Source organism: Jaculus jaculus, chromosome Y, assembly GCF_020740685.1.
Source record: "Jaculus jaculus isolate mJacJac1 chromosome Y, mJacJac1.mat.Y.cur, whole genome shotgun sequence".
Classification (NCBI taxonomy): Eukaryota; Metazoa; Chordata; class Mammalia; order Rodentia; family Dipodidae; genus Jaculus; species Jaculus jaculus.
The window spans coordinates 5,664,934-5,737,022 of record NC_059126.1 but is presented as its reverse complement, the minus strand read 5'-3'; the positions used below and the strand labels follow the sequence as shown (position 1 = coordinate 5,737,022).

General features: G+C 38.5%; 1 protein-coding gene across 1 annotated transcript; it reads left to right on the top strand.

Moving 5' to 3' along the window:
* The first annotated feature begins 30,546 nt into the window (after positions 1-30,546).
* LOC123457080 (gametocyte-specific factor 1-like) lies at positions 30,547-52,691 on the top strand. The gene is made up of 9 exons (XM_045141165.1): positions 30,547-30,629; positions 33,207-33,250; positions 38,112-38,212; positions 41,971-42,097; positions 42,708-42,791; positions 43,239-43,305; positions 47,351-47,433; positions 49,086-49,119; positions 52,372-52,691. Coding segments are annotated over exons 2-8 (480 nt in total). The 5' UTR covers positions 30,547-30,629; positions 33,207-33,249; the 3' UTR covers positions 49,103-49,119; positions 52,372-52,691.
* Positions 52,692-72,089: the final 19,398 nt, after the last annotated feature.

Genomic DNA, 72,089 nt, shown 5'->3' with positions numbered 1-72,089 from the left:
GATTGTTCCAGTTACTGGATTAAAGGAAACACTTACTTGAAAGGAAACTTACAAGCAAAGCCCTTTAAGAACAGTTTCATTTTTCTAGCACATTAATTTCAGTATATATTTATATTTGCAGCCAAGTTTTAAGTTGGAAAATCTCAGATAAAAATTTTGCAACTTGAGTCCTCTCTGTGCAAAAATCCATGGAAAAACAAAGGTGTTTTTGCTTTAAAAAATCCTGTTTGAGGGCTGGAGAGATGGCTTAGCGGTTAAGCGCTTGCCTGTGAAGCCTAAGGATCCCAGTTCGAGGCTCGGTTCCCCAGGTCCCATGTTAGCCAGATGCACAAGGGGGCGCACGCGTCTGGAGTTCGTTTGCAGAGGCTGGAAGCCCTGGCGCGCCCATTCTCTCTGTCTTTCTCTCTGTGTCTGTTGCTCTCAAAAAAAAAAAAAAAAAAAAAATCCTGTTTGAATTGACAGAGAAGGAGTATATAAAGTGAGAATATATTTTATATTTCACAACAAAGCAGTTTAAAAAAAACACATTGGATATGACTCACCATTGCATTGCATTTCAAAATTACTAGATGAACTATTTATAACTATTATATTTTTCTTAACTTTGAAAAATAAGAAATGAATGCATTTTTCTCCATGCTCCATGAATTCAATATGTCATACTTAATTCAAATACCAATTCCTTACTTGGTAAGAATTTTTAAAAGCATTTGTTTTTCATGTGCATATGCATGTGGTGTGCATATCTGTATTAATATGTAGGTGGACATGACTGTGTGCAGAAGTGGACTCAACTGAGGAGAAGAGGTCATCATCAGCTATCTCTCTCAATCACTCTCTACCTTCTTTATCGAGAAAGTCACTGAAGCTGGATCAATTAGGCTAGACTACCCCAGTAATGAGTCCCAGCCATGCTCCTGTCTCCACTTCTGGGAATACAGGAGCAAATTAACTCTCCCAGCTCTGAGGGTAGGTTGGGAATCTGAAATCCAAGCCATTGTACTTATGTACCAAGTATTTTACCCATTTACATGTCCCCTCAGCCCTTTAAAAATAAATTTCAAATTTTTTTTCAGTGTTTGCATGTCAGAACCACTGGAGAGGCTACATCCCTCAAAGTATCTCTAAGTTAACTACGCTTATCCCCTTTAAGCTATGATGATCACACTCTAAGCAGGAGAATGGTTTTCTTTTAAAGAAGGCCATGAGATTGAAGGATAAGCAAAATCTGTCTGTAAGACAAGACAATTGATTCATATAAGGATATGAGCAACCCCCACAGAGGAACTGGTGAGATGAGCAAGAGTGTTACCCCACACAAAATGCATAATTTCTGCTCTCGTAACCCACAACCTCAAGGAGAAATACTAGCAGCCCCAATGAGTACAGCCCATGGTAGAATGAGGGAAGGAAGAATAAAATGATGGTAGGAACATGTGATGTGTCCATGCAAAGTCACAACTTAAAAAAATTTTGAGCTGGAGATGTGGCTTAGGTGTTAGGCTAAGCTGCTTAACGGTGAAGGCTAATGACCAAGATATGATTTACTCAGGACACATGTAAAGGAACTGTACCAGGGAGTACATGCATTTGGTGTTTGCTTGCAGTACCTGAAGGTGCTAATGTTAGTATTCTCTACATTTATTTTCCTCTCTAACCATATAAATAAAGGTTTTGTTTGAACAAAGAATTGTTCTATATGAACAATGCATAAATGTTTCATTGTATTTCAAAAATATAAACTATTGCAAATGTGTTAATAATGAACAGCAAGGCAGAAGGCATGAGACCATTTCTCAGTAGAATCATTCAGTATTCATGTTTGGAGGTTTCCTGGTTGGAGATCTCACTCCTTTGTTCAAGTGTGATCATCATCTACAGTGTGAGTCATCTGAGACCATCTGCTATTTTATGGTTATCACTTTACAAGCTTTATTGAGAGACTGGAGAGATGGTTTAGCAGTTAAGGCACTTACCTGTGAAACCTAAGGACCCAAGTTCTCTTCCTCAATGCCCATGTAAAGCTAGATGCACAAGGTGGCACATGATTCTGGAGTTCAAATGCACTATGTAGAGGGCCTGGCAAGTCCATTCTGTCTATCTGCACTCCCACCTCTATCTCTATGAAATAAATAAAAATTATGAAAATTTATTGAAATGTTTATAGGCGTACATAATGCATGTTGATCATATTCACCTCCCATTAGCTTCTCTGATTGCACTCCCATTCCCACCCCACCTCTTCTTGCCAACAAGTCCCCCTTCCACTCCTATGACTTTTGTTGTGACTCACTGATTTTATCAGAGGTTGTTGCAAGACCATGTTTTGATGTTAAGTTACTGCAGTATGGACAACTTACCAAATGGCTACATTACTGAAGAAGTGACTGGTCCCTGACCAGAATCCACTCACTGAACAAATCCTCAGGGTGTGGCATGGCCTCATAACCTTCTCCCCACTCCTTGATAGAAAGTTCATGGTCCCAGTCTTGTACTGGTAACTACAGTGCTGTAATTTTATGAGGGTCATGACCCTGTCATGACCAAAGGGCTGTGTATCCCAGCACTCACCTTCATCCTGAAGATCACTACATTCTTTCTAATTCTTCTCCCAAGGTTCTCTGAGCCTTGGAGGGGGAGATAGAGATGTCCTACTCAGGGGTGATCACTACACTGTCATGTATTCCAGCACTTTTCTCTTAGCTCTGGAATGGATCTCTTAATTTGAATATCATTTGCATATCAGTCTGCATTTGAATGCTATCTTTTCCACTCTGTTGCTGAGTCAAGGACTGTGTTCTCACTGACTTGAATTCTTGTTCTGCCTACATTCAGTTGGAAAATTTTATTTATGTTTCTTTTAATTTTTATTTATTTATTTATTTGAGAGTGACAGAGAGAGAGAGAGAGAGAGAGAGAGAGAGAGAGAGAGAGAATGGGCACGCCAGGGCCTCCAGGCACTGCAAACGAACTCCAGACATGTGCACCCCCTTGTGCATCTGGCTAACATGGGTCCTGGGGAATCGAGCCTCAAACCACGGTCCTTAGGCTTCACAGTCAAGTGCTTAACTGCTGAGGCATCTCTCCAGCCTGAAAATTTTATTCAGACAGCACCAAGAACACACTGGTCCTCCTTTCTCTGAGAGATATCAAAACCTGTCCAAGTGACATGGGGAAGAAGGTTGTGTTGAACACTAAGGGAGTAGAGAATTGAGTTTTCATTTCTGCTACACACTGAACATAATATAAAGAGAATTCAGTGCAGAAAAAATACTGGAAGAATCTGTCAGAAATAGGAGACCCTCTTAATAACGCTCTGTGCATACGATTACAGAAATTTAGTGTGCTTTCATTTTCATGTTTTCCTTACATTGTTCAGGATAAACTGTTGAGTGTAACAGCAGTGGATAGAAGGATAACTTACATAGAATATGGTTACATTTACAACATTCCCTGTTGTTGTAATTGTAAAATGTGTTCCTCTGCATCTGCCCCAAGTTCCTTTGGAAAAGGTTGTGAATACTAAGTGCACAGCTTTAAAGTCGTTTTTAAAATTAGACTTTCATTTTGCACTGTTACGAATTTAAAAATGCTGATATTAAAGATGTTTTATAAGCTGTAAAGGGCTACTTATGGAATGGTGTGATTTGAACAAAATCCAAAAATGTAGACACTCAATTATTCTTCTTTTAGAATTTAATGATGCTATCTCTTTTATATTTTCAATATTTCTGTAGAGAATAGAAGTACAGATTCATTATCCTCATTGGCAAACTACACTAATTGTCCCACTTTTACAATTTAATTTGCAGAATTATAAAACATCATGTGTTTTTTGAGATGTGAAAGTAATGGTAGCTTGAAATTTTAATTCTTTAGCTATATTTTCACAGATTTCAAAGCAGCATTAAATATGATGCTATTGTGTTTGCCAAGAAATAGGATCTACAAATTGCTACATACTAACTTTTCTGATTTTATTAATATTTTCACTTTGAACAGATACTTCTTTTTCTCGTGATCTTGATCATACACAGGATGCTAGAGGCAGCATTGTGGACCAGGACTTTGGGTCAGTTTACTACCACTACTTGATATTTGTCAAAGACCATAACAACATAGACTGGAAAAAAAGACAACATCTTCAATAATTGGTGCTGGACAAATTACATATCTGTATGGTGAAAACTCAGACTTGAACCACACTTGTCACCATGCACAACAGTCAAGTCAAAATGGTTCAAATATTCAGTCAATATCAGACTGAAAAAACTTGGTAATTACTGAAAAATAAAAATAGGACAAACTTTCCATGATATAGGAATGGGAAAAACTTCCTAAACTAAACATCACCAGCACAGGATCTAAAACATTTACTCAACTATTAGGATCTCAGGAAGTGGAAAAGTTTCTTCACAGACATACAATAAGCACACCCAATAGATTATGCACATATTGGAAGAAAATGCTTGCAAGTTGTCCAGCTGACTGATGCCTAATTTCTAGAATCTGCAAAGAATTCAAAAACCTAAATGACGAAAAGTCAAACAACCTACTCACAAGATGGGTCAAAACTTGAAAGGCAGTTTTCAGAGGAACAAACACAAATGGCAAATACACACATAAGAAAATGTTCATTATCCCTCATCATCAGGGAAATGAAATTAAATCAACCATGAAATTTCACCTTACCCCAAATGGAAATAAATGCTGGTGACAATGCAGAGCAATAGGAACCCTCATGCACTGTTGGTGGGAATGTAAGATGGTGCCACCATTTGGGAAAGCAACATGAAGACTACTAAAATTTTTGGCAATAGAAAAACTAACAGACCCACTTATTCCCTTACTGGGCATTTATCCTAAAAACTCCACACCTCAGTTCAGAGAGATTTGCTCATCAGGCCCTTAGAGGGAAAAGCTGAATCACACGTCCCTGGAGAGTGTATGATGAAGACTGACCTTAATCTTCTCCTGCTTCTCTATCTCTCTCTTGCTCCTTCCCTCTTCTATCTCTTTTACACTGTGTATCTTTTTCTTCCTTCTCTTTTTGGGTGCTGACTGTAACTCCCATATCAGCATTTGGTTATGGTGTCCCAAAAGAGGATACACTGCTGTGAGAGTACATGCTAACCAAACAAGTGTTAGCAGTAAGATGCTACTGCTTGAAGACAACATATGCTGTTGACACTTAACATGGAGTGACACGGATGGAATCTGGAAGAGAGTCAGGATCCGGACAGCTCATCTAGTGTCAGAAGGTGCTACATGAGTGACTGTGGGAAAATTACCAACATCTGTCCCAGCAATTCATGATCTAAGCTACTCAGAAAACAGAAAAAAAAAAAAAAAAACCTTGACATGATGGTCATACAAGTGAAACACTGGTACACAGCCATGGTGGGAACAATTTCTCTTTATTTGACATAGTGCCTTGTTCAGTAGAACAAACTCCATAGCTGGAGGTGGAAATCAAGTCAGATCCCTATCCAAAAATGAGCCTGCTCTCCATTATCAAGCCTTCACAAATCATGGGCTATAAGAGGCCTACACATATTAACTTCTCTCTAAAAGAAACAAAGGTTATTCCATATTTCTGGCACTAATTTGACACTCTGTTTGAGAATTTGCTTCTCTTTATCAAATGGATGTAAATTATAACGAGAGAACCAGCCCATCAGTCCTCAAGAGAGCCCCAGCTGAAAGTAGAGTATTTGGGGAAATGAGCAAGAATTGCTGCTTCCTTGGTGAACCTGGTACCAGCACTAGGGTGAAGGAGATGAACACAGAGAATATTCAACTCCCACCATATTGGATATTCAGAGACAGAGAGGATTCCAAGACCTGATCACTTAAGCATACTTAAAATGAACCACACATGGATCAGGGAAATTTGTGGAAGAGGGGCTGGAAACAATGTTAGAGCCACATGTTGGGTCATTATGCATTATAACTTACCTATAACTGATGGTAAACCACACAATGAATGACCAACATTCCCCAACAAAGAGGGTTTCTGCACAAGGGGGATAATGGGGGGAAGCTAGCAATGGTACCATCATGACTGTATGCATGTGTACATAATAAAAAAATCCCAAAACCTAATGTCAAGTGATGGTCAACTTTGCTTAAAACATGTGGCAGGAGACTATCCCAAGGAAAAATTAATAACTGGAAGATGTGTATAAAATTAATGATTTTAGAGATAAAGTGTTGGCTTAGCAGTTAACGCATTTGCCTGTGAAACTGAACACCTTGGTTGGATTCCACCATCCCGACGGTAAACAGGTACAAAAAGTGGTCCATGCATCAAGAGTATCTTTGCAGTGGCTGGAGGCCCTGTCATGCCCATATCATCCTCTCTCTTTGGGTACTGTGATGAAATCAAATGACCATAATTTCTGATTACAATGCAGAAAAACAGGAACCCTTCTACACTGTTGGTGAGAAGGAAATCTGGTCAAGCAATTGGGGAGATCAGTTTGGAGGTTCCTGTGACAGCTAAAAACAGATCTACTATATGACCTAGCTAGACCACTCCTAGGCATATATCCTAAGGACTCATGTTAGTACCTTAGAGAAACTTGCTCAACCATGTTTGTTACCACTCTAGTAACTTTAGCTAGTAGTCCTGCAACTGATGAGTGCATAATGACGATGTGGCACATTTACTCAAGGAAGTTCTATTCCATAGTAAACAAAAATGAAGTTATCAGAGTTGCTGTATGTAGACTGCTTTTTAAGATGTTTATATGCCATCTGTATTTCTTCCACTGAGAAATCTCTTTTCAGTTCCATAGCCTATTTTTTTCATTGGGTTGTACAACTACTCATTTTGTGATGATTGAGCTTTTTATATTCTGGAAAATAATCCTCTGTCAGATATGTAGCTAGCAAAGGATTTCTCCTATTAAGTACATTATCTCTTTGCTCTATTTAGTGTCCTTTCCTGTGAAATAGCTTGGTAGTTCCACATCCCAGTTGTGGATTAGTAGTTTTAATTCCCCATGTATTGGGTTATATTCACAAAGTCATTGCTTATGCAATATGTTGAAGGGTTCCCACCCAGTTTCCCTCTAGCAATTTCAGAGCTTCTGGTCTTTTATAAGGTCTCTGACACTCTTGAATTTGATTGTTTTGCATGGAATAACATAAGGGTTATTTTAATCCATATGTATATATATACATACATATACATATACATAGATATAGATGATATAGATATAGCTATAGATATAGATATAGATATAGATACCCACATTTTCCACTTTTCCCAGCAAAATTTGTTGAAGAGGTCATCTTTTCCCCGGTGAATATCTTTGCATTTTTGTCAAAACTCAGGTGGCTGTAGATGCCTGGATTAACACCTGGGTCCTCCATTCAGTTTCACTGGTCTACATGTCTGTCCTTGTAACATAGCCCTGTTGTTTTTGTATCTAGGGATTTTTAAAATGGCTTAAAATTTTGGTTTTGTAACACCACAGCCTTATTTTGTTGTGCAAAATTGTTTTAGCCATTATTTTTTTTTCCTTTGGGGGGGGCCTTCAAAATGAATTTTGTGATTTTTTTATTATTTCTGTGAATAATTCCATGGGGATTTTAATGGGGATTGCATTAAAGGAATAGATTGTTTTTGGTAAGATTGATATTTCCACAAAATTGATTCTCCCCATCAAAGATGAAATATATTTCCACTTTCTTTTTTTCTTCTGAGATTTATTTCTTTTTGTCATTTTTTTTTTTTAATTTTTGTTTTTCATGGTGAGTTCTCATCTATCTGAAGCTGACCTGAAATTCACTACGGAGTCTCAGATTGCCTACGAAATCTCAGTGATCATCCAACCTCTGTGTCCCAAGTGCTTGGGTTAAAGTGTGCACGCCCACACTCCGCTTTCTGCAATTTCTTTCTTGACTGTTTCAAATGTTTCATTGTAGATATACTTCACTTCCTTGGTCACATTAAATCCAAAGCACATTTTTGAGGTAATTGTGAATCTGAGAGATTCTCTGATTTCATCAACTTCATGTTGTTTTTTAGTATATAGGAAAATTACTGTTTTGTGCATGTTGTTTTGTATCCTGCTACATTGCTAAAAGTGTTTAGTAGTGCTTACAGATTGCTGGTAGATTTTTTTTTAATCAATTTATTTCTTATTAACAACTCCCATGATTTTAAACAATATCCCCTGTGAATGTCCTTGCTCTCCCCACCATCCCCTTTGAAACTCCATTCTCCCTCATATCCCCTCCTCCTCTCAGTTAGTCTCTTTTTTGTCTTGATGTCATGATCTTTTACCTCCTATTATGATGCTCTTGTGTAGGTAGCGACAGGCCCTGTGAGGTCAGGGATATTCAGGCAATTTGTATCTGGAGGAGCGCTTTATATGGAGTCCTACCCTTCTTTTGTCTCCTATATTCATTTTGCCAGCACTTTGGCAACGGACCCTGAATCTTGGAAGGTTGGATAGAGGTATTGTAGTGCTGATCACTCCTCTGTCACTTCTTCCCTGCACCCGATGCCTTCTGAATCATCCCATCATCACTGCCATCTGAAAAGAGAAGGTTCTCTTGCTGGTAGATTCTATAGGGTCCCTTATGTATAGAAGCATAACATCTGCAAATAATGAAAATTTGATTTATTTCCTTACAATTTACATCACAGTTATGAGTGTATTTCACTCTACTCCTATAGGTAAGACATCCAGTGCTATATTATATAGAAGGGGAAACAGGGTAAAGCCTTGTCTTATTCTCTTTTTTTAAAATTTTTATTAGCATATTCTGTGATTATGAAAAATATCCCATGGTAATACCCTCCCTCCTCCTACTTTCCCCTTTGAAATTCCATTCTCCATCATATCTCCTCCCATCTCAATCAGTCTCTCTTTTATTTTGATGTCATGAACTTTTCCTCTTCTTATGATGGTCTTGTGTAGGTAGTGCCAAGCACTGTAAGGTCATGGATGTCCGGGCCATTTTATGTCTGAAGGGAGCACATTGTAACGAGTTCTAACCTTCCTTGGGCTCTTACATTATTTCTGACAACTCTTCCACATTAGACCCCAAGCCATAGAAGGTGTGATTAAGATATTACTCAGTATTCCAGTCACTTCTTTCCATCACCATAATACCTTCTGAGTTGCCCTAAAGTCACTGCCACCTGAAAAGAAAAGATCCTCTACCCAAAATGAGAGTAACATTAATATAAGGGTATAGATACTAAGAGAAGTATTACTAAGCAGTCTGATAGGCATAGTATATACATTTATACAGATTTCAGCAGACGTTATATCCTTAGGGCTCATGACTACCCATGTTCTGATGTTAAGGTCTTTAATCCATTTGGACTTAATTCTTGTGCATGGAGATATTATTTTTGGCCTTTTTTTTGAATACCAGGTGGCTATACCTACCTGGACTTACATCTGGGTCCTCTATGCTATTCCATTGATCTACATGTCTGCTTTTGTGCCAGTACCATGATGCTTTTGTTACTATGGCTCTGTAGTATAGGTTAAAATCAGGGATGGTGATACCTGATTTTATATATAGAATCATGTCATCTGTAAATAATGACAACTTGATCTCTTCCTTTCTAATTTGTAACCCTTTTTTAATGTGCATATTCTGCCTAATTGTTATGGCTAAGAATACCAGTACTATATTAAATAAAAATTGGGACAGTGGACACACTTGTCTTGTTGCTGATTTTAGTGGAAAAGTGACCACTTTTTCCCCAGTTACTAATATGTTGGATGTGGGCTTGTCACAAATAGGCTTTATTTGTAGAATTGTTTGCTTCTTGGAGGCAGCTAATGGAAGGATCCTGCTTTGTCACCCAGTGTGAAAATCCACATATTTTGCTTGGGGCATTGAGGCCATTGATGTTAAGACATATTATTGAAATGTGTGTATTTATTTTTGCCAGTTTTTTGTAGTTCTTCTGGTTTTACCTTTGCTCTCTTGTGTTAACTAGTGTTTGAGTATTGTTTGCTTTTTCCTGGTTCCTGATATGTGTGTTTTTCTTTTTCTTCAGCATGGAGGATTCTTTCAACTATTTTCTGTAGAGCTGGTTTTGCCTTCAAATATTCCTTTAACCTGCTTTTGTTATGGAATGTCCTTATTTCTCCATCTATTGGAATGGATAGCTTTATTGGATAAAGTAACCTTGGTTGACAGTTGTTATCTTTCAGTACTTGAAACACATCACTCCATGCCTCTCTGGCTTTTAAAATTTGTGTTGAGTAATCTCTTGTAATCCTGATAGGCTTGCCTTTGTAGGTAACTTGATTTTTCTCTCTGACTGCTTTCAATATTTTTTCTTTGGTTTGTGTGTTTGGATGTTTGATTATAATATAGTGAGGAGAGGTTCTTTCCAGATTTTGTCCGATTTGTTTTGTAAAGGATCCCTGTATCCGCTTTGCACTTTGAAGATACCTACTATGACTTTGGAGTGAAATTCTTCTCCTACTATGCTGTGAATTCTAATCTTTGCTCTTCTCATAGTGTCCTGAGTATCTTGAAATTCTACCCATACTTTTCTCTCAGTTTGTCTTTCTTTTTGTTGGACTGTATTAGATCTGCCACCTGGTCTTCTACCTTAGATATTCTGTCCTCTCCTTCATCCATTCTACCAGTGAGATTTTCTACAGAGTTCTTTTTTTTTTTTTTTAATTTTGATAACTGTGTTTTTTATTGCTGGTAATTCTAACTGGTTTTTCTTTATTATTTCTATTTCCTTATTTATGTCTAGTATTGACCTCTTTATTTCATTAAATTGGCTTCCTGTATTCTTTGATTCCTTCTTTGAACATATTTATAATCATTCGTTTGAAATCTTTCTCAGGCATTTCCTCTAACTCGTTCTCACTGGAGGTCATTTCTGATGCATTAATACTTTTTGGTGGATTTATATTGTCTTGATTTTTGGTGTTTCTTGTGTTATAATGTATATACTTTTGCATCCTGGACTCTTTAGTGATTGGATTTTCTAGTTAGCTGGGTATTGTTAGATGTATCAATCAACCTGATGTTATATATCATTAGGGTAGGGGCTTGTGGCATTAGGTGTGGATCACAAGACTTTTAAAGTAATACAAAAATGACCCTAGGTGTTGAGATTCCTGCTATGACAGTATTTAAGGAGGCTGAGTGGAAACAAATGCAGTTAGTTTCTAAGATTTAAGGAAACAATGTACACTTTCAATGAATAAAGGCACAGAGTATTTATCCAATAGTAGGTATCCTCAGTCTGCCCCTTATGCTATGTGGTGCCCACCCACTTCCTCAATCCTGACAACAAGGAGGTTGAAATTTGTGGTCTGGTGAGAGTTCCAAGCCAGCTTGTGACCAGGTAAGACCCTTCCCTAATGTATAACACAAGAGGAAACAAAGCTACTATAAATCAAGAAGCAACAAATAACAAGCCCAAAGTATAGCTTATTTAAAAATGGCAGTATTAGATTTTCTGGTCTGATGTCAAGGAATTTTACCTATTTGGACTTAATTCTTGTGCATGAAAAGAGAGAAGAATCTATTTTCAACATTCTACAGATATATGTCCAGTTTTCCCAACACCATTTGCTGAAGAGGCTGTCTTTTCCCCAATGAGTATTTTTGGCATATTTATTGAATATCAGGTGGCTACAGCCACCTGATCTTACATCTGGGCCCTCTATTCTGTTCCGTTGATCTACATGTCTGCTTTTGTGCCAGTACCATGCTGTTTTTGTTACTATGGCTCAGTAGTATGGGTTAAAATCAAGTATGGTGATACCACCAGCCTTATTATTGTTGCTCAGTATTATTTTAGATATTTGAGGGTGTTTTTGTGATTCCAAATGAATTTTTGGAATATTTTATACTATTTCCATAAGAATCTCTTTGGAATTTTGATGAGGATTGTATTAAATGTGTAGATTGCTTTTGGTAAGATTGCCATTTTCACAATATTGATTCTTCCAATCCAGGAACAAGGGATGTTTCTCCACTTCCTGGTGTCTTCTGCAATTTCTCGCTGAGTGTTTTAAAGTTTTCATTGTAGAGATCCTTTACATCCTTGGTTAGGTTTATTCCAAGGTACTTTATTTTCTTTGATGCAATTGTGAATGGGAGTGAACCTCTGATTTCATCCTCTGTGTGTTTGTTGTTAGTATATAGGAATGCTACTGATTTCTCTCCATTTATTTTGTATCTGGCTATGTGGCTGCAGGTGTTTATGAGCTCTAACAGTTTGCTGGTAGCATCTTTAGTGTCCTTTATATATAGAATCATGTCATCTGCATACAATGATAACTTGATCTCTTCCTTTCCAATTTGTCTCCCTTTTATGTGTGTCTCTTGCCTTAATTCTATGGCTAAGAATTCCAGTACTACATTATATAAAAGTGGGGACAGTGGAAACCCTTGTATTGTGCCTGGTTGTAGTGGAAAAGCTTCCAGTTTTCTCCCATTTAGTAATGTGTTACCTGTAGGTTTGTCATAAATAGCCTTTACTATACTGACATATGTTCCTTCTGTAGAACTGTTATCATGAAGGGATGCTCGATGTTTTCAAATGCTTCCCCTGCATCTAATGAGATGATCGTGTGATTTTTGTCCTTCAATCCATTTATATAATGTATTACATTTATTGATTTGCATATATAGAACCATCTCTGGTAAAAAGGCTACATGGTCAGGGTAAATGATCTTTTTGATATATAATTGTATTCTGTTTGCCAAAATTTTGTTGAGAATTTTTCCATTTATGTTCATGAGGGAGATTGGTCTGTAATTTTCTTTTTTTGTTCTATCTTTGCCTGGTTTTGGTGTCAGAATGCTGCTGGCTTCATCAAAGGAGTTTGATAGAATTCCTTATTTTTCTATTTTATGGAAAAGCTTAAGAAGCAATGATGTTAACTCTTCCCCGAAGGTCTGGTAAAATTCAGTAGTGAATCCATCTGGGCCTGGGTTTTTTTAATTGGGATATTTTTTAATAACTGTTTGGATCTCCATGCTTGTTAGAGACCTATTTAACTGATTAATCTCATCTAGATTTAATTTACATAGGCTGTATAAATCAATGAAAATATCCATTTCTTTCAGATTTTCATACTTTGTGGAGAATATGCTTTTATACACCATAACATCAGACCAGAAACTCTAAACCTGCTCGAGGAAAAAGTAGGGGAACCCTTCAACATATTGGTCTTGGCAAAGACTTTCTGCATACAACCCCAGTTGCTCAGGCAATAAAACCACTGATTAACCACTGGGACCTCATGACATTAAAAGATTCTGTAATTCAAAGGACACTCTGAATAAAGCAGAGAAGCAACCTTCAGAATAGGAAAAATCTTTGTCAGCCATATATCTGATAGAGGCTTAATATCTAGCATATAAAAAGAACTCAAAAAGTTAAATAATAAGAAATCAAACAATCAAAGCGGACAGTGTCGGGGGAGGGGGGAGGGAATTACCATGGGATTTTTTTTTTTTATAATCATGGAAAATGTTAATAAAAATTTAAAATAAATAAATAAAAAAATAAAAGAAATCAAACAAGCCAATTAAAAATGAGCTATGGAGCTAAATAGAGAGTTCTCAAAAGAAGAAATACAGATGGCATATAAACATCTAAAAAAATGTTCTCCATCCCTAGTGATCAGGAAAATGCAGATTAAAACTACATTGAGATTCCATCTTACTCCTGTCAGATTGGCTACCATCATGAAAACAAATATCTTAAATGCTGGCAGGAATGTGGGAAGAGAAGAACCCGTCTACACTGTTGTTGGGAATGCAATCTGGTCAGCCATTGTAGATATCAGTGTGGAGGTTCCTAAAACAGCTTAAGATTGATCTACCATATGACCCATATAGCACTCCTAGGCATATATCCTAAGGAATCATCTCATTTTGTTAGAGGTACGTGCTCAACCATGTATGTTGCTGCTCAATTCATAATACCTGGGAAATGGGACCAGTCTAGATGTCCCTCTACTTATGTATAGATAATGAAGATATGGCAAATTTATACAATTGAGCTCTACTCAGTGGCAAAGAAAAATGAAGTTATGAAATTTGCAGAAAAATAGATGTATCTGGAAAGGATTATATTAAGTGAGGTAACCCATGTCCAGAAAGCCAAGCAGCACATGTTCTCTCTCATATGATGTTCCTAGCTACAGATGGTTGGGCTTCTGTGTGAGAAGGAAAAAAAAATCAGTAGCAGAGCCCAGTAAGCTAAAAAAGAGATACAAAGGGAAGAGAAAGGAAGGGAGGAGGGAACCTAATAGGTTGGTTGTGTATATATGTAAGTACAAGAATAGATTAACGGGGGTGAAAAGGCCCAAAGTGAGGTCAGGGGAGGAGATTGAGTAAAAGAAATGTGGAGGGAGGGCTAATCAAAATCTAAGAAGATATAAATAAATCATATGGAATCCTCCAGTTTTGGACAATGGAACATTCAGGAGCCATAGATCATTGGTAGAAAATTTTCAGTGACAGGGATGGGATACCTTCCAGGGAGTTGTTGGCCAGGGAGCGCCCTTTTGCCCCCAAAACATTATAGGCCATTGCTGAGGCCCTTGGTTTCCGACCAGGAATAGATGGTAAGACCATATTGCTGAAGACTCCATATACTTGGGCTGCTGAGAAGGCCTCTGAGAAATGCTGCTGTAACTGAGCTGATAACCTCCTCCATATAGACCAGCTGACAGAAAGCTGGAAGAAGCCATTCTACATGCAGTTCAATGGGAGAAAGAGTTATCACCAGTTGAAGATACTCAAGAGTGGACACTGTAAGCCTTATAATTGACCATCCAGGCCAAATGAGCCATTGGGTTCAATAGTGGCACATCTATCATGGTGGAAACCAATTGCCCTCCAATTGGACTGGAGGCCTGCTCCAAGGGAGGGAACACATCTCTGATACTGACAACTTAAAACAGGGTAGTCATGTGCCCTAGGGGTGTAACATCTGTTGATGTCTGGATAAGTATATATACTATGCTTATAAAACTGCCTAGTAAGCACTTCTCTTAAACCTTTATATTAGTGCAAGTGTTACTTTGGGTAGAGAATCTTCTCTTTTCAGATGGCAGTGACCTTGGGATGACTCGTAAGGTATCATGGTGCTGGAAAGAAGTGACTAGAGTACTGAGTAACATCTTGATCACACCTTCCAAGGCTCAGGGTCTAAAGCAGAAGAGGTGGCAGAAAGAGTGTAAGATTCAAAGGAAGGGTAGGACTCCTTACAACGTGCTCCCTCCAGACACAAAATGGCCTGGATATCCATGACCTCACAGTGCCTGACACTACCTACACAAGACCATCATAAGAGGAGGAAAAGATCATGACATCAAAATAAAAGAGAGACTGAGATGGGGAGGGGATATGATGGAGAATGGAATTTCAAAATAGTAATGGGGAAGGGAGGGTAATTACCATGGGCAAATTTTTATAATCATGGAAAATATTTTTAAAAATTGAGAAAAAGAAAAGAATGGCAAATCTGACCATCCATCAGATTTAACATATAATTTTTCCTGACATGGAAGGTGCAATTGGAACTTCTGGTTCAGGCCTATATAGCAGGTTTATTAGGCGGGTACTGACTTGGTGTAATCCCAGGTACCTTTTGTGATAATTTTTGTCTCAGCTGTGCAGCACTCTGGCTTGGGTCCATCTTTGGGGTGCTGTGGTTTCAAGTCGGCATGGCCGGGTCACTGGATCTCTGCTCTATTCGCCTGAGTTGGGCACTGATGGTGGCGAATGGAGGCTGCTCATACTGCTCTAGTCTCTTGCTGGTTCTCGTGTTCTTCTACCTTGTGATTTGCTCCTCCATTGTTCACTGCCATTCTCCCTTCTTGTTTCTTGAGCTTGTGGAGAGCTCAGGTGAGAGTGGAAAACCCCTCACCTATGTGGCTCAAGCCAAGCCTGGTGGCTGCGGCCCCAGCCACTGCTGAGGAGCAACTGCTCCTGTTTTTTTTTTTTTTTTTTTTTTTTTTTGGTCGTTTTCCTGCCTAGGCTGCTTTGGCATGGTATCTACGCTGCCCTGTTAACTGGAAGTCGCTTGTCTTATTCCTGAATTTAGTGGAAAAGCTTCACGTTTTCTTTTTCTCATTTAGTATTATGTTGTCTGTAGGTTTGTTAGAAATAGTTTGTTTTTTAATTGTGTATAGAGATATGTCCCTTCTATTTCCAGTTTCTGTAATAATTTTACCCCGAAAGGATGTCGGGTTTTGTTGAATGCCTTTCTGTAACTATTGAAATGATAACATGATTTTTTTTTTTCCTTCAGACAATATATATGATGTATTATATTTGCCAAAATGCATATGTTCAACCATGCCTGCATGGCTGGCTAAAAGCAAACTTGATCACAGTGAATTATAATTATTGTGTACCCTTGTGATTTGACTAGAATTTTTGCATGTACGTTCATGAGGGAGACTGGTCTGTAATTTATTTTTTTGGTTTTGTGTTTCTCTGGTTTGGGTATCAGGGTGACGCTGGCTTCTTGGGAGGAGTTCAGTAGAAATCCTTTCTTTTCTATTTTATGGAAAACCTTGAGAAGCAATGCTGTTAGTCCTTCCATGAAGGACTGGTAAAATTCACCAGTGGATCCATCTGAGCTGGACATCTTTTAATTGGGAGACGTTTTATAACTGCTTGGATCTCTGTACTTGTAATAAGTCTATTTCAATGATTTATCACATCTTGATTAAAATTTGGTAGGGCATATGAATCAAGGAAATTATTCACTTATTTCAGATACTTAAACTTAGAAACTTATATATTCTTAAACTATATCTTTATGATTTTCTGAATTTTATTGATACCTGTGGTAATGGGTGTGTTTTTCATCTCTACTTTTCATAACTTTTGTCTCTGTTTCTTCTAGTCAGATTTGATAAGGGTTAATCAATCTTGGTTATCCAGTCAAAGAACTATACAGAGAGGGTTTTATGTTATTATTATTTTTTTTATGGTTTTTTCATTCCAGGGTCTCCCTAAATCTCATGCTGACCTGGAATTCACTATGTAGCCTCAGGGTGGCCTTGAGCATATGATGATCCTCCTACCTCTGGCTCCCAACTGTTGGGATTAAAATCATGTGACTGCGTTCTTCAGGATGAGGATTACAGCCTGGTTTTTCTTCACTATTTCCATATCTTTACTCATGTTTGTAATGACCTCATCTTTTTAAGCTGCTTTCCTCTGTTCACTTTAAGGAGTTTGTTTTCTTCTTTAATGTTTTTTGTTTGTTTGTTTGTTTCCTTATTTGTTTTCTTCTTTGATTCCTTTGAATATAGATACAATCATTCTTTTGAAATATGTCTCATTGAAAACAGTCTCATTGGTGATCAATTTTGATGGATTTATATTTTTGGTGGGACTGTACTATATTGATTCTTTGTGTTTCTTGTATTATAATATAGCAACTTTTTCATCTTGAAATCATGCTTGGGTTTTCTAATTATTTGCAATGTACTTATATGTGGCAATCCATCTTAACATACTTTTAGAATATGAGCTTGGCATGTCAGGTGTAGCTCTTGTTCAGCAATCTTATAAATCAAAATCATTAAAGTTGTGTGTTGTTCTACACCTATAATGCTGTCAGCTGGGAGGTAGATATTTCTGTTCTGAATTGTGTTCCAGGTCATCCTAGATTTGAATCAGACTGTGAACTCAAAAATTACAGTAGCCAAAGAAAAAGGCTCTATGAATAAGAAAGCATCAAAGACAACAATATCCAATCCCCAAATATAGCTTATTAAAACGTGGTAAAGCCAACCAAGTATATACCACCCATGACCAGCCCTGACATGAAAAGGGAGACTAGCTCTTGAATGCAGCCCTATGTTCCTGTTTTATTTCTTGTCAGTTAGCCTCATTACCTTTTGAGGTGGCTTCTGATCAGACTAAATGAGTGCCCACCACAATCCCTCCATGTCATGCTGTAGAGCTGGTGCTGCGATATGCTGTGCTGGCTGAGATGCCACTGGGGGCTGAATATGGAGTTTGCAGTTCTTATGGCTGGTGGATGGGAGAGTGCAGACTCCTGTAACTGCTCTAGTGGTTCTGCCTGTGTCACTTTCAGTGGTACCTTACATGATCTCAACTGTCTTTCTTTCTGATTTCCTAACTTTACAAGAAGGGTTATGACGTTGAATCAGAAGGGATATTAGTATCTTCCATTTCACGGTGAATTATATGCTAAATCTGATGGATGGTCAGAATTGCCATTCAAAATAAGCTACATTTTGGGCTTGCCATTTGTTGCTTTCTGATTTACGATGTCTTTGTCTCCTCGTTTGTCATTCACTGGGTAGGATCTCACTTAGTCACAAGGTGACTTGGAACCCTCTATCGACCAATAATGTTACCCTCCACATGAAAGGAATAAGGGTGTGGGGAAACAAACATCCTTGGGGAGTTTGACTTTACTAGAGGATCTGGTTTTCACAATACCTACTCTTGCATGAATACCCTGTGCTGGTTTTCAATGAATGTGCATATTGTTTAGTTAAATTTTGGAATATGCCTCTATTTTCTTGCGCTTCTTCTAGTCAAGTGCTCTCATCACAGGCTAGCCCAACTCCAAGGGTTATTTTTGTGGTTACTCTGCGATTCACAGGAGCCACTTCTAGTACCTTAATCTCTTACCCTGAAGATATATACCATCAGATTGATTGATACATCTAATAATACTACTGAGAATCAGAGAGTCAAAGCATTAAATTAAACCAAGATGCAAAAATTGCTACTTCATAACTCAAGAAACAGAAAAAGTCACAACAGGATAAATCCCCCCAAAAGTATCAATGCTTCCAAAATGTGACTAATTTAGAGGAAATGCCTGAGAAAGGCTTCAAAAGAATTATTATAAATATATACAAAGATATCAAAGCTAGGAAGGGTCCGACATTAGGGTCCAACTTCAGTCCAACATTACTTAGGAGAGTTGGTGAAGGTGGTCATTTTATATTGTTTAAAGCAGCACTCCTACAGAAGGACATTGCAATCTAAAATATGTATGTATGCATCTAACATGCTGTCTGCCACCGTCACAAACAAACTCTATTAGAACTAAATTCATAGACAGCCCAAAACACGGTTGTAGTGCATGTCTTCAACAACCCACTGTCATCAACTGACAGGTCATCCCAGAACAACAAAAACGGAGATATATCTGTACTAATTGATATCTATAGGACATTTCATCCGAATGTTGAGGAATACACATTCTTTTCAGCAGCACATGGAACATTCTCTAAAATAGACCAATATTATGACACAAAGAAAACCTTAATGAATACAGGAAAATTGAAAAATTCCTTGCACTCTGTCTGATCACAATGGGATCCAAGTACAAATCAATAGCAAGAAGAGAGCTATACAGCATACATAAAATCATAGAAGCTAAACAAGGCATGACTAAATGATGAATGGATTAATGACAAAATCAAGAAGGAAATTTTAAAAATTCATAGAGTCAAATGATAATGAGAACACAACATACCAAAACCTTTGGGACACAATGAAAGCAGTCGTAAGGAGAAATTTATAGCTTTAAGTGCCTAAATTAAATAATTAGAAAAGTCACAAGTAAACAACTTAATGCTTCACCTTAAAGCATTTGAAAAGAAGCACAAGGGAATCGGCAAATTAGTACATAGGAAGAAATAATAAAGATTAGGACAGAAATTTATGAATATGAATTTATGAAATAGAAACCAAAAACTGAATCCAAAGAATGAAAGCAACAGTTAATTCTTTGATAAATCTTTAGCAAAGCTGACCAAAAGAAAGAGAGAAGAGTCACAAATTAATAAAAATAGAGAGGAAAAGTCACCATCACAACAGATACCAGAGAATTTAAAAAATCATAGGGACATACTATAGAGCATAGTTTCCTCTAAGCTGGAAAACTGGAAAGAAATCATTTCCTTGATTTATACTACCTTACTAAATTAAATCAAGATGAAATTAACCATTGAAAGAAACCAACAGCCAGTACGGACATCCAAACAGTTATCAAAAACCTCCCAACTGAAAAAAAGTCCAGGCCCATATGGATTCACTGAATTTGACCAGACCATTATAGAAGAACTAACACCAAGGTTTCTTAATGTTTTCCATGAAATAGAAAAAGATACAATCCTACCAATCTCCTTCAATGAAGCCAGCATCACCCTGATACCAAAACTGGCAAAGATATAACAAAAATTAAATTACAGGCCAATCTCCCTCATGAACATTGATGCAAAAAATATAAACAAAATATTGGGAAACACAATACATTAATATGTAAGAAATACCATTCACCCTGAACAAGTAGGCTTTATCCTAGAGATGGAGAGATTATTCAACATATGCAAATCAATAAAGTAACATATTATATAAATGGACTGGAGAACAGAAATCACCAGATCATCTCATTTGATGCACAAAAAGCATTTGAAAAAGTCCAATATTCCTCAATGATAAAAGTTCTAAAGAAACTGGGAATATGAGGAACATATCTCAACAAAATAAATGCTATTTATGACAAACCTACAGCCAATGTATTACAACATGGAGAAACCTTGAGGCTTTTCCACTAAAGCAGGGACAAAGAAAAGGGTGTCACTGTTCCCACCTCTATTTAATATGGTACTAGAAGTCTTCACCATAGCATTAAGGCAAGAGATACACATGAAAGGGATGCAAATTGGGAAGAAAGAGATCAACTTATCTTTACTTGCCATTTACATGATTCAATACATCAAGGGCACGAAAGACTCTACCAGTAAAACCTTAAAGGTGATAAACACCTACAGCCATGTAGCAGAATAGAAAACAAATACATACACAAATTAGTAGCCTTCCTATATGCTAACAACAAACACACACAGGATGAAATCAGAGAATCACTCCCATTCACAACTGCGCCATTGTGTCCAAAAGGTTACCCGTGTGTTGTATTATCATCATCACTTGATTCTATGAATTTATTGATTTCCTTCTTGATGTCATCATTGACCCATTCATCATTGAGTAGTGAATTGTTACATTTTCATGATTTTGTGCATACTCTGTAGCTTTCCTTTCCACTGATTTTTAGTTTGATCCTATTGTGATCATAAAATTGTTTCAATTTTTCTGTGCTTTTTAATATTTGCATTGTGTCCCAACATGTGGTCTATTTTATACAATGTTCCATGTGCTGCTGAAAAGAATGTGTATTCTGCAGCATTTGAATGAAATGTCCTGTATATATCTGTTTGGTCCATTTGTTCTATGACCTCATTTAATCCAGATGCAACTCTAATTATTTTTTCATGAGATGGCCTGTCAATTGATGAGAGTAGAGTGCTGCAGTCACCCACTACAATTGGGTTTGGTGTTGACTGTGACCTTAGTTCTAGTAGAATTTGTTTGATGAAATTGGGAGCCCTCAAGTATATATGTCTACTCTGTCCTCCTGTTGGAGTCAATTAATCATTATAAAGTCATAATCAATATAAAGTGACTTTCCTTACTGTTCTTGGTCTGCAGTCTACCCATATAAACTAGATACACATGGTGATGCATGCATCTCATTTTCAGTGGCTGGAGGCTCCACTGCACACTTTCTGACCCCTCTCCCTCCTTTCTCTCACTCACTGCCTCTACCTCATAAATGTAGAAATAATAAATAAAAAGGAAATAAAATGTTTTAAAATTGTGTCTTGATTGTGAAACATACTAAAGAACTCCAGATTTATTTACATCCTTGTTAGAAAAATTAGTGTGGTCACAAGAAGACACCCCTGCATTCAGGGACCAGGCTCAGGCAAGAAAGCACTAACCAGCTCCCTGTCTCTCCCCTCTGATGCCTCTCTGGCTTCTCTCATGCAAGCATTACCAGGTTACAACACTTTTCCCAAAGAAAATTATTAAAGGGACCGTGGTCCTTTGTTTTGTTGGATTCCCAAAACCCATCTCTCCATCTACATTTGTAAACACATGGTGACACTTTGGCTTTGTGCTTCCGCCTCTCCATGCAAAAAACTAACTCAGCATATTATGGTGGTGCACAGCTTTATTCCCAGTTCTCAGGAGGCTGAAGAAGGAGGATGGTCATTGATGGTCATACTGATTGATGCCACTATGAAACTGTATGGGGAATTCTATGTCAGTGTGTGATAGAGTAAGTTCTTCAATTGGGGGTGGGAACAATGTTCACTGGAACAGGCTGTTGTCTCAGTTGCTTCTCATTGAAGCTCCTTACAATTCCTGCTTTTGACCAAATCAATTATACATCACTGGGACAGTGACTGACTTTTATGACCAATACACGAGTGCATTAGTTGTTCGGTTAGCTCCCTGCTCCCCCACCCCATCCCAACATTCATTCTTTACATTTTTGCTTTCCTGCACACAATGATTTCTGAGTTACTAACCCTGGTAATCTCCAATCCTCAAATTCACTTGATACTTCTAACTCAGTTATTTTCAGCAATATTTCTAGTTGCATACACGTTTAAAACTTTTTTTCCTTTCAGTTTGCTTTGGTGTTTTTTTAAATACAAAAAATATATCACGATAACTATCCCTTTCACAATTTCCTTTAAGGTTAAAACAATTTAATATTTTTGCATTAAATAAAAATCATATATTTGGGCTGGGGAGATGACTCATTAGTTAAAGGAACTTGCCTGCAAAGCCTGCTGTCATCAGTTGACTTGGGTTCAATTCCCCAGTACCCATATCAAGCTAGAAACAATGCATTGCATGAACTTTGGGTTCCTTTGCAGTGACAAGTGACTTTGATTTCCCAGTCATTCCCTTTCTCTCTTCCTACTTCTTTCCTTGTAAGGTAATAGAAAAGTACATATATTTCATTTAAAAAATATTGTTTTAAAAACACACAAAAATACTATTTTAATTTAACTTTTGAAAGCAGAAGAGTGATAGAGTAAACAGAGATAAACGAGGGAATAGGAACACTGGGGCCTCCAGTCACTGCAAAGGAATGCCAGATGTATGTGTACTTTGTGCATCTGGCCCATGTAGGTAGTTGGGAATCAAATCAGAGTCCTTTTCACTCTCTGGAAAAATGCCTTAATCACTGAGATATCTCCTTAGTCCCAAATCATATTATTATTAAAAATTGATGTCCTGGTTAATAGGGGCTTTTTTGTACCCAATTATATGAAATGTACCTTTATGTACCTTTTCTCTACCAATGTACATCTCCAGCAATTTTCCTTCTTTTAACAGTCATGGAACTCAGAAGGGGCCAGTCTTAGAATGGTTCCATAATTGATTTTTGGCCTTTAAAGGGGTGGAAAAATCAATCCACATGCAGCCTAAATGGCACTTTGATTTTGTCTTTGTCTCTTTTCCTGGGCTATCAGTGCCAACCAGTACCATCCTTTCTGTTTATGTTGGGTAGTGGCTGCAGGACAGAACTCCGTGTATTCTCTACTTGACTATGTAGTTAAACTATACTCAGTAAAACACAGGAATCCACTTAATCTTGAAATAGCTTCATGGTGTATTTCAGGCTAGCCTTGATCCTGCTGTGTACCTGTAGGTGACCCCGTGTTTCTGGTCATCCCGACTCCTCTTCCTAAGGGCTGGGATTACAGTAATGCATCACCATGGCCACTTTATGTGTAGCTACAGAAGGAACCCAGGACTATGTGCATGTGGCTCAGGCACTCTAACAAGCTATTTTCAAATTCTGATATTTTCAGTTGCTGATGAATTTATCACACCATATTTCTATCATCAGTTGAGGACATCTGTGTTTCTTTTCTAGACATTTTAATTCTTATTTCAAAAGGACTTTTAGGACTAGAGTGATGGCTTAGCAGTTAAGACACTTGCCTGTGAAAGCTACAGACCCTCCAGATCCCATGTAAGCCAAGACCCACAAAGGTGAGGCAAAGTCAAGGTGACACGTGTGCATTATGTGGCCCAAGCATTTGGGTTTGATAGCAGTGGCTGAGGTCCTGTTGTGCCAATTCATTCTCTCTGTCTCTCTCAAAAAATACTTTTACTTATTTATGAGGAGAGACAGAGGAAGCATATGGGCACACATAACCTTTGCCATTACAAATGTACTCTTGGATGCATGCACTACTTTTGCATCTGGCTTTACATGGGTACATGAGGACTGAACTCACATGGCACGCTTTTGAAAGCAAGTGCTTGTAATAAGGGAGTCATCTCCCCTGGCAGCAGTCATTTTTATTCTAGCAAGAGACATTTTGGATACCTTAGAATGCATAATGCAATTAACAAACAACATCACTAGGCCCGTGTCAAATAAGCATGTGTTTCAGTGTCTGAAACATAATGCACTATGTTCTTGCCAATGTTGGCTGATTTGCAATCAGAAGGTGACAATGACTTATACTGGACTAAATAACTGGTAGACTTTCTAGACTGTGGCTGGCTATTTGGATGCCTTTCACTCCAGCATGACCTAACTCATGACTCTGCATGACCTAACCAGGAGTGGTTCAAACTGTATGTGTATTTCCTTTCTATGCTTTATATCTTTAAATTCCCCTGTCAAAAATTATGTCTCGAAGTCAGGCATGGTGGAACATGCCTTTAATCCTAGTACCCAGGAGGTAGCAGAAAGAGGATATCTATGATTCCAAAGACAAACTGAGACTACATAGTAAATTCCAGGTCATCCTGGGCTGGAGTGAGACCCTACCTTGAAAAACAAGTAAAATTGTATGCCTCAAGGCAAACCTATAACATAAAATGTTTTGTATACTTACATTGTGATAAATTATAATTTACAAAAACTTAAGAATTATTGTAGTCAGTTTCACATATCTGACAGAAATCACCCAGCCAAGAGCAGCTTGTGGGGAAAATATGTTTATTTTGGTTAACAGAATTGAGGGTAGGCTCCATTATGGCAGGAGATAACAATGGCATGAGCAGAGGCTGGACATCACCTCCTGGCCAACATGAGGTGAACAACAGCAGCAGCGAAGAATCAAAGGCATAGCTAACTTGAAAACAAAACAGCTATGTGAACAGCATACAGAAGTCAATACTAGCACACAAGTGGAAAACATTCAATGTTAGAGAAAACTGTATAATGACACATCTATATCAACAATCATACAAAGCACTGTGCAAAAGGTATAGTGCAAATCACTCCAAATACGATGAAATAGACCAAAAGTAGATTTAAGAAATGAAACTCATGCTTAAATAGAATGACTTCAGCAAGGGAAGATGGCGTTTCCAGGAAAGTAAATGGATACAATTAACATAAGTACAATCGTAATAAGTCATACACCTTTAGAGTTGAAATTGCTTCACATTAAATAGCCTGGAAAACCTGGGTAACATGAAAATCAATCAATGGTGAACATATTATAAAGGATGAATAGTATTCACATTGTCAAAGTGAAGTAAAAAGAAAACAAGGAAAGGAAAACCCAGAAAAAGAGGTATGAAAAACTTTATTACTGTTTTGAAAATTGACAAGTTTTTAAAGGGCTGCCTTTGAGGCAATTTTTATTCCTTTGTGGCTGGAAGTTGTGGTGTAGTGGGCAAGCCCTGGTGTTACATACAGATCATCAGTAGGCAACTGTATGCAGCTTCTTGAGCTCTTAACAGTGGTGGGTGTTAGAGCTACTGAGCTTGGTGGGTCTGCGAACATGGCTGTAAATTTTCACAGCTCTCAGGGCTTTTTTTTTCCAGTGAGAAAAGCCGGAATGGCCGCTTCTCTGGCTTTGCATAGTCTTCTTTCTTTCTTCAGCCTCAACTCTCGCTTCCGCCATACTCTCCTCAGTTCCTCTACTCAGTGCTCCCTTGAAGTGTTCATATGACACTCCCTCAGTTGTCGTCCTGCTGTCGTTACTGCCGCTCCATTTATGAGGTCAGAACACACATTACTATCACTTGACAGGGTGCGAGTGGTTTGGAGGGAGGGAGAAACTGGGGGGATGTATAGCTCAGCTCAGTGGTAGAGGACTGATGCAGCATGCGTGGACGCAAAGGTTCAAATTCCAGATACACTACACACAAAAAGAAGCATAAAATAAAAGCAAAAGAAGGTAAGAACAGATCAAGGAAGAGAGAGAGCAAGGTGGAAGAGCATCTTCCAGCTCACCCAGCAGTATAGCAGGGACAGAGGCTTTGGACCAAATCACCGCACTTGGTTCCTTAGCACCAGTTCCTCGTTAACGCCACCAGGGGCGCAAGCGCTCTCCCAGGCCCAGGCGATGAGGGCTCACAGGGTCATCTGTACTCCATCAAGATTCTTCAAAGCAGAAGTCACGTGCAGACTGCTTAAAACAGTCGTGGCCAGAGTTCCATGCCTCAGGACCTGCACTTACCAGCTGCAGTGACCATGCCTCTCTCCCAAGGCAACCGTGGAAACTTTTAGTACTCTTGTCATCATAAGGGTGGACCACATGGCTGCTTGACTGACTGACCTGCCACTCTAGGGGTCGGACCAGCAAGTGTGATTTCACTAGCTGTCACCTTAGGAAAGTCATTGCCCCGTCCTATGAAGTTTTTGCTTACTTATAGAAAAATGAACGCCAGGGCTTGAGGAAATGGCTAAGCAGTAAAGGTGCTTGCCTGCAGGGCCAAAGGACCCAAGTTAGATTTCGCAGGAACACATATGACAGATGCACAAGGTAGCCGATACATCTGGAGTTTGTTTGCAGTAAATGGAGACCCTTAATGCCCATTCTTCCTATTTCTTTTTGTCACTTTCTCTTTCTCTCTCTCCCTATCCCCCTCTCTCTTTCCCTGCCTCTCTCCCTTCCTCCTCCTTTTCTTCTTCTCCCTCTTTCTGTCAAAATAGATGAAAATACATTATAACAAATAACACCAAGAGGGTACTTATAAGTAGAAATTGAAGAACACATCATTGACATTGTGTTTTGAATACTTCATTTATTTATTTGAGAGAATGAGACAGATTGATAGGCAAGTCCTTGATTATACCTCATTCTGCTTCCTTCAGGTGGAATTTTTCAAATGTAAACATTAAACCCATTTGTCTCATACTCATAATGATAATGTAAGTGGTGAGTGTAAAATCTTTTGTTTTATGAAGATGAGCAAAACTAACAGGATCATATTTTTAAGAGCCCAGTCATTAGGCTGGATAGATGGCTCAGCAGGTATGGGGTTTGCCTGGAGAACCTCTGACCAGGGTTTGATTCTCCAGTACCTGCGGGAAACCAGATGCATAAAGTAGTACATGTATTTAGAGTTCTTGTGCATTGGCTATACTCCCCAGCATGCCCATTCTCTGTTTCTTGCTCTCTCTCACTCTTTCTATCCCTCCCTTCCTCTCACACACACCCGCTCTCTTTACCCACTGAGTTCAACTATTACCTCAATGGCATAGTTACATAATGTGTTAAATTTACTTAATATACATATATGTGGGCTGGAGAAATGGCTTAGTGGTTAAGCGTTTGGCTGTGAAGCCTAAGGACCCCGGTTCGAGGCTCGGTTCCCCAGGTCCCACGTTAGCCAAATGCACAAGGGGGTGCACGTGTCTGGAGTTCGTTTGCAGAGGCTGGAAGCCCTGGCAAGCTCATTATCTCTCTCTCCCTCTCTCTGTCTTTCTCTCTGTGTCTGTTGCTGTCAAATAAATAAATAAATAACAATTAAATATATATATATATATATATATATATATATATATATATATATATATATATATATGTGCCAGCCTGCAGCACAAGAGTCGAAACAGACCCCGAAGGAGGGAGTGGGAATGAATCTGAGACAAGAACACAAGGAATGGAGCCAAGACAAGTTCTCATCAAGGCTCAGGTTTATTCAAGCAGATACAGGCTTATATACAGAATAAAAAACTTTCATAACAATGCCTAAAGTCAGCTTCACCAGGGCCATACAATATTTAATGTCTCTGTGTCTGGCGCCTGCTTCTTCTAGGCTGTATGATAAGGCCCTGTGCCTGGTGTCTACCTCACGTTAATTGCCTCTGTGTCAAGAGGTCAAAGAGCAGCTGCAGTTCCTGAGGCCGAAGAGAGGCTGCAGCTCCCGACACACACACACACACACACACACACACACACACACATGCACGCATAGTTTCTTATGAATGGTTAATAAGGGATTGGAAGTTGCCTCTGGATAAAAGGACAAGCATGAGTGTGTGACTTCTGTCTCTCAGAATGCATGATAAAGCTGGACACTGTAGAGGACACCTAGAATCCCAGCACATCTAAGCTGAAAAGGAAAGCAGAGACAGGAGGAATCTTCCAGAAGCTTTGTCAAGTAGTTTGACAAACAGAGTGGTGGTGAATAAAGGCCTTGCCTCAAGCAAGTTGGATGGCCAGAACCAAGACATGAAAATTGTTCTCTGACCTCCACATGGGAGCCATGACCAGAGTGCACCAGCTCACGCATGAATAGACACATCACGGTGCTCAAACACTAACACACACAGACACAGACACAAACCAAAATTATTTTAAATTTATTACTATGATGTTCTAATTTCCCATCAGAGACTTCATGACAAGTTTTAATTTGTAGTAAATTCTAGAACAAATGCAGACATGTAAGTACAGGTAGATATCAATATGCCACTATTTTCACATATATCGGTGGCTATTATTAAAGCTTTAAAAGTATTTAATCATTTCCCTACATTCATTATTGTCTTTTATTTGAAGCCATGTGATCTAAATATTTGTGATTTATATAATTAAGTACTCAAATCCAGAACATTATCTATCTCTATAAGTTCAGGGATTGTTTTGCAATAAATATTTTCTTTGTTTTCTGAGCACAAATTCTCAACTTTTTTATTGGGCTTGTCTTTATGGGATAATCAGCTTCATCAATTTTATGTATGTCTACATGGTTTATATGTTTGATGGGTGTACTATAACTGCAGATAAAATAGTATTAACCTGTATATTAAATATATAGGTGTGTTTAATTCACTGACAAGATTCTCATAAATTCTAGCTGATTTTCACTACTCTACAAGTATTCTGTAAACGGCAATAATTCTATGTTTATATTAACATAATTACATCTTCTTTTTAGGCTCCAACAATTTTAAAAAATCTTAATAATAGTTATGAAAATCAGCATCATATTTTATAATTAGTTACATAAAAATTCAGATTCTTAATACTAAGTTCATGATATTTGTGAGTAATGCATATTTGTCATGGTTAAGTACTGTCTATTGCTCCCTTCTTCTTGCTCATCCTGCTCTACTTCTTCTCTAAACTGGGGTTGGAACCTAGGTCTGGTATATGTTAGGCCCACACTGTCACACTGAGTTATAGCCGTACAACTTTCTATTGAGTCACTTTATCTCCATTTCACTTTTAATTATAAAACCTGTTTTATTCACCAAAAATTATATTGAATCCATTGACATAGGTAGTTTAATAATTTGGTAATTAAATATAGTGATATAATTCTTAATGATTAGAGTTTTCATTTATCTTCTGTGTATATTTCAATTCCAGTCATGCTGCATGTGGCTTAAAGTGGGTGCTAGTGAATTATACCTAGGCCAGCAGGTTTTGCATCATCCAGTTCCCAACTGTGTAAGTGTAGAGATGTGAGCCGCCCACCCAGTTTTGCCATTACTCCAAGGTTATACCTGTTTCCGGAAGTAGTTTCAGAAACAAACGTATACTTTTGTCAGGCTTAGGGTTTTCAGAAGGCTCAGAGTCTTTGATTCCCTCTTTGGAGCAGTCACTGTGAACCATTTGTTTGCCCTAAAGTTATAGTCCCTTTCATCGCATAAGCAGGAATACATATCATCCTTGCAGCCACCATGAAAGAAAGAATCGTCTGCAGCCTGAATTTTTAAAATTTATTTTATTTTTACTTAATTATACAAGATCGAGAGACAGAAAGAGACTGAAAGAGAGAAAGGGAGGGAGAGAGGGAAGGAGAGAAGGAGTGAGGGAGGAAGAGAGAGAGAGAGAGAGGACAGAGAAAAAGAAATGGGCGCGCGAGGTCCTGCAGCCAGTGCAAAGGAACTGCCTGAGCGTGTCCACACACACACACACACACACACACACACCCACCCACACACCCAGAGAGAGAGAGAGAGAGAGAGAGAGAGAGAGAGAGAGACAGACAGACAGGCCCCTGCTCGGTAGCTGTTCAGCTGTGGTGTCAGTGAGCTCCAACTCCGCGGTCCTTTCAAAACGCAGAAGCCGTTCTCAGTAGACCATTTGCACCAATAACTTGGAGCGAGCACCCCAGGCCGACAGCGTCCATTGCTTCCCAGCCAGCTCCGTTTCCTTAGCCGTGCGCGTCAGCACCGCCCGGGAGGGGCGCGGGCCCCACGCACGACCGCTGCGGCTTCACCTCGTAGAGGACCGCGCCCGAAGGCCTCACACGTGACGACGGCCGCACGCGGACCCAGCGAGGAAGGGGCTGGCGCCGTGGGTGCCCGCCGCGCTGCACGGGGCCCAGCCTGTGGGAGCTGGCACGCGTCACAGGACGAGCCACGGAACGCGCGCGCGCCTTTGTGTCGCCGCCGGAAGTGGGCGTTGCTGACGACGCGCGTGGCCGTGGCCGTTTCCTTGGCGGTGGCCGTGGCCGTGGCGGTGGCGGTGGCTGCGGGCGGAGTCGCCTGTGGTCCGAGCGCCTGCACTGAGGTAAGAAAGGCCCTGGCGTCTTAGCCAGGGCAGCGCCTCCACAGAGCTCACCTTCCGGGGCCCTTCCTCCTCTCGCTCTTCCCTTTTCCCGCCCTGCTCTTCAGGCCGGGCCTGTGAAGGCCGCTCTCTCCGGCGCTCAGACCGTTGGCGGCCAGCGCTCGCCGCTCCGACACCTCTCGCACCTGTTTCCAGTGTGTTCTAGGGAACCCTCTGCCCCGCCTGCCCGTATTGGCTCCCATCGCTGGCCCCTGCCTGCGTTGGAAAAGGGGGTTTCTCTCCTCGGTGTTGGCTGTAGGGAAGGGAATCCTCACCCGAGGGAGGCCTCCAGCCCCCTTAAGAGGTCACAGAGCAGCCTCACGCTCCGCTTCTTCCCGTCATGGCCGCCTGAGGGAAACCTCCTGCTAACCCTCAGGACGGGGCACGTTGTTCATGGGACACTGCGCTCTCACGACGCCAGGCTCTCAATGGCCCACATGGGCTCTCAGCGCTGTGGTGCCTGGCAAATACCCTGCCCCCCGAAAAGTCACTGCACTCAGCACTCATCAGTACACCTGGAATTACACACACACACACACACACACACACACACACACACACTCTCTCTCTCTCTCTCTCTCTCTCTCTCTCTCTCTCTCTCTCTCTCTCCTGGGTTCTTCCACCACAGTCACCTTTTCCAAACAAAAGTGGCTGGCTGTAGCACAACATCAAAAAACACCACACTGTGTTAACTCAAACTTGAAGAGTATGTGTAACGTATTCTTACTACTCATTACCCGAACCCAAGTACCAAAGTTACAGCAAAGTACCAGAGTTCAAATGATCACTTCTATTCCTTAACCACTTTAACTCATATTATTATTGTTATAGAATGGGACACAAGGGGCTTGGAATTGGGTGAGGAGCCGAAGGAAACCTTGACTAGAGATGAACACAAAACACAATTTCAAAGCCTTCCTATGGGCCTGGTTTCAGACACCTTAACTTTTCCCACAAAAACTTCACTTAATAACAATTTCCCCATTGTTGTGGCGAATGCTGTTCATCCCACCACACGGAAGGGACACATAGGAGTACTGCTGGGAGTTTGAGGTCACCGACTGACTACAAAGGAACTTCCAGGTCAAGTTGGGGACTGTGAGACCCTACCTCAAAAAAAAAAAAAAAAAAAAAAGAAAAGAAAGAAACAAAAGAAACTCATGAGGTCATGACGTACCCTACTCTAAACAATTCTTAAATCCTCACGTTTATAAACCTCCCCTACTGTGTAGAGAGAATGAGGGGCTGGAGAGTCTTAAATCAACACTTCTTGCCATGTTGGCATAGGAAATTGGGGAAAACAAAGTGAATCAACTCCAGAAAAGGGGAACATAGCGTGGCAGCATTGTGTTTTTTATGAGTCGGGGAAATGGGTCAGGAGGGATGATTCAGTAGTTACGCTTATTTGCAAAACCTGAATGTTTGTGTTCAATTTCCAGTACAACAGTAAAGCCACAAACATACAGTGGAGAAGGCTTCGGGAGTTCATTAGCAGTGGCAAGAGGCCCTTGTACCCATATTATCTTTCTTTCTCTCTCTGCTTAGCATTGCTTTTTTTTTGAGTTAGGATCTTACACTGACCTTAACTTACACTAGGGTAACTTTGTAACTCTTTTAACTTTTAAATCTTTATGATCCTCCTATATCTGCCTCCCAACTCAGGGATTAAATGCATGTACTCCCAAGCCTGTCTACTTTTATACTTTTATGAGATAACATTTTCAAAAAAAAAAAAGTATATATATATATATATATATATATATATATATATATATATGTATATGTATATATATATATATATATTTTTTTTTTTAACATTTTATGTATTTGCAGGCATGTAGATTTATTGTGAATGTGCCGGCAAGAACCTCTAACAAGAGCAATCAACTCCAGATACATGTGCCACCTTGTACATCTAAGTGACATGAGTTCTGGGGAATCCATCCTCAGTCTTCAAGCTTAGCAAACAGGGACCTTAACTGATAAGCCATCTCTTTAGCCTTTGCAAATAAATTTTCAAAAGTTATACAGTTGGTAAATAAACTAGAAAATACCTGAAAATTTTGAATAGGTTAAATGTTATTAAATTAGCATCCAGCAGTGTTAGATCATAGAAAAAAAAAAAAGTGGCCTGCCCTTAATGTAATGTTTTAAGAACTTGAAAGAGAGCTTTTATTGTTTATCCAAGAATTGAAAAGAGCAGTATCTTTGCAGCAAGACTTGATTTCTCATAATATGAAACCCTAAAACTAGGTCAAAACTTGCTGTTGTAATAACCCTTAAAATAGAGTAAAAACTTGTCATCTATGCCAGCAATTGTACATGACTTAACTGTTGGTAGGCCTAGATTTCATTACAATACTATGAGTTATAAGTGGATGACGTGTCAGTGATATAAGAAGGATAAATGTTTGTGGTGGGTCACTAAGGGTTTCTTTTAATGAACTTGTGTGTTAACTCAACAACTTATTAAAGTTGTTATGGCTACCTTTTGATGTATTTTATTGCTAATCCATTAAAACATGCTTTTTCCTTCCCTAGAACCTGCTCTGGGTATTTTGCTGTCAACATTGAATACACTTCCAGTACGTATTACTTGCTGTCTTTATACATATACATTGTTTATGTGTACTTTGATGTCTGTTTTCTTTGAAGTTTGTTGTGAAAAGTTCAAATGTCTCTGAACTACATTGGAAGATAAAGTCTGCATGGTGTTCATGTCTATAAGTCATCAAATATGAAATAATATAGGTTATTATATATCATAAAATATGACACAGCCCTTTATTCATGGTTGATCTCATCAGATATAAGGCATGTGTAACTTAAAGAGGTATGAGGACCAGGTGTGATATTGTATACATGTATACCTAACTCCGAGGAGACTGAGGCAAAAGGATGAGAATGTTGAAGACAGGCTGAGGTACTTATCAAGTTTCTGTCTCAAAATCATAAAGAAAACAAAACAAAATAAAAAAGTCAATATTACAGGGTTAGGGGCAGATTAAATATGAGTACCACTCTCACTGCTATCCTGATAATCACCTCCAAGGACATGGTGGTAGATACTGAACTGACTCAAAATTCATCAAATTTAGGGCTGGGGATGTAGCTTAGCATTACACGCACTTGATTTCAAACGCTAAGGTCCCACATTCTGTCCCTAGTACCCACATATGCCAGAGGCAGCAGGACAAATTAATTGGTTGCTAATGTGCAGTGGCTAGAATATCTACCATGCCCATTCTCCCTCCCTCTCTCTCCCCCGCCCCCCGTGCCTGTTAATACTTGTACTGAGGAGGCCGATGTAGGATGACCACTGTGAGTTCCAGGATATATCATAAATTCCAGGTCTAAGTGGGATAGAGCTTGATTCTACCTTGAACAGTAAAACTAGAATAACAACAACAAGAAATCTTTGAAGTCAGTTATGCAGACCAATTACTCACCCCAAAGAGATTAACAAGTGCCTTTGGAAGCACAGGGGACATTCATTCTAGAAGAGGAGTTGAAAGAATAGCCATAGTGTAGGAAATATATGTTGTGATGTTAACTACACACACACACGAGACACACGGAGAGAGAAGGGGGGCTGACTGCTACATTTTTGATCCTACAGTGAAGGCTGGTAAACCCACAGAAGAGGGGGAGTTGTGGATTGAAGTGGAAGAGAGGGAGCATAACAGTATATACCCTTGGACATAGGACCAGTATGCAAGATGTTCACACCCCACAGTTCTCAGTTTACAAAATATACTTGGTGTAAGGCAATGGACTTAACTTTGTAGTAGAATGTTTGCCTACCATGCTCAAGGCCCTAGGTTTGGTTTCTACCAACTAAGTAAGTGGTGTGTTTGTTTTAATCTATCAAAGGAGATTAGAGTTTACCTGAATTACCAATAACTGAGCAATAAAGCTTTGTGGTAGTTTTCTGACATATGCCCCTATATGGGCAGTCCCATATAAAGTATGTGAATCATAAGTTTTCCCAGTCTGTCAGCTGCTGACATGGTCTAACATTTACTAGTGATGGGAGGGATGAAATTAATGGAAACTTAAAAGAATTTGATCAGTAAATGCTCTATGTATATTCTTATACTACAAAAATAGAAAAGATTGCTGGATAAGAAAAGTTTGGTGGGGTGGTGAAATGGATTACCAGTAAAGACATTTGCCTGAGAAGCCTAAGGTCCTTGGGTCAATTTTCCTGGACCCATGTAGGCCAGATGTACAAGAGGGCACATGCATTTGCAGTTTGCATGCAGTGGCTTAAGGCCCTGGCACACCCATTCTATCCTTTTATTTGCCCCTCTCACTGTCTCACAAATAAATGAAATAATCAATAAAATATTTACCAAAAGAAGAGTTTAGCTAGAATCATAACTTACCAAACCTCTAAGACTTTTTTCCTTCCCATTCATTCTGGTATTTAAGGCATTGCCTTGATTACTTGCATCAGGATCATGATTACCAGTTAATTCCATGCTTAACACAATACAAGCAAATCTTTCTTTCACATTTCCAAAGTGAGTTCTGCTCTCCTTTTATGGTTCCTGATTTATATTCTTCTAATCAAATGTGAATGGCTTATCTTACTTTTATCCTTACCTACAAATGTAAGGAGCTTTTGACTAGGTTGCCACTAGTTCTCACAGAGTGTGCTTAACCATTTAATTTATTGCTCTTCACACAGCTTGCTAAGTTGTGGGGTTCAGCCTGGTAAGCTTATCTAGATCAATGACAGTTTCAATAATATGATATAGGTTAGTGCCTCCCCCCCGCCCCCCCCCACACACACAGCATTTCTGTCTGTCTGCTGCTGTTTTAGATTCAGGAGGTTCTGTCTTTTGTTTTATTTTATTTTCATTATTTTTTGCAGATTACTTTCTTCTCCTTCCAACTCTTTGTAGTGATTAAAGATGCTCCCTATGTATACTGCCATTACAATACACTACAAAGAATAGAAACGATTGCTGGTAATATAATAGTCATAGTGTAGGAAGTATATTTTGTGATGTTGTCTATACATCCCCCACCACACACAGACAGTCAGAGAAGTGGGGTAGGGAAAGTTGTACATTCATGATCCTATGGTGAAGGCTGGTAACTCCACTGAAGATGGTGATTAGTGCAATGAAGTAGAAGAGAGGGAGCATAACAGTATATACCCTTGGACATAGGACCAGTGTTCTCAGTTTATAAAATAAACTGATGCTGGACTGGTGAAATGGATTACCAGTGAAAGCATTTGCCTAAGTAGCCTAATAACCTTGGGTCAATTTTCCTGGACCCATGTAGGCCAGATGCACAAGGGGGCACATGCATCTAGAGTTTGCATGCAGTGCTGAAAAACCCTAGCACACCCATTCTACCCTTTAATCTTCCCCTCTCACTCTCTCTCACATAAATGAAATAATAATTAAAAATATATAGCAAAAGAAGAACTTTTCTAGAAGCATAAGCTTCCCAATACTCTAGGACTTTTCCCCTTCCTATTCATTCTGGTCTTCAAGTCATTTCCTTGATTATTTGCATCAGTATTATGGTTACCAATTAATTACATGCTTACTACTTTCCCAGCAAATGTATCTTTTTCATTTCCACACTGAGTTCTGCTCTGCGTTTCAGGTTCGTGATTTATATACTTTTTATCAAATGTGAATTTGTTTATCTTACTCTTTTCCTTGTCTTCATAGGTAGTAGGAGCATTTTACTAGTTTGCCACCTGTCCTCACAGAGAGTGTGCTTAACCATTTAAATTACCACTATTCACAAAGTTTAACTTGTAAGGTTCAGCCTGTTAACCTTATGTATATTAATGACAGTTTCAATAATATGGTATAGGTTAGTGCCTCTTCCCCCCGACCCTCCACACAACAGTCCTATATGTGTGCTGTTGTTTTAGACTTAGGAGGTTCTGTCTTTTGTTTTGTTTTATTTTATTTTCATCATTTTGGAGATACTGTCTTTTCCTTTAGTCAGTTAGTTAGGGATGAAAGAACTTTTTTTCTCCATTGTAGTCTGAAATGTGGAAAGGAAACTTACCTATCTGTTAAAAGGAATGGAATCATTTATGAATTACCTAGGGTAACCAGTAATACTTACAAGAGTAAATTAAAACAGAAATTAAAATATATATCACGTTTGTTCCTGTCATAAATTCCTTGTAATGGGAAGCCTTAACTATCCTCACCTTGTTCTGGGACCAGTTGGATTGGGGAGTGTTTGCAAGGGGAGTGGGCCAAAGTGGACAGAGTGGCACACCAGTAGCAATTCCAATGTTAACTTGGCGGTTGGAAATTGTAGTTGGAGTGGCTATAGAACTTAAATGATCCTAATTATCATGTTTTGAAAAAAAAAGGAATGATGTTTAAGTTACATTTATCATTAAGTAAAGGTAGTCAGCAGAAAATTCTTTTTTTTTTAATATTTTTTTTCTTTCTTTCTTTATTTGAGAGTGACAGAGAGAGAAAGAGGTAGATAGATAAATATATATTTAGAGAGAATGGGCACGTCAGAGCCTCCAGCCACTGCAAACGAACTCCAGATGCGTGTGCCACCTTGTGCATCTGGCTAACATGGGACCGGGGGAACCGAGCCTTGAACCGGGGTCCTTAGGCTTCACAGGCAAGCGCTTAGCTGCTAAGCCATCTCTCCAGCCCCAGAAAATATTTTCAAACCGTAACTGAAACTTCACTGACACCACTGCTGATTCTGCTGGGCTTGTTACCTTTCAATGATAGCCCAGAGGATTTTTTTTTTAATTAGAATTAGGAATTACTTTTAATTGATTTATGTACACAGTGTCTTATAAAGTCATGTTGATGATATTCTTAGCCTGCTCCCTCTTCTTCCTGGTTTACAGATACTCTCCTCTTAGCGCATTATGGATCATGCATTGTAGGGTTAGCCATCAGTAATGGGTAAGAGTCAAGGTCTCTGTACATAATGACCCAACATGTGGCTCTAATATTCTTTCAGCCCCCTCTTGTGCAAATTTTCATCAGCCATGTTGGCTTCATTTTACATCTGCTTTAGTGATGAAGTCTTGGGAGCCTCAACTCCCACCACACCAGATATCTAGAGACACAATATGTGATTTTTATGGATACATTTTCAATATTCATGGTTTTTTTTTTAATTTTTATTTAGTAAGTTGTTATTCTAGCTCAGGAAGACCTGGAACTCCCTATCTAGCTCAGGATGGCCTTGAGTTAAAACGATCCTCCTTCCCTGGCTTCCAGAGTACTGAAATTAACAGCATGTCTCACCACTATAAATATTTCATTTATAATTGTTTAATCACCCTTTATTTCAATGTTATGTTTTATTTAGACTTATTATTTTGTATAGATTTTATTGAAAATTCCAACAGGCCCATAAGGGAGTAATCGCATAAGGTTCTACTCTGCTTTATACTTAACTGTTCTTCCCTCTCTCTGTCAGTGGAATCTCCAGACCCCGAGAGACTATTACAGTGCCCTTATGATAAAAAGCACCGCATCAGGGCCTGCAGGTTTCCATATCACCTTATCAAGTGCAAAAAGGTAGGCTAACTTTTTGTTTGTAATTCATCCTCTCATTACATTTGAAGTGCTTCACATGTCTAGATTTTAGATGGTATGGAGGCATATGTCTTTAATCTAGGCACTTAGAAGTGTCACTGTGTGTACAGGGACAGCACGTCCCTGGAGATGCCCTATCCTGAATTGTTAAAAGGTCAAACACAAACAAAAAGGAGACATTTGTAAAGTGCAAGTAATTTTAACTTAAATGATTTCTTTCTTCCCACTTCCTGGCCTTATTTCTCTTTTACTGCTCCTTTCCTCCCTTTCTCCCTGCCCTCCTTCATTTACTTATGAGTGTGGTTTAGCTTATATGCAAACCAGAGCATCTGGACACTGCAGCATGTCTCCAGACATATGTGTCTGGCTTATCATAGGTACTGAGAAATCAAAGCCAGGCTGTCAGGCTTTGCAAGAATGTATCTTTAACTGCTGCTCCTCTTCCCAGCCCCAAACGGAAATGTTTAAATGAGTGTCAAAGTGGTTGGGTGAGTCTATTTTTGTGTTAAATACCAACACTGAGAAAAGGGAGTATATCAGTATTTTTCTCTTTGGTTTTCTTCCCTTAACTGGTGGCAGTAACATCCTTTAAAAACAGTGTCTCTCAAGTAATCTTTTGTATGTATTTCTATTTGAGATGGGAAAGTATGGGCATGCCATTCCCTTTTGAACTCCCTCTCAGGCTGGCCTAAAATTCAGTGTTTCTCCAGTTTTGGCCTTGTGAGTGTAAGGCATGTGTCACCACACCTGGCAACCTTAATTTGAGCCAGGATTTCTCACTAAACGTGGAGATCTTAGAGTGAATTAGACTCAGTGGATAAAAAGCCCTGGGATCTCTTCTCTCCACCTCCCAATCTCTGGCATCATGTGCCATCATTTTCCTCTTACTGGAATTTTGGTAATGCACACTAGATCCTCATCAATGTGCCTCAAGCACTTTATTAACCCAAGCTCCTCCTCAGCTCTGTCTTTTTGTTTAGAATGATGTTCCATGTAGTGCAACTTATGGCACATTCAATGCCAGAATAAACTTGAAGTGATCCACCTGCCTCAACTTCACAACTGGCCCACTATATCCTGCTACAAATTATTTCGTGTTACATACCTGAGGTTTTATTTCCGAAGGTTCTTTTTCTTAATTTTTAATTTAAATTCCTTTAATTATATAGTATATTTTTTTTCAAATTCACTCAATCATTACCCTCTCTTTTCCCTGCCCCATTTTCAGTTTTCCCAAATAATGATGGGTGAGTTCAGGCCATTAATATTTAGGGTAATGACTGTGAGATTTGATTTGTTCCCTGCCATATTGTGGTGGTAGATGTGTGTTGATGTTTTCATGGCCTTAGATGGTTTTTGTGCCTACTGTGTTTGGTTGTTGTGATCTGCTTCTTGTATGCATTTGGTATTTCATTTCTTGTTTGTGGAGAATTTCCTGAAATACTCTCTGTAGGTTTCATTTTGTGTTCATATAATTGTAAAGCTGAGTTTTGTCATGGAAAGCTTTTCTTTCACCATCTATTATGAGGGATGCTTTTGCCAGTAGAGTAGTTTGGGTTGGAAGCAAAAGGTTCTTAGACCTTGGAGATTTTCACTCCAGGCCCTTCTAGCTTTCAGGGTTTCCATTGAGAACTCTAAAATAATTCTGATGGGGATACCTTTGAAAGTGGTGCTCTGTTTTTCCCTAGATGCTTCTAGGATTTTATCTTTGGTGTCAATATTTAGAGTCTTAATGATAATATGTCTTGGAGAGTTTCTCCTTTGGTCTAGTCTGTTTGGAGTTCTGTTGGCTTCTTGTATCTTGATGGGCCTTTCTTTTAATAGACTGGGGAAGTTTTCTTCAATTATTTTGTTAAATAAGTTCTCCATGCTTTTGCTCTTAAATTCTTCTCCTTCTGGTATTCCAATGATTCTGATATTAGGACGTTTAAGTGTATCCTACAATTCCCTCATGTTCTACTCACAGAAACTTTTGAACTTACTGAAGTTTTTGAACTCTCGAAACCTTTCTTCCATCTTGTCTTCCAGATCATAGTTTCTATCTTCTACTTGGCTGGCTGTGTTCTTGAGAGCCTCTGGAGAGTCTAAGACTTGTTCAATTAAGTTTGCATTTTCTACTACTTTTCTATGTATCATTTTCATTGCTTTGTCAAGCTTCCTTTTCACATCATTTTCTGATTTTCTTGATGAATGTTGGAATTCATCCTTGCATTTCTTTATGTCTTCATTTACTATGGCCAGCTGATTCTTAAGGTCCTCTTTTTTTCACTCTCCCTCAAATCTATTAACTCTTTGAATTCCTTCCAATCTGTTATCTATTTATTATAGTTTCGTGATGGTAGCATCCACATGGTTTTCGGTCCTTTGTTGCTTTACAGCAAGTTCTACAGTAGGTTGGAAAGGGTTGCATTGCTCATAGCTTCAATTTGATGTTCTGATCCTCATAACTCTTCTATGTTTTGGTTAGATGCATTCATTGTAGGACTGGGTGGTCTATCTGGGTTTCTTGCATTTGATTTTTCATGTTATTCCTTTGCACTGTGGTCTTCCCATGACAGTGTATGGGCAGGTAGGTGGGTGGATCAGCCTGGGCTCTAGCACAGTGGGAATCTGAGCAGACTGGGGCAGTTGCCAGGCAGCCTGGGCTTTGGCTCCCATTTGCCAAAGCTGCCTATGTACTGCCTGACATGGGCGTCAAAGTTGCCTGAATTCTCAAGAGGCAATGGGCCAAAGTTGCCTGCATTCAAAGTTGGAGGGGGACTGAGGTACCAAGCCCTGAAGCAGCCCAAGCTCTGACTGGGAACACTGGGACCCCAGAAATAGTCTGCGCTCCCCTGCCACAGGAGAATGTAGGATGGCAGGCGGATGGCAGGCAGACAGGTAGCGGGGAGCACCTTAGCTGGTACAAGCGAGAGCACAGTCTGGGCTTGTGTGGCAGTTGCTGTGGGACTGGGCTTGCTGAACAGTAATGTGGGCAAGTGTGCAGAGCAGTTTAAGCTTCCGCAGGCAGGGATTGATTGGCATGCGATCAGAGCTCACAGGTGGGCATAGCGATGTGGGGCGTGGAGTCACAGCAGCGGGGCACAATGGCAATTTGGTGTTAGGGGTGCTCTACCTGCCCGCAAGGAGATCTGCGATTCCCTGTTTTGCCCACATCTATACCCTCCCTCTGATAAGAAGACCCGGAAGCCTTAATGTCTTGTTTTTCTTTTCCTGGGATTTGCAGCACAGCTAGGCAGTCACCATCTTGGCGGCAGGTCCGCCAACTACATTATAAACAGATATTTTCCCATACCTTCTACACAATAGCAAGAATTGTGCAGCTATGCATTTGTGTTGCATTCTGGTGTTATGGTTCATCATGAATATCACCTTTTATAGACATGCACAGAACTTGGCCATTACAGCTTTTACTTTCGCAATGACCCTTGTGATGCTAAGAAAAAAAATAGGAGATACATTTCAAATTGTTTGCTTACCCCTGTATAATCATAGAGATTTGTTGTTCATCTTGACAGTCATCAGAAAGATGCTTACATTTGGATGATTTTGAATTTTTTAATTCTTTGTATGAATAAATAGTTCCATCTTAATTTTCTATTAGGGATATACCAAGTATAGCTGAGCTGCACATTTTTAGGGGAACTTGAGAGGAGTCAGTAAAAACAAAAGGCTGAGAAACTCTTCTTGGCTTCAAGAAATCCAAACAGTTAACTGATTCCTTCATTTTGATTCCACAGAATCATCCTGATGTTGCAAAACAACTGGCTACATGTCCATTCAATGCTCGTCACCTGGTTCCAAGGGCTGAACTGAGTCATCATATCTCAATATGTGATGACAGGTGTTGTATAGAGCAGGATGTGGGTAAGCCTGGCTAGTTCAAAGGTTCCACAACTACAACTGACTCATTCATGTGTACATTGTGCTATATTGTGAGCAGAATTCTGCTTTCATCTTTTAAAACATAGTACATTGTCTGTCTCCAAGATTTTTATAAGTTAGGTGATCAGACTGTTTTCTCTTCTAAACAGCCTAATTTATATTCTTGGGGCTGGTTATGAGATGTTTGTAAAATGCTGGACTAATATGCACAAAGTTCCTATTTGGTCCTCAGCATTAAATGAATCTGATGGGAACACATTTTCCTGTAATACCAGCACTCAGGGTGGAAGCAGGAGGACCAAGGAACTCGAGGTCATCCATGGCTACACAGTGACCTTGACACTAGCCAGTACCAAATGCTGTCATCTCAATACATACATATATTTATTTCTGTATCTAGGTATCTTAGCTGTATCAATGTCTATATGTTTTTTTATTGCCATGTATATGATGTTTGTCTTTGTTTCTGCTTCCTTTTCTTATCTTGCCAACTTTTGTTCTAACTATGTTTTTAACAAAACTGCCTTGTAAGGTGTAATACCTTTTGCACAATAACATGTCTCCCTTTATGTATAAATTTCTTGTCTTGCAGTCATCCCCACCAGGAACCCTGGAGAAGACACTCTGCCTAAGAGCACATTGCAGCACCCTCCTTGTGATGAAGACTGGGATAAAGGTAAATGTCTCTACAGCTTTTACTTCAGCATATGTAAATCTCAAGCCATTTACCTAAGACAGAAGGAAAATTTTCTTTTTTCTTACCGTACCATATTGTTCAAAAAGCCTTTCTAATTTTCATGGGCCCCCAGTTGAGCTCATTTGTGTCACTAACCAAACATGTAGAATACTTTATGCCTCTTGATTGGCAAAATCGCTTCTTGACATGTGCTTTATCTTATAAATTCTATTTGATATATGTGTTTGATATTATGAGGCAAGGGAAATATTATGTATTCTCGGTGTTTATATCCTGTAATTAAATTCCTACCTCTATGTCACATGGGGGAGGATGATCAAGTTTTACTTGCATTAAAAACTTAGAGGTAGTACTGATCATCTTACAATGAACTATAACTGTGTCTTATGTTGGTTGTCACTAATGAATTTTTGCTTCCTTTGGCAGAATTGGCTGAAGAGAATAACACCACCCCATTTATCTGGGGCACAACCAGTTTCTGTGACAATAAATGGTAAATGCATTGGTTTTCCTCTCTCCAGTACCTCCTAAACTCTATGTGTTCCATTACAAAAACAAAAGAAAGAAAGGGAAAATAAACAGAAACAAAGAAAGAATTAATGATAGAAAAAAAGGAAAGGGAAAGAATGGAAAGGCAAGAGAAAAGAAAGTCAAGATGTGAGGCAAATCAAGAGGCCAGAGTCAAGGAAAGAAGCAAGAGGCAAGGCAAAAGGTTAGGCAAAATACCAGGAGAAACAAGAGGCAAGGAGAGGGAACTCAAGACTAGTGTACAGGCACAGCAAGGAAAGGCAAGAAGGAAGCATGGGAAGCAAGAGCCAAGGTGAGCTGAGGCAAGAGTCAAAGTGATGGAAGAGGAGAATTAATACAAGAGGGCAGGAAAGAGACAAAGCAAGGCTATAGTCAAGGTGAGGCCAGGCAAGAGTCCATTCCAGGAAAGGGGAAGATAAAGGAAGAGACAAAGCAAGGGGCAAGGGAGGCAAGGACAGCTGTGTGGCAAGGCAAGGTACGAGGTGAGACAACATACGGCAAGGCAAATAAGAAACAATAGCAAGGCAAGAGCCCAGTCAAAGTGTGTCCACTTAAGGCAACAGGGCAGGCAAGGCAGGGGAAGAGGCCAGATAAGGGAAGAGAATGGTAAGGCAAGGAAATGGTACAGGCAAGGCAAGGGGAAAGAAGGAGCCTAGGCAAAGTGCCAGGGCATGCTACAGTCCTGGCAAACAAGGTGAAAGGCAAGTCAAGAGGCAACGGCATGGCCTGGGAAGAGGTAAGCAAGGGAGGAGGAGAGGCCAGAAAAGGCAAGGGGCCAGGCAAGGCTGTTAGGCAGCATAGAAAGTGGCCAGGCAGGTGACAAGAGGACATACAAGAGACAAGAGGCCAGGAAGGTTCAGAGCCTAGGCATGAAAGGCCAGGGAACTCTATAGGCCAAGCAAGAAGGAAGGTTGTGTAGGAGTTTACGCAAGACAAGAGGCAGGTCAGGAAAGGCGAGATTAAAGGAAGGCAAGAGCGTAGATAGGCAAGGGATCGTACAAGGAAGGAGGGCAGGCAAGGCAGTCAAGGCAAGGCATGGTAAAGCAAGTCAATAGGCCAGGCAAGACTACAAGTAAGGCAAGTAAAGAGGAAAGCAAAGCAAGAGGGAAGGTAAGGCACCAGGGAATATAATGCTAGGCATGAGGCAAGATGAATAGGCATGCGTGGTAAGAGACAGTACAGGGAAAATAAGGCAAGGAAAGGCAATGCTGCCCAACAGATAAGGTAAGGGGATGCAGTGCCAGTCAACAGACAAGGCAAAGGGAAAGGCCAGACAACAGGATATGCAACATGCCTGAGAAAGCAAGAGGTGAAGCAAACCAAGAGGCAAGTTTGCGCAAGGCTAGCCCACTGAAGGGCACCACAAAGTTAGGGAAGAGGCAGAGTGATTCAAGATGCAAGTTAGGGAAAGGCTGCAGGCAAAGCAATTCAGGAGCATGTCAAAGCAAGAGATAAGGCAAGGAAAGAGGCAATGCAAGGCAAGTGATAAGGCAGGGCATGTTAAGGCAAGACAAGAGGCAAGTCAAGGAACAAGGTAAGGGAGGATGTAACTCAAGGCAAGACATTCAGGGCATGACGGAAAAGGCAAGTTAAGGCACGGTAACAGGTGAGGCAAGAGTGAAAGCAAGAAGCAAGTTAATACAAGAGGAAAATAAATAAAGAGGCAAGGCAACAAAGTGGCAATGCAACTCAGGAGGCAAGGCAAGGCAAAGCAAGAGACAAGGCAAGGCAAGGCAAAGTCCACAATCTTTCCTTGTTGCTGGTGTTTCATTGGTTATATTCAACAGGTAATTTTAGTGGTATTTTTCCCTATTTCTTCTTTGATACACGATCATGGTATTGTTATTGATCAGTGAAAGCACAAAAATGTTACCTTATTGGGTTACAGAGGAGGAGTACTCCTTGGCATTCTTGGTTGTTTTCTTTTGTAAGTTCCTAGATTGTTTCTTTATTGGCAAATAGAATATGAGAGAATGGGAGCAGCAGGACTTCTTACCACTGCAAAAAATGTCTACAAACATGTGCTACTTTGTACATCAGGATTTATGTCATATGGGTGCTGAGGAATTGAACCTGGGACAGCCAGCTAAGGAACCAAATGCCTTTAAATGTGCAGCCACCTGCCCATAACTGTAGATGGTATGTTTGTGAATTTTTTTTAACCACATTTTCATTGTTGACCAAGTCTCACACAAAAACTAAAGAGAAGATAAAAGTGAAGCAGAGTTGCGATTCCCTGGCACTCATATGATTACCGATAGATACAGCCAGTGGTTTGCAGTCTAAGGGCTCGGGAGGTAAAGACAGGTTTCCTGGGCCAAAGTGAGGGCGAAGAACTCTGTGGTTTCAAATGAAGTACCTTGGCAAAGTAAGTAAAGTGAAGAATCCTCAAGGAAGACACCATTGCCATCCTCCTATCTCCAAACATGCACCCATAAAGGTTTGCACATCGTGTCTCCACAAAAATTCTGAAGCCATTCCACTTAATTCATTTTTACTCCAGACACCCTGACTCTGTTAGAGGGGAGTCTGTACAATAGTTTGAGATTGGGAAGTCCAGTGTATTCATTGGGTAACAAAATGAATCATTACTCTTTATACTTACTTTTTATAACAAGTTCAAACCTCAGATTTCTCATTTCCCAACTTTAAACAGAAAAGAATAGTTCCAAATAAAATTAGGACTTTATCTGGATTTGAATGGAATAGAATAAAATTGTCTTTTTATAATCTTATTTTTTTTTCCTGTTTGCTTGCTTGTTTTCTTTTGTTTTACTGTGTAGAGTCTCATTCTATCCCAGACTGACATTAAAAGAATAGTCCCACATTGTTCTTGAACTCAGAGAGATTCTCCTACCTCTAACTCCTGAGTACTGGGATTTAAGACATGTACCACAATGTCTGGAAATAGTAGCTAGGCTTTTATCAACTTTCTTTATATTTTGTGAGTCAAGGTCTCACTCTAGTATAGGCTGTCCTTGAACTCAGCTGTAGCACACTATGGCTTAAAACATGGCAATGCACACAGCTTCACCTTCCAAGTGCTGGGATTTATGGTGTGTGTTACTATGTACTCTTTGTATTTTATGTTCCCAAACATGAAATTCTAAATTTCTGTCTCAGGGTTACTGAAGTGAGTTGATAATTTTTTATTTATTTATTTATGTATTTATTTATTTAGTTATTTTGACGTAAGTTCTTGTCCTAGCATAGGCTGACTTGGAATTAATTATGTAGCCTCAGTGTGGCCTGAAATTCTTGCTGATTATTCTGCTGCCTCCTCAGTGCTATGATTAAAAGCATGTGCCACCATGACTGCCTCTGTGGATAATTTTTAAGGGTATGCTATATTTCCAGAAGCAATATAGAAAATCTGAAAGATGAATTCTGATAGTTACAAATGTAAATTTGCCTGAGTATTAAGAGGCTTATATCACCAGATTTTATATTGTATTTATTTACCATGTATTGGGGACAAATAGATGGAGGGTGGGTTGAGGGGAGAGAAAGTGAGTATACATGGGCATGCCAGGGCCTCCATCCACTGAAAATGAACTCCAAATGCATGCATTATTACATTCATCTGGTGATACGGGGTACTGGGTATTCAAATATGAGTCCTTACACTAGTGAAGAAAGAACCTTAGACAATTTTAATGCTTCTCTTGAGGCCTGATGTTTGGCATTTTTAATGTGAAGGTATATTATTTTCACATATGGTGAGTTAATGATCATGCCATTCAACAAGGCAGTGGATGTCATTATCGTTAACATCAACTTCTAGAAAATGAAACTTTTTGGTTCCAGGCTAATGAGTGTTCAGAATAGGGAACATTCCAGGGAAGTGGAAATAAAATTCAGGTTGCTTGAAATGGATTTTCATTTCAGATTAAAGAAGGTGGTCTTTCACTGAGATTAAATTCACATTCTGTGAGATAATGTGGGCCTACCAGAAAAAAATTTTGATACGCTGACATAATGGTATTATTCTTCTTTGCTTGTTTATGTAGTCCTGCAAGCAACACAGCTATGGAACATAAAAGTAATCTGGCATCAGGCAAGCAAGTTCCAAAGACTCAGCCATGGAAAAACAGTAAGTAACATGGAGGCAAAATGCTTCAATACTGTTTCACTGCGTTGGCCACAGCAGAATGTAGGGTGCCTTGCTCCAGTCAAACATGCTGCATTTCGCAGCCAGGTCTCACCACCCCTGATATTACTGTGGTTACAAGTGCACATGACTACACCTAGATGTTTTCTTTGGATTCTGGTGACTTTAACTTAGGCAGTTTCAGCCTTCTGGTCTTGGCTGCCATGTCTACAGAGAAAGTACCTACATCAGTCAGCTTTCAAGCCCATGATACAAACTTTCTAGTGTTACTTTGACATCCAAATTCCCTTTAAATCTTTAGTATTACTTGAGCTAAATTTTGAGTGAATAGAAGATTGCCTTTAAACATCTCCTGTTTTATGTATTTTTTATTTTCTAAAACAATGAATTCACTAAATGAGATTTCAAAAGGCTTGTACAGAGGACTAGAGTAATGGCTCATTGGGGAAGAATGTTTTCACATAAGACCTAAGGGTCTGATTTTCCTTGAGTTCTGTATCCCAGGATCCACATAAATAGTTGGGTATATCCACCTGCAGGTGTAATCCTAGTCTTTCTGTGCAGTGGAGACTGAACAATTGGTCAGGCTCCATTATTTTGTTAAATAAGTTCTCCATGCCTTTGGTTTGAATTTCTTCTCCTTCTGGTATTCCAATGATCCTGGTATTAGGACATTTAAGTGTATCCCATAATTCCCTCATGTGCTGTTCACAGGAGCTTTTGAACTTAGAAATTTTTGGACTCTCAAACTGTTTCTCCCATCTTGTCTTCCAGATCAGAGTTTCTATCCTCCACTTGGAGGACTCTTTTCTTGAGAGCTTCTAGAGAGTTTTGGACTTGTTCAATTAAGATTGCATTTTCTACTACTTTTCTGTGAATAATTTCCATCCCTCTGCCAAGCTCCCTTTTCACATCATTTTATGATTTTCTTGATGATTCTTGGAATTCATCCTTGCATTTCTTTATGTCTTCAGTTAGAATGGCCAGCTGATTTTTAAGGTCTTGAGCCAGCTTGACTAAATATGGCAGTTTCTGTTTCTATGAGACTCCATTTGAAGAAGACAAGCAGAGCTGGGTGTGGTGGTGCACACCTTTAATCCCAGCACTCTGGAAGCAGAGGTAGAATGATTACCGTGAGTTCAAGGCCACTCTCTGACTCCTTAGTGAATTCCAAGTCAGCCTGGGCTAGGGTTAGGATCTGTCGTAAAAAAAAATAATAATAATAAAAAAAAAGTAGACCAGCAGGTGAATAGAAGACACCAACAATTCTCTATGATCTGTGTGAATGTGCACAAGGCATGGCACGTACATACACCTCATACACATAACTACCGACCTGGCTTAATAGAGCCAGGAATGTTAGCATATGCCTGGAATTTTAGCACTTGGGAAGCTGATGCAGGACGATCAGGAATTCAAGGCCCAACAATGCTTCTGTGTTACTGTCGCAAACACTTGATAGGTAAAAAACTATTTTCCTTTAACTTCAAATGGTATCCTTTCACTAATTTTGAATTTTTTGAAATGTTACAATATATACAATAAATAATTGGCAATCTGTGTTTTATACACATTGAGAGTGGAGTAACTTTCATTTGGCATGGTATGTTAATGTGGAACTTTTGTGTTCATAGGTGGATATGGACAGTAAATGAACATCTTTCACAAGTAAGTGTTTGACTTACATTTTGGTGCATCTTCAGATGCAAACTAGTCTTAACTGGACCTGAAGCATTTTGATTCCAATTTTCTTTCAGATTATGATGCCAAATTAAACCTTGGGATATGTACTTTTTTAAGTATATAGCTTAAATTATGGCCTTCAACAGTAATGAACTAGCATTTAGTAGGTAAATTAGGATTGTAGCTGGATGGGGCATCTCATGGCTGTAATCTAAGCTCTTATTCATTAGGCAGAGGTATGAATATTTCCATGGGTATGCGCCTATCATGCAACCACACGCTGTCTTCTGAGTCAGGTTATGATTGAGTCAGACTGTTCCGGAAAAGAACAAACAGGAAGAGACAGGAGAATGAAAGAGAGAAAGATGAAAGAAGGAGAGAGAGGGAGAAGACAGAAGGGAGAACAAAGAAGAAGGAAAGAAGAAGGAACAATATATGGATTATTGCTAGAAAAGGGTGAACTGTGAATTCCTTTCTGATATGCTTCCCTCGATGATTAGTGATCAGACACCGTAGAATTCTATTTATTTTCTTAAAGCACCTCTTACAATAAAATCCTAAAAGTTTCTCTATATAAAGTCAAGTATAGATGTTCATGCTTTGAGTTGAACTGTTTGCTCTTATACTATGAAAAGTTATTTTTCTATGAAAGTCATGTGGTGAAAGAAAGTTTGCCATTGTTTGGTATGAATTTTCTTTTTACTTCAGAGGTAGTATCTTACTGTGTACAGGGGCTTTGAACTAAAGATGTTAAAGCTAAAATGTCCCTGAGTACTGAGATTATATGGGGCTCCATGATATCCAGCAATTTTTAATCATCTTAAATAAAATAAATGAAGCATTTTTTGAAGTATTTTAACAGAATTCTCTAGCTGTTTGGAAGGATATAATAGAAGTAGAAGTATGATTTATTCCTTAAGGAGCAAGTATGAAAAACTAGATTTTCAACAATTAAAGCCACATCCTCACAAAGCTTTATATCCTGGGCTTGATGCCTCCGTACCTACATAACATTATAAATACATGGGACCTGAGAATCTGGATTTCATTGTGGTAGCAGTAGTCTGTTGCATGCCTTGATCTTCCTTCCTCTCTGTATATTTGCAAATAAATAAACAAAAATAAAAAGCTGGATGTGGTGATACAAAGCTAAACTCAAAAGCAGGGATGTACAAGCAGGAGGGAAAAGGACTTGAAGATAATCTTTGGCTTTATACATTTGAGCACAGCCTAGTCCACAATAGATTCTTCCATACAGCTTTCAAAAAATTACATGCTGTGTGGGGAGAAAGCTCAGCAATTAAAGATTCTTTTTTCTTTTTTTTTTAATTTAATTTATTAGTTTTCTTTTTGGCAAATACAGGCAATTTGGTACCATTGTTTAGGCTCATCTATGATCTACCCACTCACATTGGACCGTCCTTGTTAATGAAAATGGGTCATGCATTGTGGAGTTAGCCCACAGTTATTGGTATGATAAATGTCTCTGCAAATCATGACCCAACATGTGACTCTGACATTTTTTCCGCCCCCTCTTCCGCAAAATTTCTCTGAGCCATGTTGGGTTCGTTTTTGGTCTGCTTCAGTGCTGAGGTGTTGGGGGCCTCTGAGACTCTGGCACTCTGATTTGGTAGGAGTTGATTTTTCTCTGTGTTGGTCTCCTTCCCCTTTGTGCTGGTATCTGGTTCACCAGAAAACATCACCCTTGTTTGTTTCGCCAATTGTCCTTAGTTTCTGTCGGGCCCCTTTTGAGGTATGTTGGGGCAGCTCTCTCCTTAGGATCTGCATCTGTCTGAAAAAGAAGCAGATTCTCCAACGGAGAGTAAGTTAGCACCCTGAAAATTGAGATAACACTTACTTTTTTTGATAGAGAGTTTGATAGGTGTAGGCCCTCTTGTAGCCCATGATTGATGGTAGCTTGATATTGGAGAGTGGGCTTATGTTTGGGTATGGTTCTGACTTGTTTCCCAGCTCCAGCTATGGGTCTCGTACCACTGAGGGGATCAGTTAGCCAAATCAAGAGCAGTTGGTTCCTCATCATGGCTGTGTGCCACTGTTGCACTTGTGTGGGCATCACATCAGGTTATTTGTTGCTAACTAGGTTAGACAATGAGTTGCTTGGACAGATCTTGGTCATTTCCCCCAGTCGCCTATGTAGCGCCTTCTGGCACTAGACACGCTGACTGTCTGAGGACTGACTGTCTCCTGGCTTCCAGCCATGCCGTTCGATTTTGCGTATCAGCTGCATGTGGAGTCTTCAGCAATAGGGTCTTACCACTGGCCTTTGGTGGGTCATCAAGTACTCTGACAGAAGTCTGTCATTGTTTTGGGAAACCTTGTAGGTTTCTCTGATCAAAAACTCATTGTGGATGGTAGCCCCAAGCTGGAACTGGGTGTTACAGGTCAGTGCCCACTAAGAAATTGAGGAAAAACATAACTCATATGGAAGAGTTAGAGAGGAGAGAGATAGAGGGGAGAAAGGGAGAGGGAGGGAGGGAAGATGTAGAAGATTTAGGTTAGTCTTGATCCTAACCTCTCCAGTGTCTTGTGGTTCAGTTGTTTCCTGTAAGGTACTAGGGAAGGTTCAGCCATTTGGTCTATCTTTTAGTTAAAGGTTCTTGATGGCGACCTGTTCAACCAGGTTTAGTTCTTCAACAAAAAACAGAAATTCAAATGTAAAAGTGAGCACAAGTAACTGCTTTTCATTTTCATTAGCAAGAAATCCTGGCATGCACACATACAAAGGCATAAGAACACAGACCTAGGCACACGCAAGCACAAACATTCAGACAAATGTAAATAAAGATTCATCTTTTCCATGGAATAGTCACTTTAAAAATTATATATAAGCAAACACATATAGATATAATTGCATTAATGAGCAAATAAGGCTACCCGAAAAAAGAGTTACTAACATAAAATGATTGGAATTGATATAGAATTATTAAAAATGCACAGTTCATAGGGTCATACCTCCTCACTTGTTGAAATTTGAAAAGACATAGTTTGACATAAGATGTGTACATTGATGGCTGCATAGATTTTAATTCAGTTAGCAAGGTTCATGTATTCAGACGTAATAAAGAGACATTTTGAAGCCTATTGGTATTCTTTTATTATCCATAATGGACACCCAACGCAGACATTTAGAAGTACCTGGGTTGTATATGTGTCTCAGATATGGCTGGTAATACTCAGTTAAAGGAAGTAAGAACCTTTTTTCTCATTTCCTTACAGATGCCAGAATCTAGAAGAATCTTCATTATCCCTCCTATCCAAGGATTCTTACTTGCTTTTTTCCAAGTTTGATGATATATAAAGTAAACTGCATGATTTTCAAGCATAAAAGTATCTGCTCTACTTTTTCCTCTGTATGTCTGTAATGCCTCAGTTATTTGATCCCAGAATCCTCCTGAACATTGCTAAGTTAGATACCTTAACAGTTTAAATATCTACTGTGCAAAAATAAAAGACCACACCATTGTAGTTACTGGAACATACTGTTGTACTGTTATCATAAACAATCTAGCTAAAGTAGACTGGAAACATAGGTTGCAACATGTACCTGCATTTCTTTACTCTGAAAAACATGGACCAATATGTTTTAAGTAATTACGACCATGAGATTTTTGTAGTGTGTTGTTGCATGCTTTTCACCCAAGCACAAGGGAGACAAAGTTATGAGGTTCCTCCATGAGTTTCAGGCACAGTTCAGGACTACCAAGTGAGTGTGATTCATCCTGGGCTTGAATGAGACACTGCATCACCAAAAAGAAAATAAAAATGTACAGTTTATGATCAAGCATTGATTCATGCACAGACTTTGAGATGGTGATAGCATTTACATAGCAAACTGCTACAATCTTATGTGGATATCTTGCTGCCAGAATATTTTCAATATAGGATAATAATTTTGTATTTATCTCTCCATATTCCAGATGGAAAATATAGTTGCTAATGGGACCAAGGAGATTGGCCCAGAATATAAGTGCATTGGATGTAAAGTCTAATAACTAGGATGAGATTCATACCAAACCAAATAAAGCCAGATTTTGTAGAGCCTATGATTAACCCCAGCATGATGACTCAAGACAGGAAATAGAAATGAAGATCCTTGGATCTCATTGGAAGGCTGAGGCAAGAAGAAAGGTGTGTTTTCAGGAATAACCTGGGCTAGAGATTAAGGCCTTATATCACAAAATAAAAAGAACAGACTGAAATGTAGCTAACTCTGTAGGGTGCTTGCCTTGCATCCACAAAGCCAGGAGTGGGATCCCTAGCATTCATAAGCAAAATGTAATTGTGCATGCTTGTATTCCTAGCAATTGGGAGGTTAAAAGAAAAGTAAGAGAATCTCGAGATTATCATTAGAATAGGATGCAGGAAACACTGTTTCCAAACTAACATGAATAAGCCTAGAAAAGATAAAAATTCTAGAGCAATTGTGAAGGCTCTGCTTATCTGTTAATATATGTTTTTATTGTCAACTTCTACACTTAAGGAAAACAAACCATAGTATTTCTTTCCCCTCCTCCAGTTTTCCCTTCATAGCTCTGCTCTCTGTCATATCGCCTGCCTTTCTCCATTATTCTCTTTTAACTTAATGTCATCATGTTTTTCTCCTGCTCTGAGACTCTTGTGTAGGTAATGCTAGACATTGCAAAGTGTTGGATATGGAAGCCCAATTCTGTCTAGACAGTTGCATATTAAGAGAGGTACCCTTCCTTTAGCTCTTATGATCATTCTTTGCCTCTTCCCAACCTGACCAAGAGCCTTGGAGGGTGTGAGGTGTTTTAGTGTTGGACACTCCTCCATCCTTTTCTCTCTTTTGGGTCATCCCACTGGTGGTTGCCAGATGAAAAGGGAAGTTTCTCTAACCAGAAATGTGAGTAGCATTAATCTGTGAGCATTATTCAGTATATGCTATGGGGCTATTTGGCTACAGAAATATATGTGTTTATCCAGACAAAACCAGGCTTTATACTATAAGGGATGGTCTACACTTGCCAGGCATGTATTCCTCCCATATAGTGGGCCTTCGGTGCAATTAGCAGTTGGTTTCCACCAGAGCAGCCATACAACTATTGAACTCATTCATTCATTTGGCCTATCCAGCTGAACTTGATGTTTCCAGTGTCCACTGTTTTCATTACTGATTTCTTCTATCTCTCATCAGGCTGCATATACTGTAGCCTTTTCCATCTTTAGTTGGCTGGCCTAAAGGGAGAATGTTTTGTACTCAGCACCAGCTTGATTTCACAATGACTCTGCCTCTCAGGCATGTGAAGTCTTCAAAAATAGGGTCTTGCCATCTATTTCTCAAGGAAAACCAAGGGCCTTTGCAATAGCCTATCATGTTCTGGAGGCAACAGAGACCTCCCTGGCCAACAACTCACTGCAAGTCAACCCATGCATGACTCGGAAAATTTTCTAGAAATTAACTATGGTTTCTGACTGTGACATTATTCAAAAAAAGTATATTTTTATATGTATATTTGAAAATATTGAATTTTGATTGAATCTCCTCATGCCCTCTTAGCCTTTTTCTACCCTACCTTCTGGGCCTCTTTTACTGTTTTTTGTTTTATTTTGTTTTGTTTTGTTTCTTTCTAGGACACACACAAGTCTAAACATTTGTAGCTAGTATCCACATGTGACATAGCACATGCAACATTTGGCTTTCTGGCCTGGGTTACCTCACTTAGTATAATCCTTTCCAGATCCACCCATTTCCCTGAAAATTTCAATTTTTATTTTAACCACTGAGTAGAACTCATGTTGTAGATGTACCACATCTTTATTACCCATTCATCTGTGTATGGACATCTAGGTGGTTCCATTTCTTATCTGTTTTGAATACAGCCACAATAAACATGGTTGTGCAAGTATCTCTAAGGTAATGAGAAGAGTCACTAGGATATATGCCTAGGATTGCTATAGCTGGATCATATAGAAAATCTATTTTTAGCTGTCTCAAAAACCTCCAAGCTGATTTTCACAATCTATACCAGATTAAATTTCCACCAATAATATAGAGTGATTCCCCTTTTACTGCATCCTCATTAACATTTATTGCCGTTTGTTTTCTTGATAGCCATTTTGATGGGAGACAGATGGATTCTCAGGGTAGTTTTAATTTGCATTTTCCTGAAGGCTAAGGATGTAGCACAGTTTTGTAGGTACTTATATACCATCTGTATTTCTCTTGATGAGGACTCTCTTGAGCCCCTAATACAAACTTTCTAATGTTACTGCAACATCCAAATTACCTTTAAGTCTTTGTTAGTTGACCTAAATTATGAGTGAATAGAGAATTGCCTTTAAACATCTCCTTTTAAAAATATTTTTATTTCCAAAACAATGAATTCACAAAATGAGATTCCAAAAGACTTGTGGAGAGAACTGTGGGAATGGCTCACTGGGTAAGTATGTGTGCACATGAGACCTAAGGGTCTGATTTTCCTTGAGTTCTGTACCCCAGCATCCACATAAACTGTTGGGTATATCCACCTACAGGTGTAATCCCAGTCCTTTTGAGGAGTGGAGACTGAAGAATTGGTCAGGCTCATTTGTCAGCCAGATTGACTAAAAATGGTGGCTTCCATTTCTCTGTGACTCCATTTAAAAAAGACATGCAGATGAATAGAAGATGCCACTAATTCTCCATGATCTGCATACATATGCACAAGACATGACACGTGTACATACACCTCATGCACATACTACAGACCTGTGGGAAAAAAAGGCTTAGTAGAGCCAGGCATGTTAGCATATACCTGGAACTGTAGCACTTGGGAAGCTGATACAGTAGGATAAGCAATTCAAGGCACAACAATGCTTCTATGTTATTGCCTCAAAAGCTTGATAGGGAAAGAACTATTTTCCTTTAATTTTAAATGTTCTCATTTCACTAATTTTGATATTTTTTAATGTTGTTATACCATATAACAAAAAAAATGTTAATATGTGTTTAGTACACATTGAAAATGGAGTAAATTTCATTTGGCATGGTATGTTAATGTGGAAATTTTGTACTCATAGGTGGATATGGACAGTAAGTGAACATCTTTCACAAGTAAGTGTTTGGATTTCATTTTACTGTGTTTTCAGGTGGGAACTAGACTTAACTGGGCCTAATGCATTTTGGATTGTATTTTCTTTCAGATTATGATGCCAAATTAAAACTTGGGATACGTACTTCTTAAAGTATATAGCCTAAATTATGGCCTTGAGCTGAATGAACTAGCATTTAGTAGTTAAATTATAATTGGAGCCAGATGGAGTGTCTTATGGCTCCAATCCCAGCACTCATTCATTAGGAAGAAGTACGGATAACTCTATGAGTATGTGCCTATCGTGCAACCACATAATATATCCTAAGTCACTTATGATAGAGTAAGATGCTTCTTGCAAAGAACAAACAAGAAGCAGCAGGAGAAGAAAAGAGAAGGAATAAGGGAGGAGAGAAAAGGAAGAAGACTTAAGGGAGAAAGAAGGAGAATAAAAGAAGAAGGAACCATATATTGCATAGTGCTGGATTAAAGGTGAACTGTGCTTCACTGGATATTTAGTGATCAGACACACCATAGAATTCTATTCAGTTTCTGAAAGCACCTCTTACAACGACAACCTAGAAGTTTCTCCATGTAAAGTCAAGGCCAGACATTTGCCCTTTGAATTGAACTCTATGTTCTGCTACTATGAAAAGTTCTTTTTCTATGAAAGTCATGAATTGACAGGAAATTTGCCATTGTTTGGTAAGAATTTTCTTTTAAATTCAGAAGTAGTATCTTACTGTGTACATTGGCTTTGAACTAAAGATGCTGCTCCACTGTATCCAGCAACTTTTCATCATCTTAATTAAAATAAATGAAGCATTCTAAAACAATTTTAACAGAATTCTCTAGGTTTATGGAAGGATATAATAGAAGTAGAAGTGTGATTTACTTTCTGAGGAGCAAGTGTGAAAAACTAGATGTGTTTTGGAGAGATTGTTCAACAATTAAGCCACATCCTCACAAAGCTTGATATCCTGGGCTTGATGTTTCAGTACCCATATAAAAATAGACACACATGTGACACGTGAATCTGGATTTTATTGATGTGGCAGCAGTCTCTGGCATGCTTTGCTCTCTTTTCCTTTCTCTATATTTACCAATAAATAAACAAAAATTAAAAGCCAGATGTGATACAAAACCAATCTCAAAATGGGGATGTACAAGGCAGAAGAAAACAGTAGTTGAAGATTGTCCTTAGCTTTATAAATTTGAGGACAGCCTAGTCCACAAAAGATCATCCTATACCCCTTTCAAAAAATTACAGCTGTGTGGGGAGAAAGCTCAGCAGTAAAAGGCTCTAGATGGCAACCTGTTGGGCCAGGTTTAGTTCTTTGACAAACCATACATAACCAAACGTTTAAGTGGGCACAAGCACATGCTCTTCCTGGCATGCACACAATACAAACACATAAGAACACACACATGGGCACACACAAACACAAGCAAACAGACAAATGTAAATAAAGAGTCATCTTTTCCATGGAATATTGACTTTAAAAATTATATCTAAGAAAACACTTATATATATTATTTTGTTAATGAGCAAATACGGCTACTTGAAAAGTTCCTATGGTCATATCTCCTCACTTACTGAAATTTGAAAACACACAGTTTGAGATAAAATGTGTAAATTGATGGCTGCGTAGATTTTTAATTCAGTTAGCAAGTCCCATGTATACAGTGGTAGTAAAGAGGAAAGTTTCACATGCCTTCTGGTATTCTTCCATTATCCACAATGAACAACTAACACAGACATTTAGAAGTCACTGGGTTGTATGTGTGTCTCAGATATGGCTGGTAGTATTCAGTTAGAAGAAATAAACTTTTTTCTTCTCATTTCCTTACAGATGCCAGAATCTATAAGAATCTTGCTTATTCCTGCTGTCTAAGGATCCTTATTTGTTTTATTACAAGTGTAGTGATATATAACAGTAAACTATTTGACTTTCAAGGTTAAAAGCACCTGCCCTTTTTTACCCTCTCCAAGTCTATAATGCCTCAGCTATTTGACCCAGAACCCTTTTGAAAATTGGTGAAGTAGACTCCTTTACAGTTTAAATACCTGCTGTGCTAAAATCAAAATTGACACTCTTCTAGTTACTGAAACATAGTGCTGTACTGTTATCATAAAGGATCTGGCTAAAGTAGACTGGAAACAGTTGAATCATGTTCCTGCATTTCTTTACTGTGAAAAACAAGGACCAAATGATTTTTAAGCAATTATGAAAATGAGATTTTTGTAGTGGGTTGTGTTGGTGCATGCCTTTCACCCAAGCACTAGGGAGACAATGTTATGAGGATGATCTCCATGAGTTCCAGGCACAGTACAGGACTACCAAGTGAGTGTGAGTCATCCTGGGCTTGAATGAGACACTGCATCACCAAAAAGAAAATAAAAATGTACAGTTTATGATCAAGCATTGATTCATGCACAGACTTTGAGATGGAGATAGCATTTACATAGCAAACTGCTACAATCTTATGTGGATATCTTGCTTCCGAATATTTTCAATATAGTATAATAATTTTGTGTTATGTCTTCACAGTCCAGCTGGAAAATATAGTTGCTAGTGGGACTGAGGAGATTGTCCCAGAATATCAATGCATTTGGTGTAAATCCTAATAACTAAAATGAGATTCCCACCAAACCAAATAAAGTCAGATTTTGTAGAGCTTATGTGTAATCCCAGCACGATGACTCAAGACAGAATGTAGAAACGAGAATCCTTGGAACTCATGGGTAACTAGCATGGCTAAAGGGACATAGTACAGGGTAAAAAGAAAACTTCCTTTAAACCCTAATGTAGAGAGAGGCGAGGGCTTCACACTTGTAGTCCCAGAAGTTTGAAGGCTGAGGCAAGAGGACAGGTATGTTTTCAAGAATAATCTGGGCTATAGAGTAAGGCACTATATTGAAAAGTAAAAAGAACAGACTGAAATGTAGCTCCCTGGGTAGGTGCTTGCCTATCATGCACAGTGTCTTGGCTGGAACCCCAGCATTGCTTAAGCAAAGTGCAATTGTGCATGCGTGTATCCCCAGCAATCAGGAAGTTAGAAAGAAAAAAAAGTAAGAAAATCTCAAGATTATCATCAACTTAGAATCCAGAGCACACTGTCTCAAAAATAACCGAAATAAACCTAGGAAAAAAAATCTAGAGAAAGTATGAAGTCTCTGCTTATTTTTTTATATATATTTTATTGTCAACTTCTAGACTTACATATAATTCATAATATTTCTCTCCCCTCCTACACTTTTACCTTCATAACTCTGCTCTCTGTCATATCATCTGCCTTTCGCTATTAGTCTCTTTTACGTTAATGTCGTCATCTTTTTCTCTTGCTCTGAGGGTCTTGTGTATGTATTGGTAGATACTACAACATCTTGGATATGGAAGTCAAGTTCTGTTTGCAAATTGCATATAAAGAGTGGTACCCTTCCTTTGGCTCTTACATTCATTCTGCCACCTCTTCTCAAACTGACCATGAACCTTGGAGGGTGTGAGAAGTGTCAGTGCTGGACACTCCTCACTCATTTTTTCCCAGGGGTATATTGCCTTTTTGGTCATCTCTGTGGTGGTCACCATCTCAAAAGAGATGTTTCTCTAACCAGATGTGAGTGGAGCATTAATTCGTGAGTATGAACAGTAAGTATCTGCTTTTAGGCTATTTAGTTAGTTAGGCTATTTGATTAGAGTAATATATGCATGTATTTAGACAAAAAACCAGGCTTTATCCCATATGGGAGGGACTCCAAGTACCAAGCATGTGTTCCCTCCCACATAGGGGGCATTTAGTCCAATTAGAGAGCAGTTGGTTTTTACCAGAGCAGACTTGCCACTATTGCACTCGTTCACTCATTTGGCCAGTCTGGCCAAACTTGATGTTCCCAGTGTCCACTGTTTTCACTGCTGATGACTTCTATATTCCAAGAGGCTGCATATAGTACAGCCTTTTCCAGCTTTCACTTGGCTGGCATAAAGGGAGAAGGTTTTATGCTCAGCATCAGCTTGACTTCACAGTGACTCTGCCTCTCAGGCATGTGTAATCTTCACCAATAGGGTCTTACCATATATTTTTCATCAAAAACCAAAGGTCTTTGCAATAATCTATAATGTTTTGGAGTCAGCAGGGACCACCCTGAAAAACAACTCACTGGATGGCATCCCAGGCAATGTACTGAAAATTTCATAGAAATAAACTATGGTTTCCGACTGTGACATTATTCAAAGAAGTAGATTTTTATATGTATATTCAGAACATACTGAATTTTGATTGAATCTCCTCGCTTGCTTATAGCCTTTTTGTAGCTTTTGGGCCTCTATTACTGATTTTTCTTCCTAGGTCATACACAAGTTTATACATATGACATAGAATATGCAACATTTGGCTTTCTGGCCTGGGCTACCTCACTTAGTATAATGCTTGCCAATTTCATTCATTTCCCTGCAAATTTCATTTTTCTTTACTACTAAGTAAAACTCCATTTTGTAGATGTACCAAGTGTTTATTATCTATTCATCTGCATATGGACACCTAGGCTGGTTCCATTTCCAAGCTATTTTGAATAGAGCAGCAATAAACATGGTTGTGCAAATGTATCTAAGATAATGTGAAGTTAAATGCCTAGGTTTGTTGGATCATAAGGAAAATCTACTTTTAGCTGTCTCAAGAATCTCCCAACTGATTTTCACATTGTCTGTACCAGATTAACTTCCTACCAACACTATAGAATGATTCCCTTTTACTGCATCCTCACTAACATTTATTGCCATTGATTTCTTTATGATAGCCATTCTGATGGGAAACAGATGGATTCTCAAGGTAGCTTTAATTATCATTTTCCAAAAGGCTAAGGATGTATGTAGCACAGTTTATTAGGTGTTTATATGTCATGTATATTTCTACTGATGAGAACTCTATTTAGTTCCATAGCCTATTTTTAATTAGGTTGTTTAATTTCATATTGTTCTGTTTTCTAGTTCTTTGTACATTCTGGATATTATTCCAGTGTCAGATATATACCTGGAAAAGATTTTCTCCCATTCTGTTGGTTTTCTCTTTGCTGTATCCAGGGTGTCCTTTGCTGTACAAATATTTTTTTTTTAATTTCTTGAGATTCCATTAGTTGGTCAGTCATTTCATTATTGGATCAAATGGGAATATATTCAGAAAGTCAATATGCAAATATGTTGAAGAGTGTCCCCTACATTTTCCTCTAGCAGTTTCAGAGTTTGAGGTCTGGCATTTGGGTCCATGGTACTATGACTTTGTAATGGGGCATTTTATGCTTAAAATTGTTTGGCTGTTTGAGAGTTTTTGTGCTTCCAAGTGAATATTAGGGTTTTTTTTTTTTTTTTTCTGTTTCTGTGAAGAATGTCATTGGAATTTTAATGGGGATTGCATTAAATGTGTAAACTTGTTTTGGTAAGTTTGACATTTCTCAATATTGATTCTTTCATTTCAAGATCATTGGATATATTTTTATTTTCTTGTATCTTCTGAAATTTCTGTCTTGAATGTTTTAAGGTGTTCATTGTAGATATCATTTGCCTCCTTGGTTAAATTTATTCCAATGTAACTTACTTGTTTATTTTTAAGGCAATTTTGAATGTTAGAGATTCCCTGATTTCACCCTCAACATATTTCTTATCAGTATATAGGAAAGCTACTGGTTCCTGTGTATTTATTTTGTATCCTGCTTCTTTGCTAAAAGTGATTTCATCTCTAATAGCTTGCTTTTAGAGACTTAGGTTCTGAAATTATATTTATTTATTTATTTGTTGTCTTTTTCTGATTTTGGCGTATGGTTGATGCTGGCTTCCCAGAAGTTCAGTAAAATCCTTCCTTTTCTATATTATAGAAATGTTTGACAAGTAGTGGTGTTAGTTCTTCATGAATGTCTGGTAAAATGCACCTATGGAACCAGCTGGGCCTGTTTTTTGTTTGTTTTTGTTTTTTTTAGTTGGGATTCCGACATAAGGGCTTCAATGTCTGTACTTGTTATAGGTCTATTTAAATGGTTTATCACATCTTGATTTAATTTTGATAAGTCCTATGCATCAAGAAAATAATCCATTTCTTTAAGATTTTCACTCATATGCACATATGTACATATTCTTTTTTTTATTTATTCATTTATTTTTTTCGGAGGCAAGCCCAACAGACTGGACTTTTTAATTGTTTTTATTTTTATTTATTTATTTGAGAGCAACAGACAGACAGAGAAGGAGGCAGAGAGAGAAAGTGAGAGAGAAGAGAAAGAGAGAGAGAGAATGGGCACATCAGGGCCACCAGCCACTGCAAACGAACTCCAGATGTGTACGCCCCCTTGTGCATCTGGTTTAGGTGGGTCCTGGGTAATTGAGCCTCAAACCGGTGTCCTTAGGCTTCATAGGCAAGCGCTTAAGTGCTAAGCATTCTCTCCAGCCCTTAATTGTTTTTATTTTTATTTTTCTTTAAATTTTTATTAACATTTTCCATGATTATAAAATATATCCCATGGTAATTCCCTCCCTCCCCACCCCCACACTTTCCCATTTGAAATTCCATTCTCCATCATATTACCTCCCCATTACAATCATTGTAATTACATATATACAATATCAACCTATTAAGTATCTTCCCCTCTTCCTTTCTCTACCCTTTATGTCTCCTTTTTAACTTACTGGCCTCTGCTACTAAGTATTTTCATTCTCATGCAGAAGCCCAGTCATCTGTAGCTAGGATCCACATATGAGAGAGAACATGTGGCGCTTGGCTTTCTGGGCCTGGGTTACCTCACTTAGTAGAATCTTTTCCAGGTCCATCCATTTTTCTGCAAATTTCATATCTTCATTTTTCTTTACCACTGAGTAGAACTCCATTGTATAAATGTGCCACATCTTCATTATCCACTCATCAGTTGAGGGACATCTAGGCTGCTTCCATTTCCCAGCTATTATAAATTGAGCAGCAATAAACATGGTTGAGCACGTACTTCAAAGAAATGAGATGAGTCCTTAGGATATATGCCTAAGAGTGCTATAGCTGGGTTGTATGTAGATCAATCTTTAGCTGTTTTAGGAACCTCCACACTGATTTCCACAATGGCGGGGCCAGATTGCATTCCCACCAGCAGTGTAGAAGGGTTCCTCTTTTTCCACATCCCAACCAACATTTATGATCATTTGTTTTCATGATGGTGGCCAATCTGACAGGAGTGAGATGGAATCTCAATGTAGTTTTAATCTGCATTTCCCTGATGGCCAGTGACATACAACATTTTTTTAGATGCTTATATGCCATTCGTATTTCTTCCTTTGAGAATGCTCCATTTAGCTCCATAGCCCGTTTTTTGATTGGCTTGTTTGATTCCTAATTACTTAACTTTTTGAGTTCTTTGTATATCCTAGATATTAATCCTCTATCAGATATATAGCTGGCGAAGGTTTTTTCCCTTTCTGTAGGTTGCCTCTTTGCTTTTTTCACTGTGTCCTTTGCAGAGCAAAATCTTTGTAATTTCATGAGGTCCTAGTGATTAATCTGTGGTTTTATTGCCTGAACAATTGGGGTTGTATTCAGAAAGTCTTTGCCAAGACCAATATGTTGAAGGGTTTCCCCTAGTTTTTCCTCTAGCAGTTTCAGAGTTTCAGGTCTGATGTTAAGGTCTTTAATCCATTTGGACTTAATTCTTGTGTATGGAGAGAGAGATGAATCTATTTTCATCCTTCTGCATTTATATATCCAGTTTTCCCAACACCATTTGCTGAAGAGGCTGTCTTTTCTCCAATGAGTACATTGGGCATTTTCATCAAATATCAGGTGGCTATAGCTACTTGGGCTTACATCTGGGTTCTCTATTCTGTTCCACTCATCTACATGTCTGTTTTTGTGCCAGTACCAAGCTGTTTTTCTTACTATGGATCTGTAGTGTAGGTTAAAATCAGGTATGGTGATATCACCAGCCTTATTTTTGTTGCTCAGTATTATTTTAGATATTCGAGGTTTTTTTGTGATTCCAAATGAATTTTTGGATTGTTTTTTCTATTTCCATGAAGCATACTTTTGGAATTTTGATAGGGATTGCATTAAATGTGTAGATTGCTTTTGGTAAGATTGCCATTTTCACAATATTGATTCTTCCAATCCAGGAACAAGGGATGTTTCTCCACTTTCTAGTGTCTTCTGCAATTTCTCGCTTGAGTGATTAAAGTTCTCATTGCATAGATTCTTTACTTCCTTGGTTAGGTTTATTCCAAGGTATTTTTTTTTTTTTTTTTTGGTGCAATTGTGAATGGGAGTGATTCTCTGATTTCATCCTCTGTGTGTTTGTTGTTAGCATATATGAAGACTACTGATTTCTGTGTATTTATTTTGTATCCTGCTACATGGCTGTAGGTTTTGATCAGCTCTAACAGTTTGCTAGTAGAGTCTTTAGGGTCCTTTATGTATAGAATCATGTCATCTGCAAATAATGATAACTTGATCTCTTCCTTTCCAATTTGTATCCCTTTTATGTGTGTCTCTTGCCTTATTGCTATGGCTAAGACTTCCAAAACTATATTAAATAAAAGTGGGGACAGTGGAAACGCTTGTCTTGTTCCTTATTTTAGTGGTAAAGCTTCAAGTTTTCCCCATTTAGTAATATGTTGGCTGCAGGCTTGTCATAAATAGCCTTTATTATATTGAGATATGTTCCTTCTATTCCCCGTCTCTGTAGGACTTTTATCATGAAGGGATGTTGGATTTTGTCAAATGCTTTCTCTGCATCCAGTGAGATGATCATGGGATTTTTGTCCTTCAACCCATTTATATAATGTATTACATTCATAGATTTGTATACTGTTTGACAATATTTTGTTGAGAATTTTGGCATCTATGTTCATGAGGGAGATTGGTCTTAATTTTCTTTTTTTTGTTCTATCTTTGCCTGGTTTGGGTATCAGGGTGATGCTGGCCTCATAGAAGGAGTTTGGTAGAATTCCTTCTTTGTCTATTTCCTGGAAAAGCTTAAGAAGCAATGGTGTTAGCTCTTCCTTAAAAGTCTGGCAAAATTCAGCAGTCAATCCATTTGGGCCTGGGCTTTTTTTAGTTGGGAGATTATTGATAACTGTTCAGATCTCCATGTTTGTTATGGGTCTATTTAAGTGATTACTCTCATTTTGATTTAATTTAGGTAGTCATATAAATCAAGGAAAGCATCCGTTTCTTTCAGATTTTCATACTTTGTGGAGTATATGCTTTTATAGTATGTCCCTATGATTTTTTTTAATATATCTGGAATCTTTTGTGATGTTACCTTGTTCATCCTGATTTTATTAATTTGTGTCTCTTCTCTCTTTCTTTTGGTCAGATTTGCTAAGGGTTTATCAATCTTGTTTATCCTTTCAAAGAACCAACTCTTTGTTTCACTAATTCTTTGGATTTTTTTGTTTGTTTGTTTGTTTGTTTCTATTTCATTAATTTCTGCCCTAATCTTTATTTATTCCTGCCTACTGATTTTTGGTTTGCCGTGTTCTTCTTTTTCCAAGGCTTTAAGGTGAAGCAAATTTGTTACTTGTGACCTTTATAATTTCTTAATAAAGGCACTTAAGGCTACAAATTTACCTCTTAGAACTGCCTTCATTGTGTCCCAGAGATTTTGATATGTTGTGTTCTCATTATCGTTTGACTCTATAAATTTTTTGATTTCCTTCCTTATTTCTTCATTGACCCATTCATTATTTAGTAGTGTATTATTTAGTTTCCATGATTTTGTATAAGCTCTATACCCTTTCTTGCTACTAATTTGTAGTTTAATTCCATTGTGGTCAGATAGAATGCAAGGGATTATTTCAATTTTCCTGAATTTGTTAAGATTTGCTTTGTGTCCTAATATGTGGTCTATTTTAGAGAATGTTCCATGTGCTGCTGAATTGAATGTATATTCTGCAGCCTTTGGATGAAATGTCCTGTATATATCTGTTAGGTCCATTCCTTCTGTGGCCTCACTTAGTCCAGATGCATCTCTGTTTATTTTTTCCCAGGATGACCTGTCAATTGATGAGAGTGGGGTGTTAAAGTCACCCACCACTACTGTGTTTGCTGTTATCTGTGACCTTAGTTCTAATAGTGTTTATTTGACGAATTTGGTAGCCCCCATGTTAGGTGCATATATGTTTAGGATTGTAATGTCCTCCTTTGGTGTGTGCCCTTAATCAATACAAAGTGACCTTCCTTATCTTTCTTGACTAATGTTGGACTAAAGTCTACATTGTCAGATATTAAGATAGCAACCCCTGCTTGTTTTCTAGGTTCATTTGCTTGAAACACTGTCTTTCACTCTAAGATAATGTCTATCCTTTGTAAAAAGGTGAGTTTTTGGAGACAACAAATTGTAGGATCCTGCTTTGTAAACCAGTCTGCAAACCTATGTCTTTTCGTTGGGGCATTGAGGCTGATGATATTAAGAGATATTATTAAAAGGCGTGTAATTATTTTGCAATTTTTTTTTTTTTTTTGTGGTTCCGGTTCTACCAGTGCTCTCTTGTGTTAACTAGTGTTTGAATATTGCTTGTTTGTTCTCGGTTCTTTATATGTGTGATTTTTCTTTTCTTCAGCATGGAGGATTCTATCAAGTATTTTCTGTAGAGCTGGTTTTGTCTTAAAATACTCCTTTATTCTGCTTTTGTCATGTAATGTCATTATTTCTCCATCTGTTTGAATGGATATCTTTGCAGCATAAAGTAACCTTGCTTGACAGTTGTTACCTTTCAGAACTTGGAATATATCACTCCAAGCCCTCCTTGCTATAAAAGTTTGTGTTGAATAATATGCTGTAATCCTGATGGGCTTGCTTTTGTAGGTAACTTGATTTTTCTCTTTAACTGCCTACAATATCTTTTCTTTGGTGTGTGTGTTTGGAAGTTTGATTATAATATGGCAAGGAGAGGTTCTTTCCAGGTTTTGGCTGGCTGGGTTTCTAAAGGCTTCCTGTATCTGTATTGGCACCTCTTTCCCAATTTGGGGGAAATTTTCTTCTATGATTTTGTTGAAGATGCCTACTATGCCTTTGGAGTGGAATTCTCCTCCTTCTACTATGCCCTGAATTCTTATATTTGATCTTTTCATAGTGTCCTGAATATCTTGAAATTCACACTCATACTTTTCTACTAGTTTGTCTTTCTCTTTGTTGGCCTGTATTAGATCTGCCACCTGTTCTTCTAGCTTAGATATTCTGTCCTCTCCTTCATCCATTCTACTGGTGAAATTTTCTACAAGAGTTTTTTATTTCATTAACTGTGTTCTTCATTGCTAGTAATTCTGACTTGTTTTTCTTTATTATTTCTATTTCATTATTTATGTCTTGTATTGCCTTCTTTATTTCATGAAATTGGTGTCCTGCATCTTCTTTGAGTCCTTTGATTTCCTCTTTAAGTTCCTCTTTGACTCCTTTGATTTGTTCTCTGACTACTTTGAACATATTTATTATCATTCTTTTGAAATCTTTCTCAGGCATTTCCTCTAACTCATTCTCACTGGAGGTCATTTCTGATGAATTAATACTTTTAGGTGGATTTATATCATCTTGCTTTTTAGTGGTTTTTTTTGTGTTATAATGTATATATTTATGCATCTTGGATTAAGTTAATGCTTGAATTTTCTAGCTACCTGGGTACTCTTAGCTGCATTAATTGATTTGATGTTATATATTTTCAGGGTAGGAGCTTAAGGTGTTAGGTGTGGCTCTTAAGACTCTCGGAGTATCTACAAAGGTGCTCCTAGGGGTTGAGTTTCCCTGCTATTGGAGTATTCAAGTAGGCTGAGTGGAATAAAATACAGGTAGATTCTAAAAGTTAACTAAACACTATACCCATTCAATCACAAACAGCAGTCTACACTGCAAAAGAAATAACAAACATAAAATAACATAAAATAAAAACTAAGCATGTAAATCCAGTAAGATCTCCCTGTCCTACCATGTAACTTTCTAATCAAAATGTACAAGAGAGAATAGCATGAGACACTCAAATGAAGTTATAAGCAATGCATCCTGACTAAGCTATTGGTAGAAATTTCACGAAAGCAACAAAGAACTGATTATTTTGTGGCCGTTGGCATTACTATGGCAGTTGAAATAAATAAGAACATACCAGGGGTCCATAAACGGTTAATGAATATAAAGCAAAGCAAAATATAAAAAAGAGAGGACCTAAAAAACCAGCTGGCTATGCTAAATGGAGACATAAAGAACAGCAAGGAGGAATTCCAAGAAACATCAAGAAAAACAGTAATTTATGAGAATAGGGAATTTGACAGATTGATGGAAACCACACATAGAAAAATATTAAAAAAGCAAACCTAATGCAACAAGCCCCCAAGCCCTTAGAAGTCAGCCATGCGGACAGAAACTCAGATCTGGAAGACAAGAAAAAAAAAAAAAAAAAAAAAAAAAAAACCAGAGTTGGAGAGTACAAAAGTTTCAATGAGTTAAAAAAAATATTCTCTGAACAGAAATGTGGAATATATTCAAGCATCTTAACATTTGGATCATGGGAATACCAGAAGAGGAAGAACTTCAGACAAATACCATGGAGACATTTTTTTTTTTCTTTTATGTTACAGTTCTATGTGTTCAAAATTTTCATCCTTTGGAAGAGATATAAAATATGAATTATGTGACAGTTCTACCAATTTAAAATGTTACATCCTGTGGAAGTGATATAAAATGTGAATTACAAGGTGACTTATAGGTAGGAATAGCCATACCTGCCTGATTCAAACTGTAACTATAGAGAGTAGATACTTGGCCAGCTGATTTGTGTTTGTGTTTACCACACTTACAGGCTGTTTAAGCCAGGCACTGTGAAGTATTCCTGTAATCTCAGCAATGTGGAAGTTCAGCCTGGAGACTTAGGAATTCAGAGTTGTCATATACTACATATCAAGTTTGAGATCATCCTAGACTATGTCATATGCGTTTTCAAAAAATCAATACAGTGCTAGCAAGTGTGTAAAGCACTTGCTGCACAAGCCTAACAATCAGAGTTCAGATTCCAGAAACCCACAGAAAACTAGATATGTAAGATGAACTTCTATATTTTAGCATTGTTATGGTGAGAGACAAGGCAGAGATAAAAGAATCCTGAAGTTCACAGGCCAGCTAACCTTGCAAGCACATCAGCAAACAAAAAAACCTGTCCCAAAGGAGGTGGAAAGTAAGGAACCAATTACAGTTCTGCAAAAAAATCAATATGTTTGCTTTGAGAAATAAGCTTTGAGTCAGCTGTGGTGTTTCATACTTTATTTCTATGATACATGAGGTAGAGATAAGAGTATTAGTGTGAGTTAGAGGCCCTCTGAGACTATACAGTGAATTCCAGATCAGGGTGGTTTAGATCAAGACGCTAATTTGAAAAGAGGAAGGAGGAGGGAGAGGAGGAAGAGGGGGGGAAGGAGAGGAGGAGGAAGAAGAAGGAGAATAAGAAGCAGCACAGATATGATTCCTGCATTGATGTTCACCTGTGACATTTCAAGCAATCCTGAAAGAGAAATTAGAAATCACTTAATGCAAAGCTTCGTCTTTCATGAAAGAAACATACCCTGTTCAAATATGAAACATGACTTTATAAATGAAATAAAGTAATAAATCCAATTTGTAGATAGTGATTATGCCAAAGGATGAATCAGACTTATGGGATGAGGAACAAGCTTGACATGTTAGCAATGGTCTTTATTTGATATGCTATATGACAAGTTTCATGGAAGGCCAGGCATTGCTGTTTTCAGGGATCAGGAATTAAACATTGTGCTCTTCAACTTTTATGGTTTAAAGGTAAGCTTTCCCCATAACTTCATCTGTTTGAATCCCCATTTCATGTTGCTGTTTGGAAATGTTGTGTGACGCAGTAGGTGAAGAATTACTAGAGAAAGAGAGACAACTGCAAGCCCTGAGGCTTTTCATGTCATGATTGCCAGTTTCCTTCTCACTATGTCCTCACTTCTGGTCTTACGGTATCAGCCCTTGTTCTTTCTACATTTCGCCACCATGATAAATTTTACCTCAAAATGGTAAGCCAAAATAAATTCTATTCCTTCCTTCATCTGCTGCTAGTCATGTTTGTGCAGGTTTGGCTCATTGTGTGTTCTTTTTTTTTTTTTTTAATCTATTTTTTTTCCAAGTAAAGTCATATTCTAGACTAGGCTGACCTGAACCTCACTGTGTACCTTAACTGTGGAAGAACTCAATTGTTCTTCTTACCTCTTCTTCTCAAATGTTGAGAGTAAAGATCTGCCCCTAAACAAGCAGCCAGATGCATGGTTGATACTCTCAGACATTCATTCCTCTTTAGCCCTTTAAGATTTACCTGTTATGGTTGATACTCTTTTATTATTAATCAACATGATGTTGAGACACAAGCCTGGGAACCCATCACCCAAGATTTTGAGGAAGGATATCTGTGGGAGTTCAAGACCTTGGCTACCAAAGAATAATCTCACACATAAGCAGCAGGGAGTGACATGCATATCTCTAATCCTAGAACTATATGGAAACAGATGTCAGTGAATCACAGAAGATAGAAAAAAGCAAGAGCAAACTGCAATATCTAGAAACATGGAACTTTTAACTCAAATAATAGGCAGCAGAACAATGGAGCAAGATATATCATTTATTATGGCTACAGTCAAGAGTCATCCAGACTTTCAGTCCTCTGAAAAATTAACTAACCTGGTTACAATTTTCTGCTAGGTGGTTTAGTTTAAGGCAGAACAGTTGCTGGTATAAGTCCTTGCTTTTTCCTTACATGGTACTCTGCACTGCTTCTATAGAGTGTCCTTGCACATACCAGTTGACTACCCCTCACTCCAGAGCACATTATAATAACAAGGTAAAATGATAAGCTCTGTGGCACTTCCCTTTAGCCAGTACTTGGAGCTTGTGACAGGAGAGTCATTATGAGTCTGAAGCTAGGGAATAAAGAGTGAGATCCCATGATAATGTGAGGCCCACTGTGGAGAACTGAGGTGATCAGTCTTTTCTGCAACCAGGTTTGGCTTAGCTGCACAATACACAAATTCTGCACTTTACCACTTGTGGACCCTGGTGATGGGGTCTGGGTTAGAACATAGAGAAAAATATCTTGAATTAGTTAACATGTGTTTTGTATCAAGTTTCCTTCTCTCACAGGGAACTGTACAATGAGAAGTAGTAAACACAATGGTTAATATCTGTGAAGGGGTATCTAGTAAGTACAAGGTACTAAAAACCTCCAATATTTATGCAACCACTGGACTATGTTTTGGATATGATTTGAAATCATAGAATGGAAACTTATTTCACAGTGACAAGGGAGGTGATGGAACTTTTATGAAGTGAGGCCTGATACATAGTAAGTCACACTTACACATGGATGAAAATTAGTTTTGTACAGTGGTTTGGGTATTGGGGGAGCAGGTTCATAGAAGCAAGATCAAGTAATGTGACTTGCCCCTTCTGTAACCTTCAACTTCCCATTCTTCTTTTATTCCACACTGATGCATAGTTGCATTTTCCTAGCATCATACAGGGAATGGATGGTGTAGAAGTAGTTTAACAGAAGCATTGTTTAATCTCTTTAAACCATGCTGGTCATTTTGTTTTACATTCTGTTATAAAGGCTTGTGAGGAGCTTTTATTTGTGTCTTTCCTCACAGTAATGCTGCCAGGATGATAAACTTGTTAAGATAGGGAAATATGAGCTATATTTTGGGGTATACCAAAATGTACCAGACCATCAAAACTTTTGTTCTCAGCCAACACAGAGATACTTCATATGGACTTCCACATACATAGTTGTTTTTCCCCAGTCACTTTCCACTTTATTTATTTTTTAAATTAGTTTTCTATTCAGCAAATACATGAAGTTTGGTACCATTGTTAGGCTCATCCATGACTTACCC

Coding starts and splice junctions, on each gene's coding strand:
- LOC123457080 (XM_045141165.1), top strand. Junction 42,098..42,707: donor TTGTATAGAGCAGGATGTGG/GTAAGCCTGGCT, acceptor CTTGTCTTGCAG/TCATCCCCACCAGGAACCCT. Junction 42,792..43,238: donor TGATGAAGACTGGGATAAAG/GTAAATGTCTCT, acceptor TTCCTTTGGCAG/AATTGGCTGAAGAGAATAAC.